At 57.0% G+C, this 60,948-nt stretch overlaps 1 protein-coding gene across 3 annotated transcripts; it reads left to right on the top strand.

Annotated features, from left to right (window-relative positions):
* The first annotated feature begins 10,152 nt into the window (after nucleotides 1-10,152).
* LIMK1 (LIM domain kinase 1) lies at nucleotides 10,153-50,443 on the top strand. Of its 3 annotated transcripts, XM_039508246.1 has the most exons (16): nucleotides 10,153-10,303; nucleotides 12,956-13,052; nucleotides 29,560-29,698; nucleotides 32,769-32,878; nucleotides 33,624-33,830; nucleotides 34,571-34,676; nucleotides 34,764-34,948; nucleotides 35,096-35,279; nucleotides 35,688-35,774; nucleotides 38,366-38,497; nucleotides 39,363-39,422; nucleotides 46,710-46,775; nucleotides 47,016-47,172; nucleotides 47,370-47,425; nucleotides 47,625-47,782; nucleotides 48,225-50,443. In XM_039508246.1, the coding sequence occupies exons 1-16, from the start codon at nucleotides 10,246-10,248 to the stop codon at nucleotides 48,385-48,387; spliced, it is 1,965 nt and encodes a 654-aa protein (XP_039364180.1). In that variant the 5' UTR covers nucleotides 10,153-10,245; the 3' UTR covers nucleotides 48,388-50,443. The 3 variants fall into 3 exon arrangements, with proteins under 3 accessions (XP_039364180.1, XP_039364181.1, XP_039364182.1); XM_039508247.1 differs by lacking the exons at nucleotides 10,153-10,303; nucleotides 12,956-13,052 and adding an exon at nucleotides 16,339-16,560; XM_039508248.1 differs by lacking the exons at nucleotides 10,153-10,303; nucleotides 12,956-13,052; nucleotides 29,560-29,698 and adding an exon at nucleotides 30,147-30,220.
* The last annotated feature ends 10,505 nt before the right edge of the window (nucleotides 50,444-60,948 follow it).

Genomic DNA, 60,948 nt, shown 5'->3' on the forward strand with positions numbered 1-60,948 from the left:
CTGTCACACCGTAGCCTGGCCAGTCATTAAACTGGTTTTCAAAGCTTCTCTGATGCGTAGCGCGTCCTCCTGTGCTCTTCTAACTGCCCTGGTGTCTGGCTGTGCGTAATCAGTGGCCAGGCAATTTGCTTCAACCTCCCACCCCGCCATAAACGTCTCCCTCTTGCTCTCACAGGGATTGTGGAGCACACAGCAAGCAACAATAACAATGGGAATATTGGTTTCACTGAGGTCTAACCGAGTCAGTAAACTGCGCCAGCGCGCTTTTAAACGTCCAAATGCACATTCTACCACCATTCTGCACTTGCTCAGCCTATAGTTGAACAGCTCCTGACTACTGTCCAGGCTGCCTGTGTATGACTTCATGACCCATGGCATCAAGGGGTAGGCTGGGTCCCCAAGGATAACTATAGGCATTTCAACATCCCCAACTGTTATTTTCTAGTTTGGGAAGTAAATCCCTTGCTGCAGCCGTTTAAACAGAGTAGTGTTCCTGAAGACGCAAGCGTCATGAACCCTTCCCAGCCATCCCATGTTGATGTTGGTGAAACGTCCCTTGTGATCCACCAGTGCTTGCAGCAGCATTGAAAACTACCCTTTGCGGTTTATGTACTCGCTGGCTTGGTGCTCCGGTGCCAAGATAGGGATATGGGTTCCATCTATCGCCCCACCACAGTTAGGGAATCCCATTGCAGCAAAGTCATCCACTATGACCTGCACATTTCCCAGAGTCACTACCCTTGATATCAGCAGCTCTTTTATTGCGTGGGATACTTGGATCACAGCAGCCCCCACAGTAGATTTGCCCACTCCAAATTGATTCCCGACTGACCAGTAGCTGTCTGGTGTTGCAAGCTTCCACAGGGCTATCACCACTCGCTTCTCAACTGTGAGGGCTGTTCTCATCTTGGTATTCTGGCGCTTCAGGGCAGGGGAAAGCAAGCCACAAAGTTCCATGAAAGTGCCCTTACGCAGGCGAAAGTTTCTCAGCCACTGGGAATTGTCCCAGACCTGCAACACTATGAGGTCCCACTAGTCTGTGCTTATTTCCCGGGCCCAGAAGCGGCGTTCCACAGCATGAACCTGCACGTACTTTGCAAGAAATCTATGTCCATGTCTATGTCCTCATCACTCTCATCACCGCGCTGCTGTTGCCTCCTGGCCTGGTTTTGCTTTGGCAGGTTCTGGTTCTGCATATACTCCAGGATACTGCGTGTGGTGTTTACAGTGCTCATAATTGCCACAGTGATCTGAGCGGGCTCCATGATCCCAGTGCTATGGCGTCTGGGCTGAAAAAAGGCACGAAATGATTGTCTGCTCTGATGGAGGAAGGGGGGACTGACGACATGGCTTACAGGGAATTACAGTCCACAAAGGGGGTGGCTTTGCATCAAGGAGAAACACAAACAACTGTCACACAGAATGGCCCCCTCAAGGATCAAACTTAAAACCCTGGGTTTAGCAGGCTGTTGATTTCACAGAGGGCGGGAGGAAGCAAATGAATACAAAACACATCGGGTCTATTTCTTGCTTTGATCCACTCCATCTAGCTTTTACATCTTTAGGGTGGAAGCAGACGGTGCAGTTTGACTGCTAGCCATTGTCTGCTCCTGGGTGCTTGGCAGAAAATGCTGCATTACGACTGCTAGCCATTGTCGTCTCCTGGGTGCTCAGCAGAAGAAGTCTGCCCAGGCGCCCGTGACTGACCTCACCAAGGTTGGTTAAAAGAGCATCCAGAAATATGACGAGGACTACCAGTCATAACGCATCATCTGCTGCCAAAAGGCAAGGAGCTGCTGCTGTGTAGCAATGCAGTCCCATGTCTGCCAGCACCCAGGAGATGTACAGTGACGGTCAGCTGTGTGGGCTCCATGCTTGCCCTGGTATGGCATCTGCTCAGGTAACCCAGGAAAAAAGGCGCAAAACCATTGTCTGCTGTTGCTTTCATGGAGGGAGGGAGGGAGGGAGAGGGGGGTCTGACAACATGTACCCAGAACCACCTGAGACACTGTTTTTGCCCCATCAGGCATTGGGATCTGAACCCAGAATTCCAACGGGCAGCAGAGACTGCGGGAACTGTGGGATAGCTACTCACAGCTACCCACAGTGCAACGCTCCGGAAGTGGACGCTAGCCTCTGTACTGTGGACACAGTCTGCCCATTTCTGAAAAAACGACTTCTATAAATTCGACCTAATTTCGTAGTGTAGACAGACCCTATGTGTTCTACTGTGACTCTACCTGACCTGTGAGCATGCCCGGGGCAGCCCTCTGTCAAACCCAATGCTGAGAGCCAGTGAGCTGTTCAAACGCTGGCCAATCTGCAGCCGCTGGACCAAACGTTCAAAAGGGTGCTGCACCCACAATCCAAAGAGCTCAGCGTGTTGGGGGCTGGCCTCCTCTGAAGTCATTAAATCAAACTCAGGTGTCTGAAGATACACTCTAGCTCAACCAGAAGTTATTGGGCTACATATAAAATGATGGGGTCTAAATTAGCTGTTACCCGTCAAGAAAGAGATCTTGGAGTCACCGGGGATATTCTATGAAAACAGCCACTCAATGTGCAGCAGCAGTCAAAAAAGCAAACAGAATGTTGGGAATCATTAAGAAAAAGGGATTAATAATAAGACAGAAAATATCATGTTGCCTGTAAATCAATCCATGGTACACCCACACCTTGAATACTGCGTGCAGATGTGGTCGCCCCATCTCAAAAAAGATATATTGGAATTGGAAAAGTTACAGAAAAGGGCAACAAAAATGATTAGGGGTATGGAACAGCTTCCATATGAGGAGAGATTAATAAGACTGGTGCGAAGATTGCGGATCTCTCGAGGCATCTAGATAGACTTATGTGTAGTGCTGGGGAGGAGCCGGTGGTCGTGGTACATGTAGGTACCAATGACATAGGGAAGGATAGGAGAGATGTCCTGGAAGCCAAATTTAGGCTGCTAGGGAAGAGACTGAAATCCAGGACCTCTATGGTGGCATTTTCAGAAATGCTCCCAGTTCCACGCGCAGGGCCAGGTAGGCAGGCAGAGCTTCAGAGTCTCAATGCGTGGATGAGACGATGGTGTAGAGAGGAGGGGTTCACGTTCATTAGGAACTGGGGAAACTTCTGGGATGGGAGGAGCCTATACAGGAGAGATGGGCTCCACCTAAACCAAAGTGGAACCAGACTGCTGGCACTAAACATTAAAAAGGTTGTAGAGCAGTTTTTAAACTAGGAGATGGGGGAAAGCCGACTGCTGCAGAGGAGCGTGTGGATCGGACACAGACTTCTCTTAGGGGAGAGTCTGATGATAGAGAATCTCCAGGTTATAGTCAGGAGCAGAGGAATGAGAAGTATAATGTAAGGGCCGGATCAGATGATAAACAGTCACATAAAAAAGAATCTGGCACATCAGAAAAAGGCAGGCTAATAAACAGGGACAAGTTTTTAAAGTGCTTGTACACAAATGCCAGAAGTCTAAATAATAAGATGGGTGAACTAGAGTGCCTTGTGATAAAGGAGGATATAGATATAATAGGCATCATAGAAACCTGGTGGACTGAGAGCAATCAATGGGACACAATCATTCCGGGGTACAAAATATATCGGAAGGACAGAACAGGCCGTACAGGGGGAGGAGTGGCACTATATGTTAAAGAAAGTGTAGATTCAAATGAAGTAAAAATCTTAAGCGAATCCACAGGTTCCATAGAGTCTCTATGGATAGAAATTTCATGCTCTAGTAAAAATATAACAGTAGGGATCTATTATCGACCACCTGACCAGGACAGTAATAGTGATAATGAAATGCTAAGGGAAATTAGAGAGGCTATCAAAATTAAGAACCCAATAATAGTGGGGGATTTCAATTATCCCCATATTGACTGGGAACATTTCACTTCAGGACGAAATGCAGAGATAAAATTTCTCGATACTTTAAATGACTGCTTCATGGAGCAGCTGGTACGGGAACCCACAAGGGGAGAGGCGACTCTAGATTTAATCCTGAGTGGAGCGCAGGAGCTGGTCCAAGAGGTAACTATAGGAGGTCCGCTTGGAAATAGTGACCATAATACAATAGCATTCAACATCCCTGTGGTGGGAAGAACATCTCAACTGCCCAACACTGTGGCCTTTAATTTCAAAAGGGGGAACTATACAAAAATGAGGGGGTTAGTTAGACAAAACTTAAAAGGTACAGTGACTAAAGTGAAATCCCTGCAAGTTGCATGGGCCCTTTTTAAAGACACCATAATAGAGGCCCAATTTCAATGTATACCCCAAATTAAGAAAAACAGTAAAAGAACTAAAAAAGAGCCACCGTGGCTTAACAACCATGTAAAAGAAGCAGTGAGAGATAAAAAGACTTTAAAAAGTGGAAGTCAAATCCTAGTGAGGCAAATAGAAAGGAGCACAAACACTGCCAACTTAAGTGCAAGAGTGTAATAAGAAAAGCCAAAGAGGAGTTTGAAGAACAGCTAGCCAAAAACTCCAAAGGTAATAACAAAATGTTTTTTAAGTACATCAGAAGCAGGAAGCCTGCTAAACAACCAGTGGGGCCCCTTGATGATGAAAATACAAAAGGAGCGCTTAAAGATGATAAAGTCATTGCGGAGAAACTAAATGGATTCTTTGCTTCAGTCTTCACGGCTGAGGATGTTAGGGAGATTCCCAAACCTGTGCTGGCTTTTGTAGGTGACAAATCTGAGGAACTGTCACAGATTGAAGTGTCACTAGAGGAAGTGTTGGAATTAATTGATAAACTCAACATTAACAAGTCACCGGGACCAGATGGCATTCACCCAAGAGTTCTGAAAGAACTCAAATGTGAAGTTGCGGAACTATTAACTAAGGTTTGTAACCTGTCCTTTAAATCGGCTTCGGTACCCAATGACTGGAAGTTAGCTAATGTAACGCCAATATTTAAAAAGGGCTCTAGGGGTGATCCCGGCAATTACAGACCGGTAAGTCTAACGTCAGTACCGGGCAAATTAGTTGAAACAATAGTAAAGAATAAAATTGTCAGACACATAGAAAAACATAAACTGTTGAGCAATAGTCAACATGGTTTCTGTAAAGGGAAATCGTGTCTTACTAATCTATTAGAGTTCTTTGAAGGGGTCAACAAACATGTGGACAAGGGGATCCGTGGACATAGTGTACTTAGATTTCCAGAAAGCCTTTGACAAGGTCCTCACCAAAGGCTCTTACGTAAATTAAGCTGTCATGGGATAAAAGGAAAGGTCCTTTCATGGATTGAGAACTGGTTAAAGGACAGGGAACAAAGGGTAGGAATTAATGGTAAATTCTCAGAATGGAGAGGGGTAACTAGTGGTGTTCCCCAGGGTCAGTCCTAGGACCAATCCTATTCAATTTATTCATAAATGATCTGGAGAAAGGTAAACAATGAGGTGGCAAAGTTTGCAGATGATACTAAACTACTCAAGATAGTTAAGACCAAAGCAGATTGTGAAGAACTTCAAAAAGATCTCACAAAACTAAGTGATTGGGCAACAAAATGGCAAATGAAATTTAATGTGGATAAATGTAAAGTAATGCACATTGGAAAAAATAACCCCAACTATACATACAACATGATGGGGGCTAATTTAGCTACAACGAGTCAGGAAAAAGATCTTGGAGTTATCGTGGATAGTTCTCTGAAGATGTCCACGCAGTGTGCAGAGGCGGTCAAAAAAGCAAACAGGATGTTAGGAATCATTAAAAAGGGGATAGAGAATAAGACTGAGAATATATTATTGCCCTTATATAAATCCATGGTACGCCCACATCTCGAATACTGTGTACAGATGTGGTCTCCTCACCTCAAAAAAGATATTCTAGCACTAGAAAAGGTTCAGAAAAGGGCAACTAAAATGATTAGGGGTTTAGAGAGGGTCCCATATGAGGAAAGATTAAAGAGGCTAGGACTCTTCAGTTTGGAAAAGAGAAGACTAAGGGGGGACATGATAGAGGTATATAAAATCATGAGTGATGTTGAGAAAGTGGATAAGGAAAAGTTATTTACTTATTCCCATAATACAAGAACTAGGGGTCACCAAATGAAATTAATAGGCAGCAGGTTTAAAACAAATAAAAGGAAGTTCTTCTTCACGCAGTGCACAGTCAACTTGTGGAACTCCTTACCTGAGGAGGTTGTGAAGGCTAGGACTATAACAATGTTTAAAAGGGGACTGGATAAATTCATGGTGGCTAAGTCCATAAATGGCTATTAGCCAGGATGGGTAAGAATGGTGTCCCTAGCCTCTGTTCGTCAGAGGATGGAGATGGATGGCAGGAGAGAGATCACTTGATCATTGCCTGTTAGGTTCACTCCCTCTGGGGCACCTGGCATTGCCACTGTCGGTAGACAGATACTGGGCTAGATGGACCTTTGGTCTGACCCGGTACGGCCTTTCTTATGTTCTTATGACTTTTCAGCTTGGAGAAGAGACTAAGGGGGGATATGATAGAGGTCTATAAAATCATGGCTGGTGTGGAGAAAGTAAATAAGGAAGTGTTATTTACTCCTCATAACACAAGAACTAGGGGTCAGCAAATGAAATTAACAGGCATTAGGTTTAAAAGAAACAAAAGGAAGCATTTCTTCACACAACACACAGTCAACCTGTGGAATTTTGCCAGAGATGTTGTGAAGGCCAAGACTATAACAGGGTTCAAAAAAGGACTAGATAAATTCATGGAGCATAGGTCCATCAGTGGCTATTAGCCAGGATGGGCAGGGATGGTGTCCCTAGCCTCTGTTTGCCAGAAGCTGGCAATGGGCGACAGGCAGTGGTGAGCTGGAGCTAGTTCGCACCAGTTCGTGCGAACCGGTTGTTAAATTTAAAAGCCGGTTTCGAACCGGTTGTTAAAGGGGTGGGCAAACTCCAGCCCACGGGCCACATCCTGCCTGAATTCCCAGCTGGGGAGGCTCCCCTGGCCCCTCCCCTGCCTTCCCCCCTCTCGCAGAGCCTCAGCGTGCCAGGCCGCCAGCGCTCTGGACCGCTGCTTGGCAGCTTTGCAGCTCCTGCCGCTCTGAGCGGCATGGTAAGGAGGTGGGGCTGCGAGCTCCAGTGGGCTGCACGGCATCCACACACGCTGCCCTGAGCAGCATGGTAAGGGGGCCGGGCTGGAGTTGGGAGGAGGGGTTGGATAAGGGGCAGGGAGCGGTCGGACGGGGCGGAGGTTTTGGGGGGCTGGTCAGGGGACGGGGAACGGGGAGGTTGGGTAGGCGTGGGACTTCCGGGGGTCTGTCGGGGTGGTGGTGGATGGAGTCGGGGCAGAGGACAGGGAGCGGGCTGAGTTGGGTAGGAGTGGGATCCTGGGGGACAGTTAGGGTGGGGGTCTCGGGAGGAGGTGGTCAGGGGACAAGGAGTGGGAGGGGTTGATAGGTTGCTGGTTCTGAGGGGGGCAGTCGGGGGCAGGACATGGGCGGGGGAACAGGCTGTTTTGAGAGGCATGTGGGGCTTGTACTCACCGGGCGGTTCCCTACCGGGTCTTCGGCGTCACTTCAGCGGTGGGTCCTTCACTTGCTTCGGGTCTTCGGCGGAACTGAAGGACCCGCCGCCGACGTGCCGCTGAAGACCCGGAGCGAGTGAAGGACCCGCCGCCGACGTGCCGCTGAAGACCCGGAGCGAGTGAAGGACCCGCCGCCGACGTGCCGCTGAAGACCTGGAGCGAGTGAAGGACCCGCCGCCGACGTGCCGCTGAAGACCCGGAGCGAGTGAAGGACCCGCCGCCGACGTGCCGCTGAAGACCTGGAGCGAGTGAAGGACCCGCCGCCGACGTGCCGCTGAAGACCTGGAGCGAGTGAAGGACCCGCCGCCGACGTGCCGCTGAAGACCTGGAGCGAGTGAAGGACCCGCCGCCGATGTGCCGCTGAAGACCCGGAGCGAGTGAAGGACCCGCCACCGATGTGCTGCTGAAGACCCGGTAGGGAACCAGTTCTTAAGATTTTGGCAGCTCATCACTGGCGACAGGGGATGGATCACCCAATAATTGCCCTGTTCTGTTCTTTCCCTCTGGGGCACCTGGCATTGGCCACTCCTGGAAAACAGGACACTGAGCTAGATGGACCTTCGGTCTGACCCAGTATGGCCGGACTTATGGATGTAGGAATTCCTGCATGAAATTCTATGGCCTGCGTTACAGCAAAAGGGAGGGTCATAAAGAGAGAACAGATGGTCCAGTGGTTAAGCCGGTGACCAAGGCCTGAACAGCAAACTATGATCAATTCCCTATCCTGCTACCAACTCCCTTGTGATCCTAGGCCATCACTTAAGTTTTCTGTCCCTCAGCTCCCCATGAGATGACAAGTTTGCTTGATGAAGGAATAGTGTTGACATAATATACTTAGACCTCAGGCATTTCACTTGGAACCACATGACATGAATAAAAAACTAGAACAATATAAAATTAACACAGCACACATTAAATGGATTAAAAACTGTCTCAAAATGTAACTGTAAACGGGGAATTGTCACTGAGCAGGTGTGATTCCAGTGTGGTTCCATAGGGATCAGTTGTTGGCTCTATGTTATCAATGACCTGGAAGAGAACATAAAATCATTGCCGATAACGTTTGCAGATGACACAAACATTGGGGGAGTTGTAAATAACAAAGAGGACAGATCACTGATACAGAGCGATGTCGATCACATGGTAAGCTGGGTGCAAAAAAACAATGTGCATTTTAATACGGCTAAATGCAAAGGTAGTATATAGAATGATGGACATACTATCGGGGTGGGCTCCATCCTGGGAAGCAGAGACTCCGAAACGGACTTGGGAGTCATGGTGGATAATCTGCTGAACATGAGCTCTCAGTGCTATGCTGTGGCCTAAAGAGCTAATGCGATCTTTGGATGTATAAACAGGGGAATCACAAGTAGCAGCAGAGAGAGGATTTCACCTCTGTATTTGACACTGCTGGAATCCACTGGAGTCCAGTTCTGGAGTCCAGACGTCACAAAGAATGTTGCTAAATGGAGCGGGTTCAGAGAAGAGCCATGAGAATGATTAGAAGACTAGAAACCTGCCTTGCAGTGAGAGACTCAAGCAGCTTGAGCTATTTAACATAAGGGGCAACTTGATTACAGTCTGTGAGGACCAGGGCTGCCCAGAGGGGGGGGCAAGAGGGGCAATTTGCCCCAGGCCCCGAGCCCCACAGGGGCCCCCACCAGAGTTTTTCGGGGCCCCTGGAGCGGGGTCCTTCACTCCCTCCGGGGGGGCCGGAAAACTCTTGCGGGGCCGGGCGCAGGAGCTTCTTCCGCTCCCGGTCTTCACCGGTGGGGGTCCTTCCGCTCAGGGGCGGAAGGACCCCCCACTGGCGAATTACCGCCCAAGACGGAGCGGGACCCACCGCCAAAGTTCAGCTCAGTCTTCGGCGGTAATTCGGCGGCGGGGGGCCCTTCCGTTCCAGGACCCGCCGCCGAAGTGCCCCGAAGACCCGCGGCGGGGGGCCCACGCCGCCAAATTACCGCCAAACACCGGGCTGCACTTCGGCGGCGGGTCCTGCTTCGGCGGTAATTCGGTGGCGGGGGGGGTCTTCGGGGCACTTCGGCAGCAGGTCCCGGAATGGAAGGGCCCCCCGCTGCCGAAGACCCCGGGCCCCCGGAATCCTCTGGGCGGCCCTGGTGAGGACCTAGGTGGGGGACCAGTATTGACTAATGGGCTCTGCAATCTAGCAGAGAAGGGTGGACCCGGATCCAAATGCACACTGGCAATGAGGTGAGAATGTGCACCCGGGAGGGTAAAACAACTCACCCAGGGTCACGCAGTCAGTGACAATGAGGGGACCCAGCCCCACACTAGCCGGCAATGCTGGTGTAGCTGTGGGTCCCGGGGTCTTGGAGAGGCGGGAATATCTGTTACTGGACCAACTTCTGACACCTTTGCAGCCGCCCAGAGCCCCCCTGGAGCGGGACCCCTGCTCAGTGTCACCGCGGCTGGGAGCGCCAGGAGCGGGGCCGCGCTGTGTAAGGGTTAATGGGAGGCAGGCGGGTGCACTGGGAGCCACAGGACTCGGCCCGGCCTGGCTCCCCGCTCCTGCCCCCGCTCCCCCGCCTGCAGGGCCGCGGCTCTCGCTGCCGCTTTCCCAGGGATGCCGTGCGGTCGGCCAGCCCCTGTGCTCCCGCGGAGCATCCATCGCAGCCCTGCCCCTTTCGCTGCCTGCGAGCCAGACGCGCCCCGAGCCGGAGCAGGCGGCGGAGCCCGGCGCCGGGTCGTGCCCAGGGCCAGCCGGCGGGGTGGATGAGGTTGATGCTCCTCTGCTGCACCTGGAGGGACGAGCCTATGGGAGAGGACGAAGGTTCGTAGCGCGGGCTGGGGCCGCTGCGCTGCCTCTGCAGATGCGGGAGCCCCGCCAGCCGGGGCCGAGCAGGGACGGCCCCCGGCCGGGCTGCTCTCCCAGCCCGGCCCGCTCCGGCCACTGCCCGGCCGGGGGCTCCCCCGCGGGGGGAAGCCTGGCCCAGCGCTTGGCGCAGGGGCACCCGGGAGCCCGAACTCCTGGGTTCCGCTCGCAGCCCGCAGGGACTCGCCGTGACCTTGAGCGAATCGCTTCCCCTGGTGCAGTGGGTGTGGACGGGTGGGAGCCCAGGGCTCTGACACGTCGCTGGGCAGGTGCAGGGGGGGCTCCCCCTGACGCGACTTGGGGTACCCGGCCCGGCGGCCCCTCTGTGATACAGGGGAGGCCTGCGGGCAGGCTGGTGGCCAGCGCTTCGCCCTGGGCTGAGGGGCCCCCAGAGGCTGCTCCTGCAGTGAGGCAGCCCCCGGGCTCGGGGTTCCCATCTCACTGCACACACTCCTGCAGCCAGGAGGCGCTTCCTATTCTCAGGGGCCTTTCTCTGGCCCTCCGGGGTCACCTAAACCCTCCCATCAAAGCTCCCTTCCTCCCAGCTAGGCTGGCCAGACAGCAAGTGTGAAAAATGGGGATGGGGGTGGGGGTAAAAGGCACTTATATAACACAAAGCCCCAAATATCAGGACTGTCCCCATAAAATCAGGGCATCTGGTCACCCTGCTCCCAGCCCCTTGCAATGCCGTTTGCCAGCTGTTCCCTGGCCCTGGCTGCTGGGGGTTCAGCATTTCGGGGCGTGGCCTGTCACAGCCCCTTGGCTGGGGCCATGGCTCCCAACGCAGTGGGGAGCAGACCCTGGCCTGGCCTAGATGATCCTCTTGTCCTGGCTGCCCTGCCTCCCACAGCAGCGCATGGCCCCTCTCCATGCCGCCTATCACCTTACTGCCACCTGCAGCTCCGCTTTCCAGCCATTCTGCTTCCACCCCCCGCGGAGCCGGGCTCCCTGCGCCCGTCCGTGACTCAGTCCTGGGGGCCTCTCTCTGACAACTGGGGAGCGGTTCCTGGCTCACCATGGGCGGGCCCCCTGCGCCCACTGACACCCTGCACACTCAGCCTGATGACCTGCCCCCCATCTTCTTGTCACCCCACATCTCCTCCCTCCCTCCTCCATACCTTATCCTCTACCCCCTTATCTTGCCCTCCCCTCCCCCACGGTCCTGGCTGCCCAGGTCCTGCTTTCACCCTCCTCACCCTCCATGCCTCATCCTATCCTCACCTCCCCCTTCCTTCCTCCTCATGCACTTTGCTCTTCCCCTCCACAGCAAGTCACCTGCCTCACAGCATCTCCCTGACAACCTGCCCTCACCCACTCATGCACCCTCAGGGCTAGCAGGGCTCCCCACCCGCACCTTCCCCCAACCAGCGGCCTCCACTGCTTTCTCCCCTGAGCTCTGCACTGGCTCTTCCTGCCCCTGCCAGTCAGAGGAGACAGAGCGGCAGTCGTGGGCACGCAGGGCAGTGCTGGCACCCCCAGGGAGCCCACCGCTCCCCAGGGCCCCAAGCTGGCCCAGGCCAGGTCCTGACCCCTGCCAGACACCACGCGCCCAGTGCCTTTCCCCCGATGTGACTCTGCCCCAGCCCTGCTCTGCCCTGCCAGCAGAGGCCATGGGCACAGGAGGGGGCAGCTCTGGCTGTGGCTGGTGTGGGGCCCCTGCCAGCAGGGGATCAATAAGTACAGGCAAGGTGAGCGGGGAGCGCCTGGGAGAGCATGGCCAGGCCTGGCTTGTGCTGCGCCTCCCCCGGGCCAGAGGCCCAGAGATGGGGGGGCAGGGTCAGCGTGGGTCCGAGTGGGGGTGGGGGGGTCAGAGCCTGTGTGGGTCTGGGGGATGGGGATCAGAGTCCATGCAGGTCCCAGTGGGGGCAGGGGGCAGGGTTAGTGTGGGTCCCAGTGGGGGAGGGGCGTCAGGGTCACTGCAATTCCAGTGGGGGAGGGGAGTCAGGGTCAGTAGGTGTTGCAGTGACAGGATGGTGGGGTGTGTGTGGCGGGGGTGAGTGTCAGTGCGAGTCCATGTGATGGGGGGAGGAGGCTCAGAGTTACTGTGAGTCCTGGTGTTGGGTAGGTGGGAGTGGGGGAAGGTCAGTGCAGGCCCTGTGGAGAAGGGGATGGGTCCCGGTGGCGGGTGGGCTGGGGGCTCTCAGGTGTGACGGGGGATGTGCCCAGCCTAGTTGTTCCTGCTCTGTAGCAGTTTCGGTGCTTCTCGCACAGGGGCCTGTGGAACTGAGTGCCCGTTTCCGGTGCCAGTCCACCAAGGCTCGCCGTATCCTGCACACCCACCAGACCATGCTGCTGCATAGCCTGCCAGGCAGTCGCTACGTCACATTCCCCTTTCATTGATTGGGGAAACTGAGGCACAGAGCAGGGAAGGGATGTTCTATATCCCCCTAAGTCAGGAGTCCTGCTGCCCTGTCCTGTCCCTTTACCACCAGCTCCCACTGCTACGCATGTCTCTCTCCATAGTTGCCTCAATGCATGTAGGTGAAATTAGGTGCTGGGCTTCCACGGGAGAAGGGCCCTCAGAGCTCCCCAAGCCAGACTGGCTCTGCCGGGGCTGGCTGTGCCCTCGCCTGGGGGTGCAACAGCCTGTGCCTCTTCTGTGCCCTGCAGGAAGCGACCTGCCTGTATGTGCGAGCTGTGGCCACAGTATCTACGATGGGCAATACCTCCAGGCCCTGAACGCTGACTGGCATGCCGACTGCTTCAGGTAGGAGCCACGCGGGGCAGGCATGGAGCTCTCCTGCCTGCGCTCCCCAGCGCTGGGCCTGCCACGACTGGCCAAGGCTAGAAGTCTAGGGACAGACACTGGTGTCACCTCCCGGTCAAGGTGGCCGCATGTGTACACACACACACAATGTCCTGCACAGATACACACACACACACACACCGTCCATGTCCTGCAGAGATACACACACAGAGTCCATGTCCTGCACAGATACACACACACACACACACACACACACACACACACACACACACCCCGTCCATGTCCTGCACAGATACACACACACACACACACCCCGTCCATGTCCTGCACAGATACACACACAGAGTCCATGTCCTGCACAGATACACACACACACACCCCGTCCATGTCCTGCACACACACACACACACACACACACAATGTCCTGCACAGATACGCACACACACACAGTCCATGTCCTGCACAGATACACACACACACAGTCCATGCCTTGCACAGATATACACACACACAGAGTCCATGTCCTGCACAGATACACACACACACACACCCCGTCCATGTCCTGCACAGATATACACACACACAGACACACAGTCCATGTCCTGCACAGATATACACACACACACAGACACACAGTCCATGTCCTGCACAGATACACACACACAGTCCATGTCCTGCACAGATACACACACACACAGACACACAGTCCATGTCCTGCACAGATACACACACACAAATGTCCTGCACAGATACACACACACACGTGCAATGCCCCTCTGGCACACAACTCCCTTGGTTAAGGGCCCTGGTCCCAGCCAGCCATTAGACTTGGGGTGGGGCATTCCCAGGATGGGCTGCAGTTCTCCCCACAGCCCAGCAGAGCCGGCTGGGGCTGGGGCTCTGGGTCCCTAGCAGCCTGTGGCCCTTGCCGTCTGCTTTGGTTTCTTGCTTGCGTCCCTGGGTTCCTCTCTCCCCTCAGCACCTGCTCTGTAGGCGTCTTCCCAGCCCTCAGCACTGGTCATGTCACCCAGACTGCACTGTGTTCTGGCCGCAGGTGGGAGCCCTGTGCACTGAGCGGGGCTTGAAGCCTCTCCAGCACTCAGTCCGAGAGGGCTGTCCTCCGAGCCAGGCATGCCAGGTTTTCGGACAGGCCAGCCAGAGTGAAGGGGCGTTTGCTGCTGCAGCTGGGGTGAAGCGGCTGCCAGAGTGCGAGCATGGTGTGGCTGGGCCCCTGCACTCCCTGTCACTAGGAGCCTGCAGGCTACCAGCCGTTCCTCTCAAAGGGCCTGCCCGTGTGCTGCCCCCTCACGTCTGTGGTTGCAGCACAGATAAATGCAACAAAGAATCCTGTGGCACCTTATAGACTAACAGACGTTTTGCAGCATGAGCTTTCGTGGGTGAATACCCACTTCTTCTCTTGCATCCGAAGAAGTGGGTATTCACCCACGAAAGCTCATGCTGCAAAACGTCTGTTAGTCTATAAGGTGCCACAGGATTCTTTTTTGCTTTTACAGAACCAGACTAACACGGCTACCCCTCTGATACTTGACACAGATAAATGTCATTCCCCAGGGAGGGCTCGGACACCTGGCACACAGCATGGAGTGTGTCCCTAGCCTGGGAGAATGGGAGAGCCCAGCTCCCTGGCATTCTCGCTGCAACCTGCCTTCAGCTCGACCCACCCAAACCGTACTGGAACTCTGTGTGCCAATGCTTGCTTGAAGGGATCTCCCTGCTATTCTACTGCAGTCCCAGCCTCTCCCAGCAGGGGCGCTGTAGGGAGGGGGCAGAGTTCTGATTGTGGGAGAGCTCCCAGCTGCATCAGTCCTGGCCTCTTCCTGCAGGGGGCACTGCAGGGAGCAGGGCAGGAGTGCTGGCTGTGGGGGAGCTCCCTGCTATTTCTGCCCTGGCACCTCCCAGCAGGGGGCTTTGTCGGGCAGAGTGAGGATGGCACCCTTCATTATTATTATTACTGTTTGTGTTTCCGGAGCACCTAGCAGCCTGAGATGGCCCAGGACCCCATTGTGCTAGGTGCTGTACAAATGCAGAACAAGCTGACCCCTTGGCCTGTCCCTGGGGCACAGTGGTGTCTGCAAGAAGCCTGTCTGGGAGCGACCTGGATTCCATGGGAAGTTGGGCTGCTCTCTGCACTCCACAGCCCCATGCGCTACTGCAACTGGGCAGCCATTAATAGCAGCAGCAGCTGGAGAGCATGTGAACAGGGCCATCTGCTCCTCATTAGCCTGTGTGCCTGCTAAGCCTGAGCCAGAGAGAGAAGGGGTGGATTGTGCATCGCATCCTGTGCGCTGGAGTCCCCAGAGTGGGGGGCAGTCTGCTAGGCATACTGGGGCCAGGACAGAGCCAAGCCCCCTCTGCCCAGACAAGGGGGTCGGCAGGTGTTTCTTCGTCAGTCTGATGGGAGGGGCAGGTAGTTGGGGATGGAAGTCGTGATGGTGCCCTCCTCGTGCTGGCACTGTGAGCAGGGTTAGACAGCATAGTGGTTAATGCTGGCAGCTGCACTGGAGCTTTGTTGACAGCAGCGCAGCCAGCCACTGAATCGCTGCTAGCACCAGTGCAAGTGCAACCTTTCCCAGGGCTGGCAGCGCAGCAGGGCTCTGTGGAGCTGGGAAAGCCCAGTTCCCTAGGAGTGCCCCAGGGCTCTCTGCACTTGGCAGGTGTGCACCTGTGCATCTGCATGCCAGAGGGTGTGCATGCGTCTGCAGGGATGCGCGAATGGGGTTGGGTGCACTGGCAGGGACACGGCGAGTTTGTGGGCGGGGGTGAGCTGTGATGCTGGAAGGCAGGGCATGTGCATGCACAGTGCTGTCGCAAATGGGAGCAGAGAGGTGGGAGGGTGAGTACAGGTGGCAACAGGGCCATGTCCATTTGGACAGTGAAGCTACACACGGTGGTGCTGATGTTATGCATGGAACAGTGGGGGTGCCAAGTAGGTTGGCTGGTGTTGTGTTTGCAGGAGTGTACCAGCAGTGCCATTGCACAGCCCTACGGAGGGGAGGCCTGTGAGTCCCCATGAGGATCCAGCCCAGGGGAGGCGCAGCAATGGCTGATGCAGGGCAGGCTGCTGGCTGTCACTGAGGAAGCGCCGTCCCTGTGTGATTACAACTCTGGTTTCCTTTCCTCCTCAGGCTGCTGGCTGCGGTCTGGGGGTGGGGAGAAGTGAGAGCTAGTGTCTTTCCCTGAGTCACTGAGGCCAGAGCTGTGGGGAGCAGGCTGGGGAGGAGGGGATGATGTCATGGGTTCCTGGTCCCTCCTCTCCCTCTCACTTAATACTTCCAGCTCTTTGAAGTGTCTGTAGGAATTAGAAGCCACAGAAGTGTGTGCAGGGCCTCCCTGGCCAGCTGGGGGAGGCGCCCCCACGGCTGAGTGCAGGGCCCCACCACCCCAGCTGCTCACTGAGGCGCGGCCCGCACGGCGCCGGACTCGTTCTGGTTCGGAGGATGCTGACTGCTGTGCTCAAGAAGAGCTGCTTCCTGAGTGCTGGAGCCAAGTAAGTGTGTGGGGCTGCTCTGGCTCGCACCTGAGCCTCTGCCGTGGCTAGGGGCACCGCATCACCATGGGCTTGGGGCCACAGCGTGGGACGGTTTGTGGTGGAGTCCGGACAGCACCCTGGGGTCCCAGCCCAAGACATGGATAGAGGGAAGGCAGCAATCCCAAGGGAAAGGAGTGTGCCTGGAGACATACTGCCGAGGAAATAGAAACCGTGGCAGGAAATGTCCCCTTCCCTCCCCCCAGCTGCCCCCACATCTCTCTCCTCACAGCCTGCTCACTGCTTCTCCTGCACTCGCCCAGTTAGCAGGCAGCTGAGACCACACCAGCTGTGGGAGGTGGAGGAGCTGAGCAGGGTGGGGGTGATGGTGAGATTCCGATAACCTTCTGGGGGCTGCGGCTGGAGGGAATTGGCCTTTTGGTGCGTTGCAGCATTTGGTACCTTGTTATACACTTTGGTGGTTTTTGTGTGAAATATCTCCCTCCCCAGCACTGAGGAACTGAAAACCCCTCTGCTCCAAAGCTGGCTGCTTCGTCTAGGGGTGTGTGTCGTTATCTCCTTTATCAGATGGCGAACCTGAGACACCATGAGAGGAAGTGACTTATATGGCTGGGGGAGGGATGCTGGGTCTATTGGACTGAGCAAGGGTTGGGGAGTCAGGTGAGTGAGCTGGGTTCTTACTCTGGATCTGACTTGGGCCAAGTGGACACTGCACCCTGCCAGTGGGAGTGCCAGGGTGGATCAAAGGCAGGTGGGTTTGCCTGCTGTGAGCAGGGCTAGAGGACATGCTCACCATCACTGCACCCTCCAGCAGAGCTGCACAGGGACTAGAGCAAAGGTCTTTGCACCTCCTCAGCGGAGAGAGCCCAAGCAGCATGGCAAGAGGCTGCCATGTTCAGTGACCCAGCCACTGCACCCCTCCCAGGATCACAGATCACCCCCAAAGGACTTGGAATTACTCATCTCTTCCTATGCAACTTCCTGCAGCCTAGCGAGTGGGTTCTCCCACTGAGATCTGTACAGTGTGTGTGCGCTGGTGCTATATGTCTGAGCACACACTGTGCAGCTGTCTGTGAGCGCACAAGCCCCAGGCAGGGTCTGTGGTCCTAGCCCAGGTGCAGGGCACCCAGAACACTGCTGCACCGGGTCCCCACCCTTCCGGCAGGGCCAGGGCCGGTGGTGAGAGCGTGACCCGCCCGCCCACAGGGTGCGACAGGGGTGGGGTGGGGCTGTGCCCAGGGCACCATCAGCAGCCCCCAGTGCAGAGAGCAGGGCCGCTCCCACGCCAGCACTGCGAAGGTTAACGCAGCTGGGTTGCGCCCGGACGCGCGTCCTCATTGGTCAGCGTCCTCCCGGGAGAGTTTGACTCAAGCAATTGGAGGGCGGCTTCCCGGCTGGGGTGACGTAATGGGGCTGCCAGGGGAATGACATCATTGCTGATTGACATGCGACCCACGTGCCGGCAGAGCGGGGAGAAAGGGGGCTGCAGAAGCGACCGCATCCCCACCGCTCCTCACTCTGCATCCCCGCCCCCTACAGCCCCACTGCTCCTCTGCATCCCTGCCCCCTTCAGCCCCACCGCTCCTCACTGCAGCCCTGCCCCCCCTACAGCCCCACCGCTCCTCACTCTGCATCCCCGCCCCCTACAGCCCCACTGCTCCTCTGCCTCCCCGCCCCCTCCAGCCCCACCGCTCCTCACTGCATCCCTGCCCCCCGACAGCCCCACTGCTCCTCACTCTGCATCCCTGCCCCCCTACAGCCCCACTGCTCTCTGCATCCCTGCCCCCGACAGCCCCACACCGACAGCCCCACTGCTCCTCACTCTGCATCCCTGCCCCTACAGCCCCACCGCTCCTCACTCTGCATCCCCGCCCCCTACAGCCCCACTGCTCCTCTGCATCCCCGCCCCCTACAGCCCCACACCGACAGCCCCACCGCTCCTCACTCTGCATTCCCGCCCCCTACAGCCCCACACCAACAGCCCCACCGCTCCTCACTGCATCCCTGCCCCCCGACAGCCCCACTGCTCTTCTGCATCCCTGCCCCTACAGCCCCAGACCGACAGCCCCACCGCTCCTCACTCTGCATCCCTGCCCCCCCTACAGCCCCACCGCTCCTCACTCTGCATTCCCGCCCCCTACAGCCCCACTGCTCCTCTGCATCCCTGCCCCCGACAGCCCCAGCCCCACCGCTCCTCACTCTGCATCCCTGCCCCTACACCCCCAGAGCTCCTCTCTGCATCCCTGCCCCCTCCAGCCCCACTGCTCCTCTGCATCCCTGCCCCCTCCAGCCCCACCGCTCCTCACTGCATCCCTGCCCCCGACAGCCCCACCGCTCCTCACTGCATCCCTGCCCCCCCTACAGCCCCACCGCACCTCTGCATCCCTGCCCCGACAGCCCCACACCGACAGCCCCACCGCTCCTCACTCTGCCTCCCCGCCCCCAACAGCCCCACCCCGACAGCCCCGCTCCTCACTGCATCCCTGCCCCCGACAGCCCCACTGCTCTTCTGCATCCCTGCCCCTACAGCCCCAGACCGACAGCCCCAGGCCCACCGCCTCACTCTGCATCCCTGCAGCCCCCTCCAGCCCCACAGCTCCTCACTGCATCCCTGCCCCTCCAGCCCCACTGCTCCTCTGCATCCCTGCCCCTACAGCCCCACCGCTCCTCACTGCATCCCTGCCCCCGCTACAGCCCCACTGCTCCTCTGCATCCCGGCCCCTACAGCCCCACTGCTCCTCACTGCATCCCCGCCCCAGACAGCCCCACTGCTCCTCTTCATCCCTGCCCCCTTCAGCCCCACCGCTCCTCACTGCAGCCCTGCCCCTACAGCCCCACCGCTCCTCACTCGGCATCCCCGCCCCCTCCAGCCCCACACCGACAGCCCCACCGCTCCTCACTGCATCCCTGCCCCCCGACAGCCCCACTGCTCCTCCCTCTGCATCCCTGCCCACCTCCAGCCCCACTGCTCCTCTGCATCCCTGCCCCCTACAGCCCCACCGCTCCTCACTGCATCCCTGCCCCCGCTACAGCCCCACTGCTCCTCTGCATCCCTGCCCCCTCCAGCCCCACCGCTCCTCACTGCATCCCTGCCCCCTACAGCCCCACACCGACAGCCCCACTGCTCCTCACTCTGCATCCCCCCCCCCTACAGCCCCACAGCTCCTCTGCATCCCTGCCCCTACAGCCCCACCGCTCCTCACTGCATCCCTGCCCCTACAGCCCCACACCGCATCCCTGCCCCTACAGCCCCACACCGACAGCCCCACCGCTCCTCACTCTGCATCCCTGCCCCTACAGCCCCACTGCTCCTCTGCATCCCTGCCCCTACATCCCCACTGCTGCTTACTGCATCCCTGCCCCCCTCCAGCCCCACTGCTCCTCACTGCATCCCTGCCCCCCTACAGCCCCACCGCTCCTCACTGCATCCCTGCCCCCTCCAGCCCCACTGCTCCTCTGCATCCCTGCCCCTACAGCCCCACTGCTTCTCTGCATCCCTGCCCCTCCAGCCCCACACCGACAGCCCCATTGCTCCTCACTGCATTCCTGCCCCCTACAGGCCCACACCGACAGCCCCACTGCTCCTCTGCATCCCTGCCCCCTACAGCCCCACACCGACAGCCCCACTGCTCCTCACTGCATCCCTGCCCCTACAGCCCCACTGCTCCTCTGCATCCCTGCCCCGACAGCCCCACACCGACAGCCCCAGCCCCACTGCTCCTCACTCTGCAGCCCTGCCCCCCCTACAGCCCCACACTGACATCCCCACAGCTCCTCACTCTGCATCCCTGCCCCCGACAGCCCCACACTGACAGCCCCACCGCTCCTCACTCTGCATCCCTGCTCCGGACAGCCCCACACCGACAGCCCCAGCCCTCCCCATACTCCGCCTCCCACTAGAGCCCCCACCCCTCACTCTGCATCCCTGCCCTCTTCCACTGCACACCAAAAGCCCCAGCCCTCCTGCTCCCCCTCCAGCCCCACAGTCTTGATGCCTGCCCCCCTAGAGCCCCACTGCTCCTCAATCTTCATTCTTGTCCCCTCTCCAGCCCCACTTCTCCATACCTCACCTCCCCCTAGCACCCCTGCCCCTCCAGCCCCACCCCCTCCAGCTCCACACTGACCCCCAGCCCCCATTCTCCATACCCCACCCCTCCTCACTCTCCATCCCTGCCCCACACCCACAGCCCCAGCCTTCCCACCCCATACCCCACCTCACATTCCTGCTCCTCTCCACCCCGCTCCTCACTCTCCATCCCTGCCTCCCGCCCCAGCCCTCCTACCCCCTCTGATAGCCCACGGCCTCCATTCTCAAGCCCCCTTTAGGGGCCGACCCCCACCACTCTTCACTCTACATCCCCACACTGACAGGCCCACCCCCCACCACGCCCACGCCCCCCTTTCCAGTCTCACGCTACCTCCAGCCCCATTCCAACAGCCCAGGCCCACTGCTCCGCCCTCACAGAATCTCAGGGTTGGAAGGGGCCTCAGGAGGGATCTAGGCCCACCCCCGCTCAAAGCAGGGCCAACCCCAGACAGATTTTTTTTTTAAACCCCAGATCCCTAAGTGGCCCCTCAGGGATTGAGCTCACAGCCCCGGGTTTAGCAGGACACTGCTCAAACCACTGAGCCAGGGCCGCTGAATCCATTTAGGCAAATTAGGCGGCTGCCTAGGGTGCCTAGTGGTTGGGAGCACCTAAAAGGCGGCTCAGGCGAGGAGGAGGTGAGCTGGGGGGGAGGGCGTGGGGAGGATCACCCGCAGTAATGGGGGGGGGGCGCACAGGGGAACCGCTCCCCGCCCCAGATCACCTCCCCTCTGCCTCCTCCACTGAGCACACGGCCCAGCTCTAAGTCTGCTCAAGCCTGGGAGGGGAGGAGAATTAGAGCGGCGCCTGCGTGCTCAGCGGAGGAGAGCTGGGGCGGGCTCCCCGGGCCGGGTTAGGTGCTGCGAGTCTCCCCTGGGTGAGGTTAGCTGCCACGGGGGGGAAGAAGTCTCCCCAGGTGGGGTTAGCTGCCGCGGGGTGGGAGTCTGCCCAGCCGGGGTTAGCTGCCCCGAGTCTCCCCTGGGCGGGGTTAGTTGCCCCGGGGGGAGGGGGGAGTCTCCCCAGGTGGGGTTAGCTGCCGCGGGGGGTGGGGGAGGAGAGTCTCCCCAGGCTGGGTTAGCTGCTGCGAGTCTCCCCTGGGTGAGGTTAGCTGCAACGGGGAGGGGTGGTGAGAGTCTGCCCAGGCGGGGTTAGCTGCCGCGGGGGGTGGGGGATCCCCGGGTGGGGGGCTGGGTTAGCTAGATGGGGGGTGGCGCAAGGTGGAAGTTTCGCCTAGGGCGTGAAACTTCCTTCCACCGGCCCTGCCCTGAGCTATCCCTCCCCACTCTCTAGCCTACCCCCTCGAGCCCCACACTGACACCCCAGCCCTCCCACCCCTCCTCCAGTTCCACACTGACAGCCCCAGCCCCACTGCTCCTCACTATCCAGCCCCACCCCCTTCCAGCCCCACCCCCCCACTCCTCACTCTCCATCCCTGCCTCCCGACAGCCCCACACTGACAGGCCCAGCCCTCCCACCCTTCTCCATCCTCAGCCTCCTCCAGCCCCACTGCTCCTCACTATCCATCCCTGTCCCCTTCCAGCCCCACACTGACAGCCCCAGCCCCACTGCTCCTCACTATCCATCCCCCCCCCCATCCAAACCCACCCCAACAGCCCCACCCCACTCCTCACTCTCCATCCCTGCCTCCCGACAGCCCCACACTGACAGGCCCAGCCCTCCCGCCCTTCTCCATCCTCAGCCTCCTCCAGCCCCACTGCTCCTCACTATCCATCCTTGTCCCCTTCCAGCCCCACACCGACAGCCCCAGCCCCACTGCTCCTCACTATCCATCCCCGCCCCTTCCATCCCCACCCCAACAGCCCCACCCTCCACTCCTCACTCTCCATTCCTGTCCCCACTTTCCATTAGAGCTCCAGCCCCCACCCTTCACTCTCCATTCCTGTCCCCGCCAGCCCCACACCAACAGCCCCAGCCCCACTTCTCCACTCTCCAGCCCCACATTGACAGCCCCACCGCACCTCACTCTCCATCCCACCTTCCTCCAGCCCCACACCGACAGCCCCAACCCTCCTGCTCCCTCTCCAGCCCCACACCGACCACCTCAGCACCCGTTCTCCATACCCCACACCCCACTCGGGCCCCACCCCATTCACTCCTCACTCTCCCTCTCTGCCCCCGTCCAGCCCCACACTGACAGCCCAGCCCCACTGCTCTTTACTCTCCATTCCTGCCCCCCCTCAGCCCCACACCAACACCCCCAGCACTCCTGCCCCTCATTCTCCATTCCTTACCCCCACTCCAGCCCCACACCAACATCCTACAACCTCTGTCCCCACACTGACACCCGCAACCCAATGCCTGACCCTATCCTCCATCCCCACACTGACAGCCCAACCCCCACCCCTCACTCTCCATCCCCACACCCCCAAATTCCAGTCCCACACTGATACCCCCCACCCTAGCCCACAACCCCTGCCCCTCACTCTCTATACTGCCCCCCACTCCAGTGTCACACTGACACTCCAATGCCCCAGCTCCAGCCCACTTCTCTCCATACCCCATGATCCTTACCCCTCACAGCTCTCATGAACAGTTCTCCCAGCCACATGCTCCCCACTTTTCTGCATGCCGCTTTTCTACCAGGTATATAAAAAGTGATCTTCCCATGCTGTGAGCTTCTCCACAGCAGTGTCCTGCCAGAGCCCGAGTTCCAGCAGGATACAGCTGGAGCTGTCGTGAATTGCACTGTTCATGTGTGCTGTGCAGTCCCGACATTTCCAGCGAGCTCAGCACCTGCTAGCGGGGCCGGGGGGGGGGGCATGGAGAGCTGTAGACAGAGCACAGCAGCTGGGGCCTCCCCACCGGGACAGGGGGTTCATAGGGAGCAAAGGGTTCTGCTTGTCTCCAGCAGCTGGAAACCGTTACGGTGAGTGCAGTGTGAGTCAGAGCGCTGTGCCAGGCCTAAGGACACATTGCCGGGGGGGGGAGCAGACAGTGCTGCTCATGGAACTCATTCTTTAATGCATCTTGTACGGCGTGATGGTATGTCTTGCTGAGCACAGTCTGAGCCAGGCAGATCTGTGCTGCAGTGTGAATGATGAGAACCAGCCAGGGACTCTTTGTACAGTGCCTAGCGCAGCGAGGCCTTGATCCCTGACTCGGGCCCTAGCTGCTACTGCGCCACAAATTGAGTACACTTACGTCTGCACTTCACATATGACAGCGGTGCAGCTGCCAAGCTTCAGTGTAGACACTCCCTAGGCTGACAGGAGGGATTTTGTCCTGAGAGGCAGTAGCTAGGTCCATAGAAGAATTCTGCCATCTACCTAACGCTGTCTGTACCAGGCTCAGGTGATATGACTGTCTCTCGGGGGTGTAGATATTTTCACACGGATGTAAATTCCTAGTGTAGCCCAGGCCTGAGATTCCAGGCCTATTACCTGTCTGTGTGTTACTCTGACGCCTGGAATGTCGGTTGAGTCAGCGTAAAGCCATGGAAATAGCTACAAGCATGATTGAAGGCTCTTTTTGTTCAGACTGTCACCGGGTTCAGTCACCCCTGAGATCCACAGTATGTTACCATCCAGTTCGCAGGCATTGGTACCTTACAAGTTCCAGCTGTGCGACATACAGCGAGGCACAGCGAGGGCGTGTCTGCACTGACAATGCTGCAGCGGCACAGTGGAGTGCTTCAGTGAAGACGCGACCTATGTGGCTAGGAGGAGTTCTCCCGTGCCACCGCCCGGAGAGGCAGCGGCTAGGTTGACAGAAGAATTCTTCCATCCAGCGAGTGCTGTCTACCCCAGGGTTTCGCTCGCACAGCTGCAGCTCTTGGGGGGTGGCATCCTGGCCAATGGGGTCACAAGACTGCTATCCAGTTCCCTTCTCCTCCATCACCTGCTCACACAGACACCCCATCTGTAGCTAAACCCATGTACGTTCCTAGTCTAGGCTGGGCCCAAGCGTCGTCAGAGGTAACTCGACCATTCACCACCCTTACTCTGCAGCTAATTGGGACTGATTGGCTGGGGGAGATGGCACAGATGTGGATCACTTGGCCCACCTGCCAAACCCGTGCACCAGCCTGGGCTCCCAGCTCCAAGTACAGCTAACACGAGAGATGCTGTCGTGCTGTGGCCCCACTTCCCTCTGGGGCAGGTCCCAGGCTGTGGCTGGACAGCACGTGATGTGCACAAATCCATTGCTGCATTGCGGCCCGCATGCAACAGGATGTGATTCTGTGACACTGCTTCCTCTTCTCCCCACACCAGGAGAAATCAAGAGCAAGTAGTGACCCAAACACAGCCAGTGCCTTCCCAGTGCCCCACAGCGGTACCACACTGGGAACTTATCTCCGAGGGAGGGCTCCCTCAGCCATGGCGCCCGGCTGGAATTAGCGGAGGATCTGCAGGCAACACAGACAGGACACAGTTAGAGACCAGCAGTGGCTACCTGAGCTACCAATCTGGGACGCTATTAGAGACCAATAGTGGTCACCCGAACTACAGAGCTCAGCCACAATTAGACACCAGGGGAGGCTACGTGAACTGCAGAGCCTGGACTGAATTAGAGATGGGGGTGTGTGTGAATGGGGGAGGGGTGGAACTAGAGATGGGGGTGTCTGTGTGAATAGGGGAGGGTGGAACTAGAGATGGGGTGTCTGTGTGAATAGGGGAGGGGTGGAACTAGAGATGGGGGTGTCTGTGTGAATAGGGGGAGGGGTGGAACTAGAGATGGGGGTGTCTGTGTGAGCTGGGGGGAGGTGTGGAAATAGAGATGGGGGTGTCTGTGTGAGCCGGGGGGAGGTGTGGAACTAGAGATGGGGGTGTCTGTGTGAGCCGGGGGGAGGTAGGGAAATAGAGATGGGGGTGTCTGTGTGAGCCGGGGGAGGTGTGGAAATAGAGATGGGGGTGTTTGTGTGAGCTGGGGGGAGGGGTGGAACTAGAGATGGGGGTGTCTGTGTGAGATGGGGGACGGGATGGAACTAGAGATGGGGGTGTCTGTGTGAGCTGGGGGAGGTGTGGAACTAGAGATGGGGGTGTCTGTGTGAGCTGGGGAGGGTGGAAATAGAGATGGGGTGTCTGTGTGAGATGGGGATGGGATGGAACTAGAGATGGGGTGTCTGTGAGCTGGGGAGGTGTGGAAATAGAGATGGGGGTGTCTGTGTGAGCTGGGGAGGTGTGGAAATAGAGATGGGGGTGTCTGTGTGAGCTGGGGGGAGGTGTGGAACTGGAGATGGGGCTGTCTGTGTGAGCTGGGGAGAGGTGTGGAAATAGAGATGGGGGTGTTTGTGTGAGCTGGGGATGGGATGGAACTAGAGATGGGGTGTCTGTGAGCTGGGGGAGGTGTGGAAATAGAGATGGGGGTGTCTGTGTGAGCCGGGGGAGGTGTGGAACTAGAGATGGGGGTGTCTGTGTGAGATGGGATCCAAACCCCAAATAAACAGATAAAATCTCACCCTCAGAGATGTTTCCATAAGTTTCTTTCACAGACTGTAGACACCTTCCTAGTCTGGGCCCAATCCTTTCCCCTGGTACAGCCCTTGTTCCAGCTCAGGTGGTAGCTTGGGGATGTCTCATGACTGCAGCCCGCTTTGTTCTGTCCCACCTCCTTATATAGCTTTGGCACAAGGCAGGAATCTTTTGTCTCTCCGGGTCCCCACCCCCTCTTCTAAATGGAAAAGCACCAGGTTTAAGATGGATTCCAGTACCAGGTGACGTGGTCACATGTCCTGTGAGACCCCCCCAAGCCTTCATTCCTCCCAGCCTGACTCTCAGGAAGGCCTGCAAGCAAACAGAGCCATCTACAGTCAATTGTCCTGGTTGATGGGAGCCATCAACATTCCAAGCCACCATTAATGGCCCACACTTTGCATAACTACAATAGGCCTTCAGGGTTATAGTTCATATTTCTAGTTTCAGATACTAGAGTGGTACATTTATACAGATAGAATGACCACACTCAGTGGATTATAAACTTTGTAATGATACCTTACAAGAGACCTTTTGCATGAAGCATATTCCAGTTACATTGTATTCACATTCATTAACATATTTTCATAAAATCATATAGAGTGCAATGTCACTGGGGTGTCTGTGGAATGCAATTAGAGATGGGGGTGTCAGTGTGAGCTAGGGGTAGGGGTGGGATTAGAGATGGGGGTGTCAGTGTGAGCTGGGGTGTGGAGTGGAATTAGAGATGGGGGTGTGTGTGGGACCCAGGGGAGGGGCGGGATTAGAGATGGGGGTGTCTGAGTGAGCCGGGGGGGTAGGAGGGATTAGAGATGGGGGTGTCAGTGTGAACCGGGGGCTGGGGTGGGATTAGAGATGGGGGTGTCTGTGTTAGCCGTGGGATGGGATGGAACTAGAGATGGGAGTGTCAGTGTGAGCTGGGGGAAAGGGTGGGATTAGACATGGGGTGTCAGTGTGAGCCAGGGGAGGGTGTAATTAGAGATGGGGTGTGGGTGGGATTAGAGATGGGGTGTCTGTGGAGCCGGGGAGGGTGGAATTAGAAATGGGGTGTCAGTGTGAGCCGGGGAGAGGGGTGGAATTAGAGATGGGGTTTCTGTGTGAGCTGGGGAGGGGTGGAATTAGAGATGGGGGTGTCAGTGTGTGCCGGGTGGGGAGGGGTGGAATTAGAGATGGGGGTGTCTGTGGGAGCTGGGTGGGGAGGGGTGGAATTAGAGATGGGGGTGTCAGTGTGAGCCGGGGGTTGGGGTGGGATTAGAGATGGGGGTGTCTGTGGGAGCCGGGGGATGGGATGGAACTAGAGATGGGAGTTTCAGTGTGAGCCGGGGTGGGGAAGGGGTGGGATTAGACCTGGGGGTGTCTGTGGGAGCCAGGAGGAGGGGTGGACTTAGAGATGGGGGTGTCAGTGGGCGCGGGGGGTAGGGGTGGGATTAGAGATGGGGGTGTCAGTGTGAGCTGGTGGGAGGGGTTGAATCAGTGTGAACCGGGGGGATGGGTGGAATTAGAGATGGGGGTGTAAGTGGGAGCCGGGGGTTGGGGTGGGATTAGAGATGGGGGTGTCTGTGGGAGCTGGGGGGAGGGGTGGGATTAGAGATGGGGGTGTCTGAGGGAGCCGGGGGATGGGACGGACATAGAGACTGCACGTGGCAAGGAATCCTGGGCCTGGGGCCTGACATCCGAAAGCCCTAGGGTGAGCAGGGGATGGCGGAGAAGGGAACTGGAAGCCAGCATCACCTGGGCATCACTATATTGAGAACAGTCTGCGTGGGACCAGGCAGCTGGGAGTCCCCTAGCCACTGGTGCTGGGACTGGCGAGCGCCTTGTCGGCTGGCTGGCGGGCACACAGCGAGCAGGGCTCTGAACGGGGATTGCCACTTGCTGGGGCCCTCTGCAACAGCCATGATCAGAGACAGGAAATGGCCTGGCTGCTGCAGCCTCTCCCTGCACACAGGGTGCAGGATGGTGATGGCTTTTTCCAGAGCGGTAGAACCGGGTCTCTCCCCAAGGCAGCAGGCTGCTGTGGTGCTGCAAGTGCTAATAACCACTGGCCATCACAGCCCAGTCTGCCGGCCATCGCCATCCCCTGTGGAGCCTAGTCCATGCAGCCTTTGGCTCCGTCTCCACTGTGGAGCCTGCCCATTGACCCAGAGCTGCTAGGTTCCCGGAGACGCCCCGGCAGCAGAGTGACGTGCAGTGATTGTGATCACTCTGGGTATGTGTACACTGCAGTTAGACACCAGCGGCTGGTCCGCGCCCACTGACACGGGCACGCGGCCTCAGGCTAAGGGCCTGGGCTGTAGGACCCTGCGAGGTGGGAGGATCCCAGAGCCCGAGCTCAAACATCTTTACCACAAGTAAACAGCCCCTTAGCCCAGGTCAGGGGGTGTCTACATGCAGTGTAGACATACATCTGCACCAGAGCTGGAACAGCGGCTCTCCCAGAAGCCCCCAGGAGGCTGGCAGCCCCCTGCCAGAGGAGCAACAGTCTCTCTCTTTCTCCATCAGCATTTGGCACAGCTCAGAGGTGCCCACACAGATGGGGTCAGGGTTCAAGAGCTTCCCAGTTGCGCAGACGCTGTCAGGCTGCAGCCCTGAACTCACGTCCACGTAGTCTGCTCTTCACTCTGCCTGGGGGGCTAGTTATGTGATGGGGGAGGGGCTGAACATCACTGGGACACACCCCGGTCCCAGGGTGGGGGAGGGGTTGAGCGTAGCTGGGACATGACCAGGAGGGGCTGAGCATTAACTCGTGCTGTGCTGGGAGGGAGCTTGAGCCACCTGCCTTGTCACTGTCAGCCCAGGGGAAATGAGCAGACCTGGGAGAGGCCAGCGGGATGCAGCGTGAGCTGGAGAGCAGGCAAAGCTGGCTGGACCCAATGCACGCCTGGTGCAATTCCCCTGGAGTCACTGGGACAGCCGCAGGGCCAGGGTGGGTTGGCGAGGGGGTGAGGAGTGAGGTCTGTGAGGTCGCTTGCCTGTCTGCAGCTGCCAGGTCGCCGTGACACGGTGGCTTGTGCAGGTGTGCGAGGGAGGGGAGCTTGGGCTGGGTGCGGGGTGGGTAACAAGGAGCAGAGACCAGCAGGGCCATACAGGAGGGATGGAGGGCAGCTCAGCATGGAGGGCCGGCGCTAGCTGGGGCAGCCCCCATGCCCGGAGTACAGCAGCTAGTCCTCTACTGTGGGGCGCACAGTCAGGGGCTGGGGCTGCAGATGCCGCTGACAGGCAGGGTTTCCTCTGCAAGGGCCCAGAGCCCAGCCCTGCAGCCGTCTGGGGAGGTGGCGCGCAGCAGGAGCAGCCCAGCCCTGCAGCCGTCTGGGGAGGTGGCGCGCAGCAGGAGCAGCCCAGCCCCATGGTACTGCGGCTTTCCTGTGGCCGGGCGGGGGGAGGGTCACGCTTGCATGGTGCCCTCGTTCGGATCCCGATAGGTCACGGGCAGGCTCATCAAAGGGCTTTGCTGTCCGTGATCCGCCCTCTTGCTACTGCAGGTGCTGTGAGTGCGGGGCCCTGCTGTCCCACCAGTACTACGAGAAGGATGGGCGCCTCTACTGCAAGAAGGACTATTGGGCCAGGTTCGGGGAGCTGTGCCACGGCTGCTCGGAGCAGATCACCAAGGGGCTGGTCATGGTAAGTACCATTCATCAGAGCAGAGGCGTTGCCCCCTGCGAGCAGCCTGAATGTGGGTGCACCTAAGGAACAGCTTAAAGTGAGGGGCGCAGGGCTCTGTGCAGTCAGCCCAACCCGGGTGCGAGGCCTGACCCTGTGCAGTCATTTACACCGGTGGAGCACTGCCCAGCCAGACCGGCACTGGGATCAATGCTATCACAGCGTGCAGGCAAGCCCCAGGGCTCCTTGGATTCTGGGGATTCCCACAAACCCAGTGGGCTTGTGGCTAGCAGTGACTGGACATTCCCAGCCCAGCTTCTCCGCAGGGCAGCGTGGGACATGACCTGGGGCTCAAGCTGAAGATGTGGGCGTTGCTAGCTGGTGTCATCTAGAGATGAGGTCATTGGAAAGGGGGTAGTTTCCAGCAGTGGGCGAGTAAATAAGTCACACACACAGCAGGGAGCCTGTCACTTACCCAGCACCATGGTAGGAGAAGCCAGGCGCATGCACCAGCAGGGGAACTGGTACAGCACCATGCTACAGGTAAGGGCCAGACCGGGAGCTGCGGCCACTGCCTGCGAAGGGGAGGGCCAGGAAGGATGTTGCTTTCCAGCAACCGGGCCCCTTGGCCATTGGAGGCGGGATTGGGGGGCTTGTTGATATCACTAATGTCACTGGATTTTGGGTGGAAACTTGTAACCTCAAATTTCTTGCCTGAGGCAGATAAGTGGCAATTAGTCAGGGAGCTGGGAGAATAGCCAGGGTGCACCGACGTGGTCGAGTGCCATATCCATCCCCTTTGCAGACAAGGGGTCAGTAGTGATACCCATAGGTGCTGGGGGAGGCTGCCGCACCTCCTTGGTGGAAGTAGCAATAACAACCCAAATACGAGGTTTCAGCACACCTGGTGGAACCCCAGTGATGGCAGTGGAGTCACGCCTGGTGAGAGAGGTTCCAGCCCCAGGAGTTAACAGGACACTGTCACGTCAAAAGCGACTCAAACCTCCTGTCCTCCATTCCTGGGGAGCCCCAAGCTGACAGCACTGGCAGTCTCACCTCCCTGTCCGTGACTCACTCTGCGTCCCACTCACTCCGCGTGGGCAACACAGAGTGGCTGATACCTCTCGCTTCTGTTTGTCTGGTGGGCGCTCTGTGGGGAGTGATTTGGCGCAGGTTTTACTGGCAAACTCCCAATCTTCCCCGTGCGAGCAGCTGTGCTAGTCAGTGCCGTGCTGGGGCTGCAGCGCCTGCTCAGCACGCAGGGTTTGGGCTGCAGGGGATGTTTATATCCGACAGTCACTACCTGCCAATTGATTGCCTTTTGGTTCATGAACACTGTCCTGCTGGGTTTATACAGCTTCACCCCAGCACATGTGGACAGGGCCTCTGAGACTGAGCCCAGGAATCCCCCCAGGGCCAGGGCCTCTGAGACAGAGCCCAGGGGTCCCCCTAGGACCAGGGCCTCTGAGACAGAGCCCAGGGGTTCCCCCATGGCAGCTCTCCTCCATGCTTGAATCTCTTTCCGAACCCCAGGGCTTAGCCTGTGCATGTCCTGCATGCCCCCAAGGAGAGCCCGTCCCCGCCCAGGTCACCCCAGAAGAGCTGTGTTCGGAGGTCTGGTCCAGCCAGGCAGGGAGCCGAGCCAGCAAGTGCCTTCCGGGCAGCCCTGCCTCTGCACTTCCCGTCTCCCACCCCGGGTGCTTCAGTCAAGTGCTGTCATTGCCACAGCGGGGAAAGGCCGGGCTGGGGAGGCAGCCATGTGACTATGCCGCAGCCCAGGGCACTTCCCCTTGTTTACAAGCACAGGGCAGGGAGGGGCTCTTTGCCCCACCCCAGCCAAGGGATGTAGTGCCCTGGCCATGGGAGCAACCCCGGGGTCCCATCCAGGCTGTCCCCACTGGCAGGGCCGCTCCCAGGGCTTTGTCCAGCCAGGGGTGAAGAGCTCTCACCCTCAGCAGCCTTGGCCTGGCCATCAGGGCGCGTTTTCCTTGGCTACATCTAATCCTGTGATTCCTGAGGAGCCCTGGCTGAGTAGCTGCCCTCCTGCTCGGGCTCTGCAGGGCCTTAGTGCTGTCCCTAGGCCAGCTCCCTGAATCTCCTCTCACTGTGGGCTCTCTCCAGCCCCGGAGCCTGTCTGGCTTTTCTCTCTGAGGCGCCCAGAGCAGAGCCCGGTGATCCTGGCTCTGGCTCCCCAAGCAGGAGAGAAGGGCTGGGCCCCTCCCTGCTAGGGCACGAGGCCATCACTCCACACCACCTCACAGACAGATCCCTGCCTGGTGGGCTCCCCTCACCGCCTGGCTGGGGGTGAGCTCCCAGCATATGGCCAGAGAGAGGCAGACTCCTGCAGCAGGGAGCAGGGATCCAAGCCCTGAAGGCAGGATCCCTGGTGCAACCCCTTAGAAGAGGAGGACTTGGGGTAATCTTGCTTCAGAGCCTGGCCCAGGCCCACGAGGGGGCCCAGGGTTGCCGTTCCTTGTGCCCCAAATGCAGTTGAGGAATAGTGGGGCAAAGCTCTGCCTTGGCCAGACCTGCTCCAGCTGCTGTCGCACCCCCGGTGCTGGGGTTCCTGTAGAGGAGGCACAAAGCTGTCAGAGCTGGCTTCTCTCCTACCAGAGGGCCCCTGCATGGGGGAGTTTCCCAGGGGGCTTTTCTGCTGTGTTGTATGTTGGTGCCAAGGAGCCACCTGGCACCAGTGAATGGGGCCCTGTGTCCATGGGCGGAGCTCACGGGCAGAGGACCAGAGAGGAGGAATGGGCTATAGCACAGGGCAGCAGGGAAGTGGATCTTGCCAGTGGCACCATGGGGGGGCCCAAGCTCGGGCTGCTGGGGTTCAGAGCAGGGATGCAGGATGTAACTCCTGCCTCACCCCATCATTGGCCTAGACCCCCCGTGAACCAGTCCCATGCGCCTGTCCAGCCATGGGGCCAGCAGCCTGTGGGGCTCAGGCCCAGCTGCAGGAGGCTCCTCCAGTCACAGCAGAGGAGTGGATTGGGCAGGATGCTTGGCCCAGCGCTCGCCCGGCTGCTCCCTGAGCGGTGGGGGGTGCAGCCAGGTGGGCACGCTCAGCCCGCGCTCTGTATCTCCGGAACAGGTGGCTGGGGAGCAGAAATACCACCCGGAGTGCTTCAGCTGCCTCAGCTGCCGGGCGTTCATCGGGGACGGCGACACCTACGCGCTCGTGGAGCGCTCCAAGCTCTACTGGTAGGTGGGGCGGGGTCACACCCCTCCCCCCAGGGCCCTGGCCCCCAGGGCTGGGCTCACGTCCCCTCCCACCCGGGCCAGCGTCGTGCCCCCTACAGGGGGCGGGTACTCGACTAGTGGCCAATGGGCTGATCCATTCCAGCCAGCGGGCGGGGGGGGGGGGCGGGTACTCGACTAGTGGCCAATGGGCTGATCCATTCCAGCGGGTGGGGGGGGTACTCGACTAGTGGCAGTAGGCTGATCCATTCCAGCGCGTGGGGGTACCGGACTTGTGGCCAATGGGCTGATCCATTCCGGAATGTGGGAGGGGGTACTGGTCTAGAGGCCAGTGGCCTGATTTGGGCCATCCTGTGTTGTCACACTAACTCTTGGGACTGCTATGGCCCCACTGTGCTCTGTTCTTGGGCCCACGTCCCAGTGCAGCCTTCTGGACCCAGTGGTGAGAGTGGGGCAGAGTATAGCCCAGCTGTGGCACGTTGCAGTGGGTGCTCAGCGAGTCCCCCTCACACCGTCTGTGGGAACCAGGCTGGGAGTCCCTCTTGGGACGTGCCACAGACTGAAATGCACTGTTAGGGAGCACGGGGTGAGCCCCAGCCCGCTGTTCACTGCCTCTCCTGGCAGGGGCTATTCCCCTCCATGGGCCAGCGCGTGGGTCCCCCTTGCCCTGAACCCATCTGCAAAGATAAACTGCTGACAAACTGCTCATGGCTTCTCTCCTGTCTCCCCCCGCTGCCCTCCTCCCCAGCGGGCACTGCTACTACCAGATGGTGGTGACCCCGGTGATAGAGCAGATCCTGCCGGACTCTCCGGGCACCCGGATCCCACACACTGTCACACTGGTGTCCATCCCAGCCTGCAGCGACGGGAAGCGAGGGTTCTCTGTGTCCATTGACCAGCACTGCAGCTCCCAGGGCTGTGGCTCAGAACACTCCCACACAGTCCGGGTCCGAGAGTAAGTATCTGCCCCGGGGGAGGGGGACGATGCTCTAGCACCAGCAGGGAGAGGGGAGCACTCCATAGGTAGCAGGCTTGGGGCTAGTGGGCACAGATCTCCCTGGTGCAGTGGGAGCCCCTCTGCCAGTTCTCACAGCTCTGTGCATGGGGAGGAGGCCAAAGAGCCCTGCAGACTGAATCCAGCCCCCCACCCCATGCACACACCCTGCTTCACCCTTCTGAGGAGTAGGAGTTCACATCCCGTCTAGTGCCAGCAAGGAGGGGCCCAGGTAGAGCCACTTGCAATGGGAGCTGTGTGTGCAGCACCGAAACCACCCCCCCAACCCCTTTGCCTGAGGGGCCACTGAGCAGCCAAGAACAGGGGAGAATCCCTCTGCCCCGAGAACAGGGGAGAATCCTCCGGCCCTGAGAACAGGGGAGAATCCCCCCGCCCCGCCCAAGTGGAGGACACAGGAGCCGCTGGGGCTGGGGGTGTCTGGGCCAGTCTCCTGCAGGGGTGGCTGGGGCATGAGCCTGTGGTGCTGGGGGTGACCAGGTGTCATTTTGTATGCAGGGGGTGGGGGGCACTGGTGCCTTCTCTGCCCCCAGTGGGTGAAACCTGAAAGCCTCTTCGCTGTGTGGGGTGGGGATGCCTGAGACCCTCGAACTCCATCCAGGGGGCTGGATGTGGGGCTGCGTGAGCCTGTCCCCGTGCAGGTGTGGCGGGAGCTCACTGCACTGTGTGTGCCCTGCCCCCAGAGTGGACCCTGACTGCATCAGCCCCGACATGAAGAACTCCATCCACGTTGGGGACCGTATCCTGGAGATCAACGGCACCCCCATCAGGCACGTTCCGCTGGACGAGGTACATCCCCTCCCCATGCTCCCCCAGCCAGCCGGCAGGGCCCAGGCAGCTGCCCAGGGACCTGAGTCCCTCACTCTGTGCCTGCAGATTGACCTGCTGATCCAGGAGACCAGCCGCCTCCTCCAGCTGACCATAGAACACGACCCCCACGAGGTGGTGGCCCGAGAGTCGGCGCTGGAGAGCAGCCCCCTGGCCGGCCTGCACAGCCCCCCACGCTCGCCGGCCTGCACGCCTGGCGGTGAGGCCAGCGCCGTCAGCCAGAGGACAGTCATGTAAGGACAGAGCTACAAGCATGCCCAGCGTGCTGCTGGGTGGGCCGAAGGAAGGGTTGAGGGGGTGAGAGCTCCACTGGGATAGAGCCTGGGGCCCCTGAGGCCATGGCCCAGCTGACTTGCTGTGTGCTTTGCCTGGCTCTGCAGGAGGAGCTGCAGCATCGACAAGTCCCCGTGCTCCAGCTCCTTGGGCTCCCCTGCCTCCCAGCGCAAGGACATCAGCCGCTCCGAGTCGCTCCGCGTCGTCTCCCGCACGCACCGCATTTTCCGTCCCTCAGACCTGATCCACGGCGAGGTGCTGGGGAAGGGCTGCTTTGGACAGGCCATTAAGGTACCGCCCACCCAGCTTGGGCCTCCGCTGGTCCCCTCCCCCACCCATCTGGTAACCCAGCTTCCCCTCTCACCCCCTGCTCCCTGGGGACCCCTCCCCACTCTCTAAGCTGAGAGCCCAGGAGAGCAGCAGCCAGACCCCTCAGGCCACTGTCAGGGTTTGCACTGCAGATCCCTATCCCTTCTCCCAGTGTCACCCGTGTTATGGGCTCAGCTCCCTTGTCCCCCCATTATCCTATAGCTCTCCCCCCACACGGGGAGGTGGGTCTCCCAGTGGCTGCCATAGAGAGGCGAGGGCCCTTCCCCACTCCAGTATCCATTGCAGCCCCACCCTGCTGAGAAATGCTCCTTGCAGCAGGGAGCTGCGGGGATGTGGCTGCTCCCCCAACACTCTGCCCCTCTCTGCCAGATGACGCACCGGGAGACAGGTGAAGTGATGGTCATGAAGGAGCTGATCCGCTTTGATGAGGAGACCCAGAGGGCATTCCTCAAAGAGGTGAGTCCACCCTGCTTGCTGTCCCTGAGCCCTGATCTCACTCCAGACACACCCTGGCCCATCACAGTCTCTGTCCTTCAACCCTGATCCTGATCCAACTCAGTCTCTGTCCCTCTCCTACTCCTCAAGGCTGCAGGAAGGCTTTTCATACTGTCTCAACAGACCTCATGAGCAAACTAGGGACACCTAGATGCACCTACTGTAAGGTGGTTGCACAACTGGCTGGAAAACTGCACTCAGAGAGTAGTTATCAGTGGTTCACAGTCAAGCTGGAAGGGCATAACAAGTGGGGTCCCGCAGGGATCTGTCCTGGGTCTGGTTCTATTCAATAGCTTCATCAGTGATTTAGATAATGGCATAGAGAGTACACTTATAAAGTTAGCAGACGATACCAAGCTGGGAGGGGTTGCAAGTGCTTTGGAGGATAGGATTAAAATTCAAAATGATCTGGGCAAACTGGAGAAATGGTCTAGAGCAGGGGTTCTCAAACTGGGGGTCGGGACCCCTCGGCGGTCGCGAGGTTATTACATGGGGGGTCAGCCTCCACCCCAAACCCCGCTTTGCATCCAGCGTTTATAATGGTGTTAAATATATAAAAAGTGTTTTTAATTGGGGGTGGGGGGGTCGCACTCAGAAGCTTGCTATTTGAAAGGGGTCACCAATACAAAAGTTTGAGAGTTAATAGTTCTAGAGTTAATAGGATGAAATTCAATAAGGACGAATGCAAAGTGCTCCACTTAGGAAGGAACAATCAGTTGCACACATACAAAACGGGAAATGACTGACTAGGAAGGAGCACTGCGGAACGGGATCTAGGGGTCAGAGTGGATCACAAGCTAAATATGAGTCAACAGTGTAACACTATTGCAAAAAATCATTGTGGGCTGTATTAACAGGAGTGTTGTAAGCAAGACACGAGAAGTCATTCTTCCTCTCTACTCAGCACTGTTACTCAGCTGGAGTATTGTGTCTGGTTCTGAGCACCATACTTCAGGAAAGATGTGTACAAATTCGAGAAAGTCCAGAGAAGAGCAACACAAATAGAAAACATGACCTATGAGGAAAGATTGAAAAAATTGGGTTTGTTTAGTCTGCAGAAGAGAAGATTGGGAGAGGACATGATAACAGTTTTCAAATACGTTAAACGTTGTTACAAGGAGGAGGGTGATAAATTGTTCTCCTTAGCCACTGAGGACAGGACAAGAAGCAATGGGCTTAAATTGCAGCAAGGGAGGTTTAGGTTGGACATTAGAGCTTTGTAACTGTCAGGGTGGTTAAGCACTGGAACAAAGTGCCAAGGAGGGTTGTGGAATCCCTGTCACTGGAGGTTTTAAGAACAGGTTAGACAAATCCTGGGGATGGTCAGAGTCAGACCTGACTTAGTCCTGCCTCAGTACAAGGGACTGGACTAGGTGACCTCTTGAGGTCCCTTCCAGCCCGACATTTCTATGACTCTGAGGGGGGCAGGGGAAGGGCCCTTTCTCAGACTCCGTCCCTGCCCCCATGGGCTCTCAGCGGTTTGGCCAGGCAGCCAAGGCTGGCCAACAGGCAGCAGCGCCATGTTAGGCTACTCACTTTGTGACCCCATCGCAAAATGTAATTGTAAACAGGGAATTGTCATTGAGTGGGAGCGTTTCTAGTGGGGTCCTGCAGGGATCCGTTCTGGGCCCTAGGCTATGTAATCTTTTTTATCAATGACCTGGAAGAGAACACAAAACCATCACTGCTAAAGTTTGCAGATGACAGAAGACTTGGGGGATGGTAAATAACGAAGAGGACAGGTCACTGATTCAGAGAGATCTGGATCACTTGGTAAACTGGGCACAAGCAAACAATGTGTGTTTTTAATACAGCTAAATGTAAATGTCTATGGAACAAAGAGAGTCAGCCACACTGCCCTTGGAAGCAGGGACTCTGAACAAGATGTGCAGGTCGTGGTGGATAATCAGCTGAACAGGAGCTCCCAGTGCAATGCTGTGGCCAAAAGGGTTAATGGGATCTTGGGATGCATAAACGGGAATCTCGAGTAGGAGCAGGGAGGTTATTTTTCCTCTGTATCTGGCACTGGTGCGACCACTGCTGGAATCCTGTGTCCAGTGCTGGTGCCCGCAGTTCATAAAAGATGTTGGTAAATTGGAGAAGGTTCAGAGAAAAGCCACAAGAATGATTAGAGGATTAGAAACCTGCCTGATAGTGATTGACTCAAGCAGCTTGATCAGTTTAGCCTAAGAAAGAGAAGGTGAAGGGGTGAGCTGATCTCAGTCTGGAAGAACCTACCTGGGGAACAGAAATTTGGCTCTTCAGTCTAGCAGACGAAGGTCTAACAAGACCCAACAGCTGGAAGCTGAAACTGGACAGGGGTAGGTTAGAAATAATTGAGTTTTTTTTAACAGTCAGAGTAATTAACTCTTGGAACAACTGATAAGGGTTGTGATGGATTCTATTTTAAATCAAGATGGGCCATTGCTCTAGGAATAACTGTGGGGCAGGTCTCCGGCCTGTGCTCTACAGGGGTCAGACTAGATGGCCTCAGTGACCCTGCTGGCCTTGGGATCCATGAAACGATGACCATGGTGCTTTGGCTCCCATAGGTGAAAGTGATGCGGTGCCTAGAGCACCCCAATGTGCTGAAGTTTATCGGGGTGCTGTACAAGGACAAGAGGTTGAATTTCATCACAGAATACATCAAGGGGGGGACCCTACGAGGCATCATAAAGAGCATGGTGAGCAGGGGAGCTGCCCTGGCCTAGAGCTCCAGCCGCAACTCGGGGGTTGGACATGAGAAATCTTGGACATTATGACACTGTTGGTAGAACGTATGTCTTTGAGGTGGCTGGGCTGTGCCCGTGCGGACGACGGCCGGGGCTCCCCCGGGGCAGGGCTGGCTGGGCTGTGCCCGTGCGGACAACGGCCGGGGCTCCCCCGGGGCAGGGCTGGCTGGGCGGTGCCCGTGCGGCCGCGGGCCGGGGCCCCCCCGGGGCAGGGCTGGCTGGGCGGTGCCCGTGCGGACGATGGCCTGGGCTCCCCCGGGGCAGGGCTGGCTGGGCTGTGCCCGTGCGGACGACGGCCGGGGCTCCCCCGGGGCAGGGCTGGCGGGGCTGTGCCCGTGCGGACGATGGCCGGGCTCCTCGGGGCAGGGCTGGCTGGGCTGTGCCCGTGCAGACAATGGCCAGGGCTCCCGGGCAGGGCTGGCTGGGCTGTGCCCGCGCGGACGATGGCCGGGTTCCCCGGGCACGGCGGGCTGGGCTGTGCCCGTGCGGACGACGGCCGGGGCTCCCCCGGGGCAGGGCTGGCTGGGCTGTGCCCGTGCGGACGATGGCCGGGGCTCCCCCGGGGCAGGGCTGGCTGGGCTGTGCCCGTGCGGACGATGGCCGGGGCTCCCCCGGGGCAGGGCTGGCTGGGCTGTGCCCGTGCGGACGATGGCCAGGGCTCCCCCAGGGCAGGGCTGGCTGGGCTGTGCCCGTGAAAGCCGTTGCTGAGCGCTTCTGGGCAGGCTCTGAGCCATGGCCCAGGGCCTGCTCCAGGACGGGGCATGCAGGCCAGCACCCGTTCCCTCTCCTGTCACTAATGGAACCCTTCCGCCCGCAGGACAGCCAGTACCCATGGAGCCAGCGCGTGAGCTTTGCCAAGGACATTGCGTCTGGCATGGTGAGTCTCAGCAGAGGTGGTGCCCATGGGTTGAGTTGCTGTGGGAGGGTTTGCTGTGCACATACACCCCTGGCTCACTGGTGGGGGTAATGGGACACTCCAAACACGAGGGAATGCATGCAGGGGAACCAGTGGGGCCAGTACGGTAGTCCGGTCCGGTCCGCCATACCAGTAAGATATTTATAGCTGGTATAGCCCGAGGAGGAGCCTGTCCCCAGCCCTTCCCTGGGGCGGTGTCTCCTCTGTCTGTATAGCAGCCCCGCTGGAGGACTGGGGCTGGGGCAGGGGGAGCTGTCGGCATTCTGCTCCTTTCCTTGCTGCGGTGTCCAGTGGGGAAATGAACAGAACCCCGGCAGCTCCTCTGGTGCGGCTGTACCGCTCCCAGCCCAGCCCCCAGCCCTTCCACGCAGCTGCCTCTCCTGAGTGCTCCGGCCCGGAGTCTCCGGTGCAGCAGGAAGAGGACAGAGCCCCCCCGCAGGTAATGTGGGATGGATGTGGATCATGGGGAGGGGACGGAAGAGTGCAGGGGCCTCAGGCTTGGGACGGGGTGGGGAGGAGTCACGTGGGGACGTCACATGCCCCCCCCCTTTGTGTTCCTCCCATGAGTGCAGCATACCGGCAAGAAACGATTTCTACTTGCACCACTCAGGGAACAGTCGGGAGCTCAGTGTTAGTCTATAGATGCTGTACATGTACAGGCAGGCATAGTATGGGTGTTTATGAGGGCATTGCTGTGCACATACAGGCAGGGGCGCTGTGCAGGGGTTTATGGCGGAGTTGCTGTGCATGTACAGCGGGGGCGCTGTGTGGGGGTTTATGGGGGTGTTGCTGTACATGTGCAGGCGGTGGCGCTGTGCGGGTGTTTAGGGGGGCGTTGCTGTACATGTACAGGCCGGGGCACTGTGCGGGTGCTTATGGGGGTGTTGCTGTACATGTACAGGTGGGGGTGCTGTGTGGGTGTTTATGGGGGTGTTGCTGTACATGTACAGGTGGTGGCGCTGTGCGGGTGTTTAGGGGGGCGTTGCTGTACATGTACAGGCGGGGCACTGTGCAGGTGTTTATGGGGGTGTGGCTGTGCATGTACAGGGAGGGGCACTGTGTGGGTGTTTATGGGGTTGTTGCTGTACATGTACAGGTGGGGGTGCTGTGCGGGTGTTTATGAGGGTGTTGCTGTACATGTACAGGTGGGGGCGCTGTGTGGGTGTTTATGGGGTTGTTGCTGTACAGGTAGAGGCGGGGGCCCTGTGCAGGTGTTTATGGGGGCGTTGGTGAGCATATACAGGCTGGGGTGTGTGTGGGTGTTTAGGGGAGTGTTGCTGTGCATGTACAGGTGGGGGCACTGTGGAGGTGTTTATGGGGCCGTTGCTGTGCTGGTACAGGAGGGGGCGCTGTGCGGGTGTTTAGGGGGGTATTGCTGTACATGTACAGGCGGGGGCACTGTGCGGGTGTTTATGGGGTTGTTGCTGTACATGTACAGTTGGGGGCACTGTGCGGGTGTTTATGAGGGTGTTGCTGTACATGTACAGGTGGGGGCGCTGTGTGGGTGTTTATGGGGTTGTTGCTGTACATGTGCAGGCGGTGGCGCTGTGCGGGTGTTTATGGGGGAGTTGCTGTACATGTACAGGCCGGGGCGCTGTGCGGGTGTTTATGGGGGTGTTGCTGCACATGTACAGGTGGGGGCGCTGTGCGGATGTTTATGGGAGTGTTGCTGTACATGTACAGGTGGGGGCGCTGTGCGGGTGTTTAGGGGGGCATTGCTGTACATGTACAGGCCGGGGCGCTGTGCGGGTGTTTATGGGGTTGTTGCTGTATATGTACAGGTGGGGGTGCTGTGTGGGTGTTTATGGGGGTGTTGCTGTACATGTACAGTTGGGGGCGCTGTGCGGGTGTTTATGGGGTTGTTGCTGTACATGTACAGGTGGGGGCGCTGTGGGGGTGTTTTTGGGGGTGTTGCTGTACATGTACAGGTGGGGGCGCTGTGCGGGTGTTTTTGGGGGTGTTGCTGTACATGTACAGGTGGGGGTGCTGTGTGGGTGTTTATGGGGGTGTTGCTGTACATGTACAGTTGGGGGCACTGTGCGGGTGTTTATGGGGTTGTTGCTGTACATGTACAGGTGGGGGTGCTGTGTGGGTGTTTATGGGGGTGTTGCTGTACATGTACAGGTGGGGTGCTGTGCGGTGTTTATGAGGTGTTGCTGTACATGTACAGTTGGGGGAGCTGTGCGGGTGTGTATGGGGTTGTTGCTGTACATGTGCAGGGGGGGGCGCGGTGTGGGTGTTTATGGGGGTGTTGCTGTACATGTACAGGCCGGGGCGCTGTGCGGGTGTTTATGGGGGTGTTGCTGTACATGTACAGCGGGGGCACTGTGCGGGTGTTTAGGGGGGTGTTGCTGTACATGTACAGTTGGGGGCGCTGTGCGGGTGTTTAGGGGGGTGTTGCTGTACATGTACAGCGGGCGCTGTGGTGTTTATGGGGGTGTTGCTGTACATGTACAGCGGGGGCACTGTGTGGGTGTTTATGGGGGTGTTGCTGTACATGTACAGTTGGGGGTACTGTGCGGGTGTTTATGAGGGTGTTGCTGTACATGTACAGGTGGGGGCGCTGTGTGGGTGTTTATGGGGTTGTTGCTGTACATGTGCAGGCGGTGGCGCTGTGCGGGTGTTTAGGGGGGCGTTGCTGTACATGTACAGGCCGGGGCGCTGTGCGGGTGTTTATGGGGGTGTTGCTGCACATGTACAGGTGGGGGCGCTGTGCGGATGTTTATGGGAGTGTTGCTGTACATGTACAGGTGGGGGCGCTGTGCGGGTGTTTAGGGGGGCATTGCTGTACATGTACAGGCCGGGGCGCTGTGTGGGTGTTTATGGGGTTGTTGCTGTACATGTACAGGTGGGGGTGCTGTGCGGGTGTTTATGAGGGTGTTGCTGTACATGTACAGGTGGGGGCGCTGTGTGGGTGTTTATGGGGTTGTTGCTGTACATGTACAGGCGGGGCACTGTGCAGGTGTTTATGGGGGTGTGGCTGTGCATGTACAGGGAGGGGCACTGTGCGGGTGTTTATGGGAGCGTTGCTGTACATGTATGGGCGGGGGCACTGTATGGGTATTTATGGGGAGTGCAGGCCGGGGTGGTGTGTGTGTGTTTCTGGGGGCATAGCTGTGTATGTAGAGGCGGGGGCACTGTGCAGGTGTTTATGGGGGCGTTGGTGTGCATATACAGGCTGGGGTGTGTGTGGGTGTTTTGTGGAGTGTTGCTGTGCATGTACAGGTGGGGGCACTGTGGAGGTGTTTATGGGGCCGTTGCTGTGCTGGTACAGGAGGGGCGCTGTGCGGGTGTTTAGGGGGTATTGCTGTACATGTACAGGCGGGGCACTGTGCGGGTGTTTATGGGGTTGTTGCTGTACATGTACAGTTGGGGCACTGTGCGGGTGTTTATGAGGGTGTTGCTGTACATGTACAGGTGGGGCGCTGTGTGGGTGTTTATGGGGTTGTTGCTGTACATGTGCAGGTGGTGGCGCTGTGCGGGTGTTTAGGGGGGCGTTGCTGTACATGTACAGGCCGGGGCGCTGTGCGGGTGTTTATGGGGTGTTGCTGCACATGTATAGGTGGGGCGCTGTGCGGATGTTTATGGGAGTGTTGCTGTACATGTACAGGTGGGGCGCTGTGCGGTGTTCAGGGGGGCTTTGCTGTACATGTACAGGCCGGGGCGCTGTGCGGGTGTTTTTGGGGGTGTTGCTGTACATGTACAGGTGGGGGTGCTGTGTGGGTCTTTATGGGGGTGTTGCTGTACATGTACAGGGGGGGGCGCTGTGCGGGTGTTTATGGGGTTGTTGCTGTACATGTACAGGTGGGGGTGCTGTGTGGGTCTTTATGGGGGTGTTGCTGTACATGTACAGGTGGGGGCGCTGTGCGGGTGTTTTTGGGGGTGTTGCTGTACATGTACAGGTGGGGGTGCTGTGTGGGTGTTTATGGGGGTGTTGCTGTACATGTACAGTTCGGGGCGCTGTACGGGTGTTTATGGGGTTGTTGCTGTACATGTCCAGGGGGGGGTGCTGTGGGGGTGGTTATGGGGGTGTTGCTGTACATGTACAGGTGGGGTGCTGCGGGTGTTTATGAGGGTGTTGCTGTACATGTACAGGTGGGGGCGCTGTGTGGGTGTTTATGGGGTTGTTGCTGTACATGTGCAGGCGGTGGCGCTGTGTGGGTGTTTATGGGGGTGTTGCTGTACATGTACAGGCCGGGGCGCTGTGCGGGTGTTTATGGGGGTGTTGCTGTACATGTACAGCGGGGGCACTGTGCGGGTGGTTGGGGGGTGTTGCTGTACATGTACAGGTGGGGGCGCTGTGCGGGTTTTTATGGGGGTGTTGCTGTACATGTACAGGCCGGGGCGCTGTGCGGGTGTTTATGGGGGAGTTGCTGTACATGTACAGCGGGGCACTGTGCGGGTGTTTAGGGGTGTTGCTGTACATGTACAGGTGGGGGCGCTGTGCGGGTTTTTATGGGGGTGTTGCTGTACATGTACAGCGGGGGCGCTGTGCGGGTGTTTATGGGGGTGTTGCTGTACATGTACAGGTGGGGGCGCTGTGTGGGTGTTTATGGGGTTGTTGCTGTACATGTGCAGGCGGTGGCGCTGTGCGGGTGTTTAGGGGGGCGTTGCTGTACATGTACAGGCCGGGGCGCTGTGCGGGTGTTTATGGGGGTGTTGCTGCACATGTACAGGTGAGGGCGCTGTGCGGATGTTTATGGGAGTGTTGCTGTACATGTACAGGTGGGTGCGCTGTGCGGGTGTTTAGGGGGGCATTGCTGTACATGTACAGGCCGGGGCGCTGTGTGGGTGTTTATGGGGTTGTTGCTGTATATGTACAGGTGGGGGTGCTGTGTGGGTGTTTATGGGGGTGTTGCTGTACATGTACAGTTGGGGGCGCTGTGCGGGTGTTTATGGGGTTGTTGCTGTACATGTACAGGTCGGGGTGCTGTGTGGGTCTTTATGGGGGTGTTGCTGTACATGTACAGGCAGGGGGCGCTCTGCGGGTGTTTATGGGGTTCTTGCTGTACATGTACAGGTTGGGGTGCTGTGTGGGTGTTTATGGGTGTGTTGCTGTACATGTACAGTTGGGGGCACTGTGCAGGTGTTTATGGGTTGTTGCTGTACATGTACAGGTTGGGGTGCTGTGTGGGTGTTTATGGGGGTGTTGCTGTACATGTACAGGTTGGGGTGCTGTGTGGGTGTTTATGGGGTTGTTGCTGTACATGTACAGGTGGGGCGCTGTGTGGTGTTTATGGGGTTGTTGCTGTACATGTACAGGCCGGGGCGCTGTGCGGGTGTTTATGGGGGTGGTGCGGTACCTGTACAGCGGGGGCACTGTGCGGGGTGTTTGGGGGGTTGTTGCTGTACCTGTACAGGGGGGGGCGCTGTGCGGGTGTTTCGGGGGGTGTTGCTGTACATGTACAGCGGGGCGCTGTGCGGTGTTTATGGGGTGTTGCTGTACATGTACAGCGGGGCACTGTGTGGGTGTTGATGGGGGTGTTGCTGTACATGGTCAGGTGGGGGCGCTGTGCGGGTGTTTATGCGGGTGTTGCTGTACATGTACAGGTGGGGGCGCTGTGTGGGTGTTTATGGGGTTGTTGCTGTACATGTGCAGGGGGTGGCGCTGTGTGGGTGTTTAGGGGGGCGTTGCTGTACATGTACAGGCCGGGCGCCAGCGGGTGTTTATGGGGGTGTTGCTGCACATGTACAGGTGGGGGTGCTGTGTGGGTGTTTAGGGGGGCGTTGCTGTACATGTACAGGCCGGGGCGCTGTGCGGGTGTTTATGGGGGTGTTGCTGCACATGTACAGGTGGGGGCGCTGTGCGGATGTTTATGGGAGTGTTGCTGTACATGTACAGGTGGGGGCGCTGTGCGGGTGTTTATGGGGGACTTGCTGTACATGTACAGGCCGGGGCGCTGTGCGGGTGTTTATGGGGTTGTTGCTGTAAATGTACAGGTGGGGGTGCTGTGTGGGTGTTTATGGGGGTGTTGCTGTACATGTACAGTTGGGGGCACTGTGCGGGTGTTTATGGGGTTGTTGCTGTACATGTACAGGTGGGGGTGCTGTGTGGGTGTTTATGGGGGTGTTGCTGTACATGTACAGGTGGGGGCGCTGTGCGGGTGTTTATGGGGGTGTTGCTGTACATGTACAGGTGGGGGCACTGTGTGGGTGTTTATGGGGTTGTTGCTGTACATGTACAGGTGGGGGTGCTGTGCGGGTGTTTATGAGGGTGTTGCTGTACATGTACAGGTGGGGGCGCTGTGTGGGTGTTTATGGGGTTGTTGCTGTACATGTGCCGGCGGGGGCGCTGTGCGGGTGTTTAGGGGGGCATTGCTGTACATGTACAGGCCGGGGCGCTGTGCGGGTGTTTAGGGGGTTGTTGCTGTACATGTACAGGTGGGGTGATGTGTGGGTGTTTATGGGGGTGTTGCTGTACATGTACAGTTGGGGGCGCTGTGCGGGTGTTTATGGGGGTGTTGCTGTACATGTACAGCGGGGGCACTGTGCGGTGTTTAGGCGGGTGTTGCTGTACATGTACAGGTGGGGGTGCTGTGCGGGTGTTTATGGGGGTGTTGCTGTACATGTACAGCGGGGGCACTGTGCGGGTGCTTATGGGGGTGTTGCTGTACATGTACAGCGGGGGTGCTGTGTGGGTGTTTATGGGGGTGTTGCTGTACATGGACAGTCGGGGGCACTGTGCGGGTGTTTATGGGGGTGTTGCTGTACATGTACAGCGGGGGCCCTGTGCGGGTGTTTAGGGGTGTTGCTGTACATGTACAGCGGGGCGCTGTGCGGGTGTTTAGGGGTGTTGCTGTACATGTACTGGTGGGGGCGCTGTGCGGGTTTTTCTGGGGGTGTTGCTGTACATGTACAGCGGGGGCACTGTGCGGGTGTTTAGGGGGGTGTTGCTATACATGTGCAGCGGGGGCGCTGTGCGGGTGTTTAGGGGGGGTGTTGCTGTACATGTACAGCGGGGGCACTGTGCGGGTGTTTAGGGGGGTGTTGCTGTACATGTACAGCGGGGGCACTGTGCGGGTGTTTAGGGGGGTGTTGCTGTACATGTACAGCGGGGGCACTGTGCGGGTGTTTAGGGGGGTGTTGCTATACATGTGCAGCGGGGGCGCTGTGCAGGTGTTTATGGGAGCGTTGCTGTGCACGTACAGGCAGGGGTGCCATAAGCAGGGTTGAGTGCCAGCGTGCTGTCCCTATGTAGGAGGGTGCAGTGAGTTGGTGCCGTTCTGACCTCGGTCCTTGCTCCCCCAGGCCTATCTGCACTCGATGAACATCATCCATCGTGATCTCAACTCTCACAACTGCCTGGTGCGGGAGGTAAGTGCTGCTGTTTGCTGAGCCAGGCCCAGGTCCCATCTTGGCCTCCGCACAGAGCCCTGGGCCTGGCTGGGAGCCGGGCAGCCGGCCGGCAGCCGTGGCTGAGAAGGCCCAGGCTGGTGTGCGGCAGGGGCTGACTCCAGCCTCGGCGCTGCGTGGTTCTCCTTCCATGAGTGGCTGCAAGCAGCTGCCTTGGTCTCTGCCGGCCCCCGGTGACCTGTGCCCGTCTCTCCTGCTCAGAACAGGAGTGTGGTGGTGGCCGACTTCGGGCTGGCCCGGCTCATGGTGGATGAAAAGAACCAGCCTGAGCAGCTCAAGAACCTGAAGAAACCGGACCGCAAGAAGCGCTACACGGTGGTGGGGAACCCCTACTGGATGGCCCCGGAGATGATCAATGGTAAGCGGAGAGGCTGGGGCACGGTTGGGAGTGCCAGACCCAGGGCAGCCAGGGCATTGCAGGCGTCTGCAGCCGGGGGGCACATCCATGACCTGGCAGTGCTGGGCCTGCCTGTCCTCATGCCACCATAGGGCAGTGTAAGGGGCAGGGGGAAGCAGGGCCTGGTGGGGGCTGACCCGTCTCCTCTCTCCCTGCAGGCAGGAGCTACGATGAGAAAGTCGACATCTTCTCGTTTGGCATTCTCTTGTGCGAGGCAAGTGTCTTCCCGGGGGCTCAGAGCTGCTGTGCATCCCCTCAGCCCTGCCCCCACCCCCTTCTGCGCCTTGCCCAGCCCCCCAGTTCCTGTGTCCGGGTGTCCCTGCAGCGCTAGGTGGCTTCATGCTGCCTGGACGGAGCTCTCCATTGAGTTGTGTTGGGTCCCACTCCTAACCCCTGTGCTCCCCCAACCCCAGATCATCGGCCGGGTCAGCGCTGACCCCGACTACCTGCCCAGGACCATGGACTTCGGCCTCAACGTGCGAGGGTTCCTGGAGCGATACTGCCCTCCTGCCTGCCCCCCGAGCTTCTTTCCCATCGCCGTGCGCTGCTGCGACCTGGACCCTGAGAAGAGGTGAGCAGGGGAGCCCTGGCCAGCCCCAGGCAGTGAGTGTGGGGAAGGGAAAGGGGCCGCTGGTCCCATAAACCCTCGCACAGCGCCCCCTGCCTGTACACACACAGCAATGCCCCATACACCTTGCTCCCTGCTGACAGAACGAGAGCCTCTGGGCTGGAGGGGGGAATTGAACAGTGCTCCTGCCCCCTGCAGAGGGCGCTTTCCCTCTGGGGGCTGTGGGGTCTCTGACCCTCATGCTAAGCTCAGACTGGGTGAGGAGAGGTCTGACCCCTGTGTCCCAGGATGCTGGCGGGGAGGGTCTGACCCCCATGCTCAGGGTGCTGCGGGGAGGGGTCTGGCCCAAGCACTCAGGGTGCTAGGGGGGAGGGTCTGATCTTTGTGCTCAGGGGGCGAGGGATTGCCCTCGTGCTCAGGATCTAACCTGGCCTCTCTCCCCCAGGCCCGCCTTCCCCAGGCTGGCGCAGTGGCTGGAAGCACTGCACATGCACCTGGAGATCCGCCTGCCGCTGAGCTCGCAGCTGGAGCAGCTGGATCGGGCCTTCTGGGAGTCGTACCGGCGAGGCGAGGGCGGGCTGCCCATGCACCCCGAGGTCCCTGACTGAGCACCAGGCCGCAGGCAGCAGCCAGCCCCTGGCGTGGGGGGAGAGCTCTCACACGCTCCTCCCTCGCACTCACAACGCAAGGGGAGCACAGCCCAGAGGGCAAGCACTGCCCCCTCCTGCCACCGGCCCCCCCAGGGCTGGATCTCTGGGGTGCCTCAGCAGCAGCCGGTGGCCGAGCCCTCTCAGCAAGGCCACTTTGGTTGCTACCCTTGCCGTGTTTGCCGTTCAGTTCCCTTGGGGGAGCCAGCCCTCCCCACCCACTGCACTTTCCCTGCATCCCTGCCCATGGCCCCCACGGGACGGCAGCAATGTACATAGCCCCTCCCCATGCGGAGCTCAGCATGCTGGGTGTGCGGCAGCCTGCCATGCGGCAGGACCTGCAGGAGCTGAGCGCAGCCTGCAGCCCCCCTCCCCCACTCCTTGGGGAGCCGCCTGCCTGCACTCCTCAGGGGGTGAGGGGGCACTGACTCGCTCCGACCCCGGGCTCTGCCCCAGCGGCTGGGGGGCACTGGGCCTCACTCAGAGCCTGCAGGGTGCCCCGGCCTTCCCCTGTGCAGCCGCTTGGCCTGTCAAAGTGGTGCCTTGGGTTTGTGAACTTGCACTGCAAAGCTAAAGGGTTCTCTGGGCCATGGGGCCCGTGGGAGCTCACCGGCGCTCTGCAGGCAGCGGGCAGGCGTGTGCATGTGTGTGATGGGGTGCATGTGTCTCTCTGATGGTGCCGGGAGGGAGGGTGTTACTTCAGGGCTGGGTGCCTCTGATCCCAGTAGATAACGGTTGCAATGCCCCCTCCGTAGAGATGGCTGGGGGTCCCACAAACTCTTTCTTTTCCATTTCGGGGTCCCTGTGTGTCACTCCCCCCTCCCTCTCTCCTCCCTGGGCCTACAGCCCCCGTCTCTTTGCTAGTGCTTAGTTCAGTGCAAGAACACCTTGGCATGAGGCCAGCTGGATCGAAGAAGGGGACCTGGGCCCTCCAGCAGAGGGGAGCACTCCCAGAGGGGATCTGATCCCATTCCTGCCCTGCTGGCAGGCTGCCGGGGCCTCTGCTCTCCTCTGGCACATCCCCTCTCTCATTAAACGTCTCCCAGCTCTGCTCAGGGGCCTTGGCCTCTCTTGTGCCCTGGTGTTCTAGGAGCCAGCTCCCCTCTCTCTAGGACTGCACTGTGTATCTCCCGGGCCATCACAGTCCCTGCTTCCGTGTTCACGCCACGTCCGCCTGAGGTCCCAGATGCAGAGCCCAAGCCAGAGGGACAGGAGCCCTCCTGGGTGACTGGCTGTGGAGCTCCCCCAGCCAAATTCCTGTTGAGCAGGGGCGAGGCACCCGCCGGCGTGAGCGTGTTCTGTGGGGTAGGAGCATGGGTCCGCTCTGGGTGTGTCTCTTGTGTGGAGGTGTCTTGCCTGTGTGCGTGAGAAGGAGAGAGTACGTGCTGTGAGTCCCTTGAAGGGGGTGCAACTCCCTGCACATGTGGCTGGAGTGTCTCTTCCCGTAACTGTACAGTGGTGTGCATGTCTCTGTTGCAGCGTATGTGACTCCTGCTCCCTTCACATGCCTGCTAATGTGTCCCTCTATGGAGGGTGTGCCCCCCCCCCGTTTGTCACAAGCCCACAGCTCTGGGTTTTCTGAACCAGGGGACAGGGGGTTGGGGGACACAGCTGGTTTCATTTCCTTTCCCACCCACTAGAAAGGCTCCATGAGGGGGCTGCTGACCCGTTGCCCAGCACCATGCGGGGTCTCTGTGGGAAAGCACTGGCAGAGGGGCTCTGGTCTGGAGGGTGCCCCCCAGTGGTTTTTGCAGTGCGGTGCTGTTCATGCTACGTTTATTCAGGTTAATTTTCTGTAATATATTTAAAGAGAAGAGTTTGTATTATTTTTTCATGGCCGCCATGGCGATTTGGAGTTTGCCATTGTCACTCTGCCTCAGTTCTGCTTACAGGAAGCATTCAAACTGTGAAGCGTCTCTGCGCACTTTTACCTGGAAGTAAAACCGATGTCCTCGGAGGCGGGAAGGAGAATTCTCAAACTGTGATGTAACAAGTCATGACTCAATAAATCCAGTCCTTCCCCTCTGACTGCCTCACTCAGCACAGCAGGGCCCTGCCCTGCCATCTCCGCTGGTGGCCCCTCTGGAGGTGGGGGTGGTTCAGGCCACCACACAATGGCCCCCAGTCACTCCTTCATGGAGCCATGTGCCCCAGGGCTGTGGTGGCTCATCCTCTCTCTCAAACAGCATCAGCTTCTAGGCTGTCCCAGTTTGCGTGCCCAGGAGTCACTGGCAGAGCGTCTGGGCTCCCTGGACAGTCCTGGGGAGTCACCCAGCAGAGCCCCCATTCCTGATATGACTGGGACTCCACAGAGCCAATGCCTTGAGCTTAAAGCAGGCATCACTCGTACATGACCACACGGCATTTGTGCTGTGCAGGTGCCGCTGGGCGGGGGGATGGGGGAGCTGAATAGCAAAGCCTAAATCCCCTCTCCATTGTGACTGCCTGTGCTCGGTTCTGCCAGGGTTCTCTCCCTGCTGGCATAGGAGCCATGAACGGAGAGGCCCAGCTACCTGCTACTACAGACCTGCAGCCAGAAAGCAAGAGCAGCTCTTCACCCGAGTTGGGAGAGCAGTGGACAGCCCAGGGAAGGCAGAAGGGGCCAGGCTAGTTTTCAAGTCAGAGGAGGATGTAGCCGTTACCGGCAGAGGGGACATGGGGGCACTAGCTGGAAAAGCGCACATGTGTCAGAAACATTCCCTGCACTGCCTTCCAAATGCAAACACCCACCCAACAACTGTCCAGCCACTTGGTGTCTGTATCTGCATGGGCAGGGCGGGGCCAGCCTCCCCACCCAACAACATGCCTTGATGCTGAACTGCAGGGCTACAGCTAGGGTGGGAAGGCTCTTCAGTCCTCTTTCTGCCTGCCAGGAGGGCCAGCTGCGCTGTGGCTGCATCAGCTGTATCACACCCCACCTAGTGCACCCAGCTACTAAGGAGCAAAAAGTGTTTTCCCCAGAGGAGGGCGTGGTCATGGGTAGCCGTGTCTGTGGTGAAGGTTGCCCAGCACTTACAGGTTTTAACTGTTCAGGTTGAAATGCCCCATGCCAAGAGTTTGGAAGGTTTCTGGAATGAGTTCAAGGGACAATATGGTGCTTTGACCATGTTGATACATGATTACAACCCTATGCTGTTTTGGAGCAAGGGCTTGGAATCTGGCAGGAGGGCTGCCCTGGTGTCAAGGAGGGGCTGTTTGCTGTCCCTGGGAAAATTCACCCCAGTTAGGCCATTACGAGCTTCTAAAAAATCTTCTGTGTGTCTGATCCCCCTCTAGCAGTGTACAGCTTACTACTGCTGCCAGTTCATCCTTTGCTCAGATGGCAGAGCTCTGTGTAGTGGATCTAAAGTCAACCACTGTTCCTAATCCAAGCTGTAGTCAGCATAGTTCCACATGATGGAATTTCTGTTTGTTTTTAAATTGAGAAATTAAACACAAAAATCTATATTCAAAGAACGGCAAGGCCCTCCAAAGTTAGAAAATGCAGGAGTTAAGGTTTCTTGTGCAACTTTAATTCAGCCTCCTTTTGCATCTGCATTATACCATCTTTAATTACATGAGCCCATACTATTTTTTTCCACCAGATCCTTGTATCATTCAGTGCTCTGAGAATGGAATCTGTAAGACCCCTGCCTCATTTGTGGCAAAGTATGTAGTGAATGAGGCAGGGACTGCGGGAAGAGAAAGGATGGTCTCATGGCTAAGACCATAAAAACAGCTATACTGGGTCAGACCGATGGTCCATCTTGCCCGGTATCCTGTACCCTGAAAGTGGCCAACGCCAGATACTTGAGACAGACTGAACAGGGCAATTTCCTGAGTGATCTATCCTCTCTCATCCACTCCCACCTTCTGGCAGTCAGAGGCCAGGGACACCACAGAATCATAGAATCTCAGGGTTGGAAGGGACCTCAGGAGGTATCTAGTCCAACCCCCTGCTCAAAGCAGGACCAAACCCAACTAAATCATCCCAGCCAGGGCTTTGTCAAGCCTGACCTTAAAAACCTCTAAGGAAGGAGATTCCACCACCTCCCTAGGTAACCCATTCCAGTGCTTCACCACTCTCTGAGTGAAAACGTTTTTCCTAATATCCAACCTAAACCTCCCCCACTGCAACTTGAGACCATTACTCCTTGTTCTGTCATCGGGTACCACTGAGAACAGTCTAGATCCATCCTCTCTGGAACCCCCTTTCAGGTAGTTGAAAGCAGCTATCAAATCCCCCCTCATTCTTCTCTTCTTCTGCAGACTAAATAATCCCAGTTCCCTCAGCCTCTCCTCATAAGTCATGTGCTCCAGCCCCCTAATCATTTTGTTGCCCTCCGCTGGACTCTCTCCAATTTATCCACATCCTTCTTGTAGTGTGGGGTCCAAAACTGGACACAGTACTCCAGGTGAGGCCTCACCAATGTTGAATAGAGGGGAATGATTATATCCCTCGATCTGCTGGCAATGCCTCTACTTATACAGCCCAAAATGCCGTTAGCCTTCTTGGCAACAAGGCCACACTGTTGACTCATATCCAGCTTCTCGTCCACTGTAACCCCTAGGTCCTCTTCTGCAGAACTGCTGCCTAGCCATTCGGTCCCTAGTCTGTAACAGTGCATGGGATTCTTCCGTCCTAAGTGCAGGACTCTGCACTTGTCCTTGTTGAATGTCATCAGGTTTCTTTTGGCCCAGTCCTCTAATTTGTCTAGGTCCCTCTGTATCCTATCCCTACCCTCCAGCGTATCTACCACTCCTCCCAGTTTAGTGTCATCTGCAAACTTGCTGAGAGTGCAGTCCACACCATCCTCCAGATCATTAATGAAGATATTGAACAAAACCGGCCCCAGGACTGACCCTTGGAGCACTCCACTTGAAACCGGCTGCCAACTAGACATGGAGGTGCATTCCTGACCATCCTGGCTAATTGGCATTGATGGACCGATCCTCCATGAACTTAGCTAGTCCTTTTCTGAGCCTGTTATAGTTTTGGCCTTCACAACATCCCCTGGCAACTAGTTCCCCAAGTTGACTGTGCGTTTGTCCTTTTGTTTGTTTTAAACCTGCTGCCTATCAATTTAATTGGATGACCCCTAGTTCTTCTGTTATGAGAAGAAATAAATAACACTTCCTTATTCACTTTCTCCACACTAATCAAGATTTTATAGACCTCTATCATATCCCCCTTAGTCATTTCTTTTCCAAGCTGAAAAGTCACAGTCTCATTAATCTCTCCTCACATGGAAGCTGTTCCATACTCCTAATCATTTTTGTTGCCCTTCTCTGTACCTTTTCCAATTCTAATGTATCTTTTTGCAGATGGGGCGACCACATCTGCACACAGTATTCAAAGTGTGAGTGTACCATGGATTTATATAGTGACATGATATTTTTGTTTTATCTCTCCCTTTCTTAATAATTCCCAACATTCTGTTCGCTTTTTTGATGGCTGCTGCACATTGAGTGGATGTTTTCAGAGAACTCTCCACAATGACTCCAGGATCTCTTTTTTGATTGGTAACAGCTAATTTAGTCATTTTGCATGTTGTGGCAAATTGCCGGCACTATTTTGATGGGTCTCGCACTTTCTCTTCTTTGGGGGTTCAGGGCACCATTTCTTGCCCCTGAATTGGAATATTAATTGCCCCACTAGTGCCCTTGAGGAGGGGACGGGAGAGGGAGGGACCTGGGCCCGCCCTCTACTCCAGGTCCCAGCCCAGGGGCCCTGAGGATAGTGGTGAACCACTTGAACTGGCGGTTCCTTCCCCTGGGCTACTTCTCTCTCCTGCCCTTCAGCTTGTGGGGGGGGGGCTTCCTGCCCTCCCTCTGCACAAGCCAGGTGCCCCTTGCCTATGGTCTTGGACTTCTTAGCCCACCGCAGCACTCCTCCAAACTTTCCTCTGCTTCTCTTCAAACTGTTCTCTGCTCCAACTCCTTCAAACTGTTCTCTGCTCCAGTACCAATCCTTTCTGCTCCAACTCCCACACTGTCTGATTGAAGCAGGGGTTTTTATCATGTGACTGACTGCAGGTGCTCTAATTGGCTTCAGGTGCTCTAGTTAATCTATAGAAAACTTTCTTCCCCTTACAGGGAATAAGGCTCCCTTCTGACACTCTCCTGCTGCCCTCTGGCCATGCTGTATCACATAGTATAGTTTGAATTACATTTTCCAATGTGCATTACTTTGTATTTATCAACATTGAATTTCATCTGCCATTTTGTTGCCCAGTCACCCAGTTTTGTGAGATCCCTTTGTAGCTCTTCACAGTCTGCTTTGGACTTAACTATCTTGAGTAATTTTGTATCTGAAAATTTTGCCACCTCACTGTTTACCCCTTTTTCCAAATCATTTACAAATATGTTAAACAGCCCCAGTCCTAGCTCCATTCTGAAAACTGGCCATTTATTCCCCCCCTTTGTTTCCTATCTTTTAACCAGTTACTGATCCATCACAGGACCCTCTTATCCCATGACAGCTCACGTTGCTTAAGAGCCTTTGGAGAGGGACCTTGTCAAAGGCCTTCTGAGAGTCCAACTATGCTATATCCACTTGATCATCCTTGTGCACATGTTGGTTGACTCCCTCAAACCATTCTAATAGATTGGTGAGGTGTGATTTCCTTTTACAAAAGCTGTGTTGAATCTCCTCCAACATATTGTGTTTATCTAAGTGTCTGATAATTCTGTTCTTTACTACAGTTGCAACCAATTTCCCTGGTGCTGAAGTTAGGCTTACCAGCCTGTAATTGCTGGGATCACCTCTGAAGCCTTTTTAAAGAATTGGCATCACATTAGCTATCCTCCAGTCAGCTGGTACAGAAGCCGATTTAAGCGCTAAGTTACATACCATATTTAGTAGTTCTGCAATTTCATATCTGAGTTCCTTCAGAACTTGTGGGCGAATACCATATAGTCCTGACGACTTATTGTTTAATATATTAGTTTGATCCACAACCTCCTCTATTGACACCTCAATCTGGGACAGTTCGTCAGATTTGTCTCCTAAAAAGAATGGCTCAGGTGTGGGAAGCTCCTTCACATCAGCTGATGTTGAGTGCTTTCCTGGAGAACTGGATTCTATCCCTGCCTCTGCCACAGAGTTCCTGTTTGATTCTGGGCAAGTCACTTGAATCGGAACATTTACAGGTAGTCACTAGTTTTGTGTGTGTGTGCGCATGCCTACTCTGAAGCACCTGGGGCCAGAGTTGTAGACGTACTGAGCACTTGCTTCTGCAACTGAAGACGACTGGAGCAGCGTTTTGAACATAAAAATGCCAAGTACTCTAGAAAATCAGGTCCCAGGCGTCTCAAGTTGGGCACCGCAAATTAGTGGACACTTGGACAATTTTTGCTTTAAACTCTCTCTGTCTCAATTCTCCATCTGTAAACTGGGGGTGGTGTTATAACCAGGGCCGGTGCAAGGATGTTTCACGCCCTAGGCGAAACTTCCACCTTGCGCCCTCCACCCCCACCCCGCGGCAGCTCCCCACCTCCGCCCTGAGGCGCCCCCCTTGTGGCAGCTCCCCACCCTCCGCCCTGAAGCACCCCCCCACCCCAGCTCACCCCTGCTCCGTCTCCACCCCGAGCAGGCCGTCGCCGCTTCACTTCTCCTGCCTCCCAGGCTTGCGGTGCCTAAGCTGATTGGCGCCGCAAGCCTGGGAGGTGGGAGAAGTGAAGCAGCCATGGCGTGCTCGGGGAGGAGGCTGGGCAGGGGTGAGCTGGGGCAGGGAGTTCCCCTGCATGCTGCCCCCCCCTACTTGCTGCAGGTGGCCCTCCCTGCGCTCCTCTGCCACAGCTCTCTCCGCCTAAATGCCAGCGGCGACCAGGGTGGCTGAAGATCTGGCCGCCGCAGTCACTGCCGAAGAAAATGGTGTCCCCCAAATCCTAGCAGGCGGTTGCCTAAATGGTTGCACTGGCCCTGGTTATAACAACCCCTCCTGTTCTCACAGGGTGACCGTAATTCATCAATATTTAGGAAGCACTCACATACACTGGTGAGAGCATTGCAGAGACACTCAATTTGGTATTCAGTGCAGGCATGGATAGCAGGGGGTAAATTCCCTCCCACTGCAGGGGCCTTTGGCACCATGGCACACACCAGGTTAGTCTCCGTCCTGAGGACCGATGTGCTTTGGTCTAACCCAGGTGATTAATACAGGGGTAACTGAGTGAAAGGAATGCCTGTGTGATCCAGGAGGGCAGACTAGATGAGCTGATGATTCCTTCTAGTCTTAAACTCCATGAAACTCCAGGAGTCCAGAGGCCTGTGATAATGAGGGGAATTGGGATGGGATGTATAGGCATTGAAAGGGTCAGTGTGGATCTGAGAGGCCAGGTCCGTTACCTGGCTGACCTGGAGTATGGGCGAGGCTTAACACTGAAGCTGAGCTGGGTGGTAACTAGACAGCAAAAAAGCCCAGATTAGAAGGGGGCTTCAGGGAGAAACGTCAGTCATTCTGGGGCTAGACAGTGGAGTGACCATGTCAGGGCTGATTCCCCACTCTGGCACGTCGAGGGCAGAAGGTGGGGGCCCACAAGGATTCTAAAAATTAATACTGGCCACTCCAGGCTGGTATTAAACTTCCAAGGTTACAGCTTTTCTCTGACCTTTGATGGGTAGATGCTGCCTCCACCCAAGTGCAAAAATCCCTTTGAGAACCCAGGAAGGCGCACTTGGGAATTCCTTCCTGAGGGGTATCCTCAAGCTCTTTCACCCGCCACCCCACCCCTCATCGCATTTTCCTAGACATTTCCTGATCTACTGACATATCTGAGGGTTTCAAGTGAGTAGTTTCCAGGTATGATTTAGATGATTTTTCATACCTGGCCCCAAGCTTTTTACAGCATAGTTCTAGCCCTGTGTCATCTGCTCTCTGAGAAGAACAACAGACAGACAAAAGGGGGGGGTCTTGTTTCATTTTTAAAAGTTCTAGCCTTCCCATTGGCTCTTTTTGCCAGGTAACCACTCACTTCCTTTTACCTATGCCTAGCAGTGATCCTTTTTAACCCTTTACAGGTAAAGCAAGTAGAGAACAGCTACTAAGAAGGATTTTATAGCTAACTGGCTGGCTGGATGTCCATAACAGAGAACTCCTGCCACCACCACCTTCATTTATCACATACCCCCCAAATCACAGACGGTGCTGGCCAGCCTGGTTTAGGTCGGCTCCACACTGGCTGGGATTTCTTCCTGGAGGTTTAGGAAGCAGAGTTAATAAGATACATACATCTCTAATTTTACTACAAATTACATGAAGAACTAACAGTATTTTTTACATTTTAAGGACTACAATGACTTTGAATACAGGGACATTTTTACCCGGCTGATTCTGGGAAACCTTCCCGGGAGGGTGCATCAGCCACTTTGTTCGAGGCTCCTGCAATTTGTTGCATCTCAAAATTAAAGTTTTGAAGAGCTAAACTCCCTGAAGAAGTTTTTTGTTAGTCTCTTTTACTGTGTGAAGCCACTTCAGTGCAGCATGGTCAGTCTGCAGGTGGAAACACTGTCCCCAAATGTATGGGCATAGCTTCTCCAGAGCATACACAATGGCATAACTTTCCTTTTCTGAGACTGACCAGTGGGTTTCCCTCTCAGAAAGTTTTTTGCTGACAAACACGACAGGATGGAATTGTTGATCTGGTCCTTCCTGCATTAAAACTGGTCCTACACCAAGCTCGGACACATCTGTGGTTATGACGAATGGTTGGTTGAAGTCTGGGGCCCTTAGTACAGGGTCAGATGTATGGGCCACCTTAAGCCAGTTAAAGGCTTTCTGATGCATAGAAGAAGATTAGGGTTGGAAGGGGCCTCAGGAGGTATCTAGTCCAAGCCCCTGCTCAAAGCAGGACCAATCCCCAGACAGATTTTTACCCCAGTTCCCTAAATGGCCCCCTCAAGGATTGAACTCACAACCCTGGGTTTAGCAGGCCAATGCTCTAACCACTGAGCTATCCCTCCCCCCAACTTCTCAGTCCTCTGAACTGTATTTGGCTATTTTTTCCTGGTTAGGTTTGTCAGTGTGGTGGCAATTTGGCTGTAGTATGGTACAAATTGTCAGTAATACCCGACCAAGCCCAAGAAGGATTGGACCTGCTTCTTTGACTTAGGGGCAGGCCAATTTTGGATAGCATTTACTTTGGCCTGTAGGGGGTTAAGAGTTCCTTGAGCCACCTGGTGTCCAAGATACGTTACCCTGTTTAGGCCTATTTGACATTTTTGGCCTTAACGGTTAATCCTGCCTCCCTTACATGCTGGAAGACAGCTTGGAGGTGTTCCAGGTGTTCTGCCCATGAATCTGAGAATACGGCCACATCATCAAGGTAGGCAACTGCAGATTCCTCAAATCCAGCCAGAAGGTTATTGACCAGTCTCTGGAAAGTGGTGGGTGCATTTCGCAGTCCAAAAGGGAGCACATTAAATTCATACACCCCTGCATGGGTGATGAAGGCCAACCTTTCCTTGGCTGGGTCATCTAGCGGCACTTGCCAGTACCCCTTAGTTAAGTCTAAGGTGGAGATGAACTGGGCACATCCCAGTTTCTCCAATAGCTCATCTGTGCATGGCATTGGATAGTTTTTTGGGCGAGTTACAGCATTTAGCTTATGGTAGTCCATGCAAAAGCGGATTTCCCCATCTGGTTTGGGAATCAGAACCACTGGAGAGGCCCATGCACTCTCAGAGGGGCTGATTACACCCATCTGTAACATGTCCTTAAGCTCCCTTTCTATTGCTGTTTTGGCTTGAGGAGCCATCCAGTAGATTTGGGCTCTAATTGGGCGAGCATCACCTGTGTCAATGGAGTGGTACGTCCATTCTATCCGTCCTGGGGTGGATGAAAACATTGGCACGAAGCTGGTGCACGGCTCCTGGATTTGCTGTTACTGCTTACACCCAAGGGTTGTGGAAAGACTCACCTCTTCTACGCCACCATTGCTTTTTCCTTCTTGGTAGACTCCATTAGGCCACTCAGCATCATCTCTTTCCAGCGCTATAAACTGGAGAACCTTGATTTCTCAGGAATAAAAGGGCTTTAGGGAAATACCATGGTATACTTTAGGTTTTAGGGTAGGGTCTGGGAATGCTATGAGGTAATTACAGCTCCCAGGCACTCTCGGACCATAAATGGCCCCTCCCATGATGCTTCCATCTTATTGGCCTGGAGCACATTCAGGACCATGACTTGGTCACCTACTCTGAAGGAACGCTCCCTGGCATGTTTATCATACCAGGCCTTTTGCTCTTGTTGAGCATCCTGTAGGTTTTCTTGAGCAAGGGCTAGAGAGTCTTTGAGAGTGTTTTGCAGGTTAGCTACAAAGTCCAAAATGTTAGTTCCTGGAGAAGATGTAACCCCCTCCCGTTGCTGCTTCACCAACTGTAATGGCCCCTTAACTTTGCGGCCATAAATGAGTTCAAAGGGTGAAAATCCCAAACTGGGATGTGGTACAGCCCTGTAGGCAAAGAGCAACTGCTGCAACACTAGGTCCCAAATCATTGGAGTGAATCATTCACAAATGTACGTATCATGGCCCCCAAAGTCCCATTAAACTTCTCCACTAGGCCATTTTTTTGATAGTGGTAAGGTGTAGCAACCAAGTGGTTCACCCCATGAGCTTCCCAAAGATGTTTCATGGTCCCTGCCAGGAAGTTAGTTCTTCGAGTGCTTGCTCATGTCTGTTCCACAGTAGGTGTGCGTGCTCGCCACGTGCACCGGTGCCGGAAGTTTTTCCCTCAGCAGTACCCATAGGGGGAGCTCTGCTGTGACCCCTGCAGTGGCACCACGATAGCGCACTATAAGGGGAGCCGCACACTTCCCCCACCCTCAGTTCCTTCTTGCCGCCAGTGACAGTGCATCGGAACTACTCGCTCCAGCTTTGCTGCAGCTCATCCCAAATCTCTTTCGTTGTTCAGTAGTACCTGTATCAGTTAGTTCATGAAAGTTCTAGTTTAGTTAGTTATTCTTCGGGCCGGGGCATGCCCTGAGACCCAGGGTATAAATCGTGTGAGTCTTGCAGGCATTCGATGCCCAGGAGTGACCCACACACGGACTGTCTCCGCTGCCTGGGCAAATCCCACATCAGCGACTGCTGTAAAATCTGCAGGTCCTTCAAACCCAGGATGAAAAAAGAGAGAGACATTAGACTTCAGCCATTCTCATGGAGTCGGCACTGGCTCCTACCCCGGTGCACCGAATGGAATCGGCACCGGATACTTTGTCTTTGGTGCGTGGCGATCCCTCAGCACCTTCCAGTGGCCAGCACTGCTCCCCGTCAAAAAAGCAGAGGAAGGCTTTTTCGTCTCAGAAGTGTAGAGAGAAGGCACGGGGGGAGGCTAGACCCACGTTGGGCAGCCCCGGTTCCCCCCTCCTACAGGAGCCGCTCCCGACACGGCTGCCATTGCTGGTCGCACTCCAGCTCTCACACGTTGAGGCACCAAGCTCGCGACTCCTGGTGGGGATCGCCAGCTCCACGTCATGAAGAATCCAGGCATTGAAGTGTCTCGACTAGCAGCAGCTCAAGGTGGCATCGTTCCTCGATGCC

The sequence above is a fragment of the Mauremys reevesii genome, linkage group 20 (assembly GCF_016161935.1).
Source record: "Mauremys reevesii isolate NIE-2019 linkage group 20, ASM1616193v1, whole genome shotgun sequence".
Lineage (NCBI taxonomy): Eukaryota > Metazoa > Chordata > Testudines > Geoemydidae > Mauremys > Mauremys reevesii.

What these genes read in the sequence shown, in the direction of transcription:
- LIMK1 (XM_039508246.1), top strand. Translation starts at nt 10,246, where the DNA reads ATGAGGTTGATGCTCCTCTGCTGCACCTGGAGGGACGAGCCTATGGGA. An exon ending in GAGGCATCATAAAGAGCATG is followed by an intron (nt 38,498 to 39,362) that starts GTGAGCAGGGGA and finishes TTCCGCCCGCAG; the next exon opens with GACAGCCAGTACCCATGGAG. An exon ending in TTGGCATTCTCTTGTGCGAG is followed by an intron (nt 47,426 to 47,624) that starts GCAAGTGTCTTC and finishes CCCCAACCCCAG; the next exon opens with ATCATCGGCCGGGTCAGCGC.